At 44.5% G+C, this 71035-nt stretch overlaps 4 protein-coding genes across 27 annotated transcripts; 1 reads left to right on the top strand and 3 right to left on the bottom strand.

Annotated features, from left to right (window-relative positions):
• Positions 1-10874: 10874 nt before the first annotated feature.
• Positions 10875-39615, bottom strand: LOC117651718. Of its 6 annotated transcripts, none has more exons than XM_034396015.1 (4): positions 39190-39615; positions 15794-15952; positions 13771-13971; positions 10875-11435 (listed from the first exon to the last, which is right to left on the bottom strand). In XM_034396015.1, the coding sequence occupies exons 2-4, from the start codon at positions 15809-15811 to the stop codon at positions 10914-10916; spliced, it is 741 nt and encodes a 246-aa protein (XP_034251906.1). In that variant the 5' UTR covers positions 15812-15952; positions 39190-39615; the 3' UTR covers positions 10875-10913. The 6 variants fall into 6 exon arrangements, with proteins under 6 accessions (XP_034251906.1, XP_034251905.1, XP_034251910.1 ...); XM_034396014.1 differs by having other exon boundaries at positions 39058-39191; XM_034396019.1 differs by having other exon boundaries at positions 13771-13915; positions 39058-39191.
• LOC117651716 lies at positions 31267-35916 on the bottom strand. Its single transcript, XM_034395992.1, has 2 exons — positions 35715-35916; positions 31267-32514 (listed from the first exon to the last, which is right to left on the bottom strand). Exon 2 carries the CDS (start codon positions 32296-32298, stop codon positions 31360-31362), a length of 939 nt encoding a protein of 312 aa, XP_034251883.1. The 5' UTR covers positions 32299-32514; positions 35715-35916; the 3' UTR covers positions 31267-31359.
• Positions 38804-52554, top strand: LOC117651717. 19 transcript variants are annotated; one of them, XM_034395994.1, is made up of 9 exons: positions 39864-39986; positions 41052-41162; positions 41648-41694; positions 43265-43419; positions 44637-44747; positions 47134-47292; positions 49707-49919; positions 50842-51051; positions 52344-52554. In XM_034395994.1, the coding sequence occupies exons 3-9, from the start codon at positions 41682-41684 to the stop codon at positions 52410-52412; spliced, it is 930 nt and encodes a 309-aa protein (XP_034251885.1). In that variant the 5' UTR covers positions 39864-39986; positions 41052-41162; positions 41648-41681; the 3' UTR covers positions 52413-52554. The 19 variants fall into 19 exon arrangements, with proteins under 19 accessions (XP_034251893.1, XP_034251887.1, XP_034251889.1 ...); XM_034396002.1 differs by lacking the exons at positions 39864-39986; positions 41052-41162 and adding an exon at positions 38804-38910; XM_034395996.1 differs by lacking the exons at positions 39864-39986; positions 41052-41162 and adding an exon at positions 38878-38992.
• Positions 52555-53627: 1073 nt separating this feature from the next.
• On the bottom strand, positions 53628-70494 carry LOC117651809. The gene is made up of 10 exons (XM_034396167.1): positions 70488-70494; positions 65018-65135; positions 64214-64439; positions 60943-61049; positions 60164-60431; positions 59006-59316; positions 58158-58268; positions 57143-57399; positions 55332-55500; positions 53628-54753 (listed from the first exon to the last, which is right to left on the bottom strand). The coding sequence occupies exons 2-10, from the start codon at positions 65126-65128 to the stop codon at positions 54517-54519; spliced, it is 1797 nt and encodes a 598-aa protein (XP_034252058.1). The 5' UTR covers positions 65129-65135; positions 70488-70494; the 3' UTR covers positions 53628-54516.
• Positions 70495-71035: the final 541 nt, after the last annotated feature.

Here is a 71035-nt window from a genome sequence, read left to right as displayed (position 1 = left end):
CAAAAGTGTGGACGGAGTTTGCACGAACCTGATAGAGGGTCTCAGGAACACCTTGAAGAGGTTTCCGGGGAAAGAATGTAGTGAATGGCAAGGTATTCTTTGAAAATGTAGATGAATTTATGTGGTCTAAGCGCTTTGGCAAGGATTGTCTCTCCAGATTCTCAAACATGTTGACGCACATCAAGGAGCGCTATCCATGTTAGTAGTTGTTATACATAGTTCCAGAGTTTATTTTACATTTTGTTTGAATCCTTTTTAGTTTATGACATTAGTTTATGACTGACAGAAGGGTGATCTTTCTGGACTGTAGTCCAACTTCCTCCAATAAAGTTTCCCTTCTACTGAATGACGTCCTGTTGTTGTCCTGAGCGGGGTACACTATTCAAGTCTGCAAAGCAACCGAGGTGCATATCGTTAGCCCAGTAACGGCTTCGCCTTTCATGACCATGTTCCGGGTCATTCCAGTATGTGTTCAGCTGTTATAGTTTCTGCTGTGTCGGTAGATCTGTAAATAATATTTACTTCCAATAATAAGCTGACTTCAAATAAGTTGGTACACTCGCACCCCTAGCGGCGACTTCGAAAAGCACTCACTCCCCCGGTGGCTCGCCTCTCGCATGACTTCATTCTACAACCAAGCCTCAACTTGTCTGTTACCCCTTAATCCCAAACTACAACGAAGCCCAGCTAAACAGTGGCGACGAGGTCTACAATTCACGCGGCTACTACGACTAGCAAGAAAAGGAGTGCTCCTGTGACAAAACAGGACATCCCCGAGTCACCAGACGCTGAAACCAGCTGAGAGCAAGGATGGACGTTCTGGAGGACTACCCGGACTGGGAGAAGGCCCTGGAGGAGGAACTCCTGCGGGAACCACTGGCAGCCGCTCCAGCGCGGCAACCTGCTACAGGAAATGCGCCCCCGCCCCCCCCCACCGGCAGTCACGCCGTAGCCTGTGCCTCAACCCGCGCCGCAGCCAACGCTGGAGCCGGAGACGCGCCCCCCATGGCCCCACTTCCAGTCGGGGACCCGACGCCCCCCCCCTCCCCCCTCCGAGTTCCTCCTCCAGGGCGTCCATCCTTGCTCTCAGCTGGATTCAGCGTCTGGTGACTCGGGGATGTCCTGTTTTATCACAGGAGCACTCCTTTTCTGGCCGCCGCCCAACTCCCCGGACCCGGCCCTGAGCGCTCTCCTGGACTTCGGTCTGTCAGGTGACGCCACGATGCCGCAGCTGGCCCAGGAAATTGGGATGGACCTGCCAGACTTCACGGCGCTAATGGCAAGGTACCAGCAGCTGAGGTCGCAGTCACCAGACCGCCCGAGCATGCTGGACAAGTCCACGGCGATGAAGCCACCAGGACTCAACCGGACGGATACGGCCGTGCGCGGCCGTGTCACCAGTCAGAGAAGTGCCGGCGCGCATCCCGCAAGTAAGGGAGTATGGGGCGATTTGTAACAGATTTCGGAATTCTCTATACAAAATCAAGAACATACTGCATATCCGTGTCAAACTTGTGCCAGTTGAGCAGTCTGGCCCTTCATCTAGACTGTGCAGCTCCATTGGATCAATCTGGGGTCCGTAATCTTTGAAATCTAAGACGTTTTCCAAACCCTTGCATGCTGTTACGAATCGCCCCAGCATGGGGTGATTTGTAACAGCCATGGGGCTTTTCATTACATCCTACACCTTAAATGAAACATCGTCGGGAATGTTATCTCCTCGACCAGTTGTTCTTCGAGTGTCCTGCAGACGTCTAAAAATCTACATTACAAGCTGCCGTTGACCGCCTCAGCATTAACTGACCGGATATGTCAACCCTAACCTCACTTTTTTCAATTTTGGAGGAAATAATAGAATAACTCGCTTTAAAATGCATTACGAGCTGTGTAAAATGTATTGGAATTCGGCACCAGATGATTCGAGAAATAATTCAAGCATTTAACATCAAAAACTACTTAAATTCTTGTTTTTATACGGGTCTGTTACAAATCACCCCAAATGCCTGTTACGCAAGAAATCCGTCCCTAACTATCACTGGACAAAGTAAAAGCAACTTATGCCACGTGTTTACATTGTAAAGGGGTCACGCTTCAAGGCCCCAACGGTACTTCGATGGTGATTCATACCTGGGGAGCCTCAGACAGAAACTTCCTAGAACTCAAAATAAAAGATTTGCCTGTTAGCCGAAATTTCGGTGTACCCTATATTTCAGACGCCCTCCAAAACTATACCTGAGCACCGATCACATCCGCTTCGATTGTTCAAAGACCCTCTACTTGAAGTGAAAGAGTGGCCATACTCAGATTTTCCTCTGCTCCCTCCACTTAAATTAATAAACGCATTTGTTACGAATCGCCCCTGTTACAAATCGCCCCATACTCCCTTACCGGCGCCACAAGCGCAAAGTGCTTTAGGAAATTCTCTATTCCCTCTCGGGCTCGGCCCGAACATCTTTGCACCGCCACCCCCGCCGCCGCCTCGGCGCAATGAGGGGCAAGGGCCGCAAGGCCCTCAGGCATCCACAAGTCGCGCGGACGCCGGCCACACCCCGGAGCACCCCCACACTGAGAAAACAAACGCGGCCAATTCCGCACGTGTGGTGCGGACAGGGACTTTGACCACGTTTGGTGACGCGGCCGAGGTCAGTCTCGTCGCCGCATCACCAAACGCGGAATCCGCCACGTTTGCGCCATGTTAAAGGATAGGGCCTCGATAAGATTGACCACGTTTGCGCTCCGAATTGCGATGACCGCATCACGAAACGTGGTCAAATCTTAACAAAATTTGACCACACCACCTCGTGCGGAATTGGCCACGTTTGTTTTCTCAGTGCAGGCTCACAGCAGCCAAGGCGCCTCTAGCTCCTCAGCCAGTGGCGGGTCAGGTACCACGTACCGGTTCGGTCGCCCTGGCACGGCTTTGTACAAGCCTCGATACCTCATGTCTCCGGAGGAAAAATTAGCGCACGATGTCGACCGCTCCGCCCGCCGAGAAAGGCAGAGAGCCCGCGAAGAGCATGGCCACACGGTGACACCGCGGCACCCTCAGCCAGAGCAATCTACAGGGCAAGGGCCCTATGACCGCCCGCCCGCAAACAAGCAAAAACGCACGGACGTGGACCTCAATGTCTGGGCTTATCCAAAATGTCCAAAACGTACTGCCACAAAACTGACACCTGCATCCTCGACGTTGCGAACCGAACTAAACCGAACCACTGGAGAAATGTTTTCGTATGCGGTACACTGTCAGAAATTTTGTCGTAAATTAGCGACAAAAACGTCGCTAATTTTGATAGCGACAGAAATCGTCCTGAAACTACTTCGTCGTAACTAAACGACTAAAAAATCATTTCTCTACGACAATGTCGTAATCGCGATTACATATTATAAAATCTGAGATCCCCGAAAAGGTTATGAAATGCTGCAATTTTGCTCGCTTATTTACGATTTGTGTCGTTCATTTACGATTCATTACACAAATTTACGACAAGATTCGTAAATGTACGACTAAAGTCATAACTGCACGACATGTTCAATAGATAAATTACGATCGTTCGTAAACTTACGATTAAGTTGTAAATTTACGACTTAATTCGTTTCAAAACGGAACGGGTCGCTATCAAAATTAGCGACAAATATGTCGTAAATTTACGACTCAAATCGTATATTTACGACTTGAGTCGTAACAAAATATGTCGTTTAAAAACGACATAATTGTTCTACAAAATGTTGTAAATTTACGATTATTTTTAACAGTGTACGTGTTGCGGCCGTGGGATGGCGCCACTGTCGCATCACGGGGGACCGCCTAACCTCGCCGATACCAAGGCCGAAGGTAAATTCCAACTTTTCCGTCGAAAATCAAAAGTGGAATTTCGCGTCTTTTCGGGTCTAAACGTGATAAGTGCCTAAAATAATGCATTTCTTAAGGTTTCAAAAGATTGTCGGCCTGAAATTAACGATTCAGTACTAGGCGAGGGGTCGACAACTTCCCTTGGCCGTGTGCGAGGGAGTATACGTATATTACCAGTTATATAGGTGTAATATGTGTAATATAAAGTAATATATGATCCAGGAAGCGGAAGAAGGGGATAACTCAATTTTGGCCATTTTCCAGGAGAAACCAAAAACTGTTAGCAAGGAAAACTAAAACAAAACAAATGAATGTTGCAGATGTTAATAATTTCAAAAAGCATTAGTAAAATTTTGGAAAAAGAATCGAAAGTGTAAGGCCACTCCGTAGAGGATTTCTGCAACTTATCACTTTCCGTTAAAATGGAAAACAGAGTCAGCTCACCTTATATTTCCTAAACAAAGAGGAATTTGGAGACAAGTCAAGTGGAACAATAGTCTGCATAAAGTGTATGTTACTCTGGTGTATTTTTTGGACTTAGCTCTTTTTTCCAAATTGAAATTTAAAATTAAGAGGGGGTTAAGTTGAGTTGATTCTATTTACACTAGATTCATAAAAATACAAGTTGAGTTATATCCTTTTGCCAATTTGTCAAACGGACACATGTGGACTTCCGTTGAGTTATCTCCATTTTCCAATGAAATTTAGACCGTAAAAGGGGTTAAGTTGAGTTATACCCTTTTTGGCCCGTCCCGTTTATTTTTTGTAAAAAAATGACGGAGGGACGGGCATATAGTATGATCCCTGCTGTGCGTCCGTTCGTTCGTCCGTCCGTCCGTCCGTCCGAGGACTTCCCGTGGTCCGATCTTGACCAAATTTGGTATGCAGCCTCCTTGGGTGACCCTAAGAACCGCCCGGTGGCAGCAAATCCGATCCGAGCCCCGGGGGCGCTGCTGCAGGTGCATCATGGTCTACATGGGGTCGAGGAGGATCTCGGCAACGGATGCAGCTAGGAGGGCATGTAGGGGTATTTTTGGAATCGGGGCGACGAGAGAAAACCAATGGTGCCAGTTTCGAGCGAATCGGAGAACTTCGGACCCGGGTTCAAATCAGTGGTGTTTTCCTAAAAAGTTTATAGGCCATACGGTGTTGTGGGTTGCCTATCTTCCAGGGGCCACGTGTGGAATAAAACAGAGAGAAGTCAGGTATACAGTTTATTAAAGCCACTTCTGGAACTTGTGGACTCCGTCCTTCTTAACATGTCGGTTTTTAGTCTGTGTGGCATTTGCGAAGTTGTGTTCCACTTGTCACAATTTGGCATATGGCTGTATGTCTAAATCCCATAATTCTGCCCGGCCGGGAAAAACCAGCGCGATCACAAACGGGCACTGTCCGCGCGCCGAGCCTTGGTATTTGGGGATTTTCGAGGCGTATGGCCGCGTATGTGACCGTATGGCCTGGAAAATTTTATAGGCCATACGGTCCCCCCGATTCCGTTAATAGGCCATACGGCGTATGGCCCCGTATGGCCTGGAAAACACCACTGGTTCAAATCCCAGCGGAGTATTTTTTGAACATTCTTTTTATTCTAGTTTTTGCATTGTTTTTTATGTTTTCGAGGGTGCTGATGACGAAAACGACATTTATTTTAACCCCAGACTCAGGTTTAATCCCCGTCAGGGTCAAACATAGGCGAAATTCGTACGTTTCTTAATGTACGGGACGGGCCAAAGTTGACGATGTATATCGCTACTTTTCCTGTTATTCCATGTGGATTTTCTCCTAAACTGCTTGAAATTCAGTCAAATAATTTGGTGTAATGATGGGAACTATTCTAAGGCACAATAATAAAATAAAAACTCAATTTGGGGATAAGTCAAGTTATTCCCTTCTTCCGCTTCCTGGATCATATAGTAATATAGGGGTATTATAGAGGCGAAATTGTGGTAATACGCAAGTAATATATGGTAATATACAGGTAATTTACGGGTAATATAGCCACCGCGTACGAAGTAATATATGAGTTGCCGACCCCTCGGTACTATGTTACCGTTCCCTTAAATTATATTTGAGTCTTTTGCTTGTGTATGCAACGTGTGTATTGTTTATCAAAGTTCCAATTTTATCACTGGTTTATAGTGATGTCTCTTTCCCGTTTGCTTCTGTTTACATGAAGTAAATTTCTAAGACTTGATTAAGTTTCTATTGCCTGGTATAAATTTATTCTTTGTGTTCTACTCACTAGTTCATTCCAATAGAGGGACGCCTCTCACTTATTTATTTATTTTAAGGTTTTGTTTTCCGCTAAATTAAATGGATCAAAGTTAGTTATGCCAAAGTGTCGATACCCTTTCACGTGTCGTTTTGATTTGTGGGTTGTCGTTTTGGTAAGTGCTCTATGTTGATGTAAAGTGAGTGTTAAAATGTATTGTTTATTGTGACCGTTTTGTTGTTGTGATTAAAATTGCAGCTATTGTTGGTTTGTTGTAAGTAGGTTTCAATCATACTGTTTGTACAAATTTTATTGCAAATCTTGTCCCCTTGGTTTCTTAAATTATCTTTATTCAGTGAAAATTCTAAAGCTATATAGTTTTACCAGTTCTACTCTCTTAAGTGCGTTTAATTACAAAACCTTATCTCTATTTAAAATTCATTGTTGTTAATTAACTTTAAGTAACTTTGTTTGCTGTGTAAACGTCTTCAATTAAATGCTGTGCTTTTGTATTTCTTGACATGTTGTTGCTTAATAGTCTTGCTCAAATGGTTAATTATTTTTCATAGTTTAATTCCATGTTATCAATTTCGAAGTATATTCACTTCCAGTGTTTGTAACCCGTTGCCTTGCCATCAACTTATTTTGCTATTAAACCACTGTCTAAATGTAAATTTCTCTGGTGTTCTGCTTTATGCTTATTTCAACCAACTCTAATTATTTGTGTGGCTTCAAGAAGGGAGAGACGGAAGAAGAACGCTGGCCTACTCCTCACCCCATCTTGATTTGAAGGTCCTCCCCGTTTCTTCGAAACATTGAACCATGACAACATCGCGAATTTGAGTCTGGCTACATGAGCGCCATTCAACTTTTTTTCGCCTTTTAAAGACGAATCGATTGATATAAGTTGCAGTCGAATCGGAGTACTTTTCAAAAATCACAATTTTTATCGGTTGGGATCCAACCAATCTGGATGCGTAAGAGGGGCGATTTTGCAAAGTACTCCGATTTGACTTCAACTAATAATAATCGATTCGTCTTGAAAAGGCGCAAAAAAAGTCGTTTGGTGCTCTTGAAGTCAGACTCAAAATTGCGATACTGAGGGCCAAAAACTGCGAAAAGAAAAACGGAAACGCTGTTTTTATTCTGTTCCATTGGCCAAGCCCAAAACCAATATGGGTGGTGGACCACCATAGGACCTTCCTTAAAAAAAAATTGTCATCAAAAAATTCGGATGCATTTTTGGGGTATTTGCGGAAAACGATTTTCTGTCCATACCTCCCGAAACAAGTGACTTGTGAAGTGGCTCTCGGAGACTTTTTTTTCAGCACCATGGAAAGAAAGGAAATCCACCTGGCAGCACTGTTAATTTTTTGCCGGAATGTACTGTAGTTCAGAACACAGGATTCTTATTTGCTGTACCTGGTACAGGATATTCCGTACTTCACTCCTGCGGTACAGTAAATCCGGTACAAAGTACAGTAGATCCTGTAAAAAGTATAGAAAATCCTATACTCTGAACTACACGGCAAAAGTACCGCCTGGGATTCCCAGGCGGCGCCCGGAAAATAGGCCCTTTTTCCCATGATGCGCCTGGGAATCCCAGGCGGTACTTTTGCCGTGTACAGTGACAGCTGTTCTAATCGCCACAGGATTTACTGTGATTTTATTCCACAGTGAGGTCGCTCTCAGGCAACAAACAAATTTTTAGTGGAGGTTTCAGTGTTTTTTACAATTTACGTGACTCATGCTTTTTGGGCCGACCAAAAAAGTTGAAAATATTTTCTGGAGCTCTTTGCTACACAGGTAACACAACACTCTCAAAGTTTCGCCGGAATCCGAGACATCGATTTCGGGACCTCGGGTGACTTAACAAAAAATTACCCAACACTCGTTATAAATTAATAACGATTTATGTGTTGAATGCAATCTGAGCTATTCCTTTTCAAAATAAAGTGATTCACACCGATCACGCCGACCAACTTGATCGCCAGCGCGGTGACCACAGTGTGTATCCGGTGGCAAATTTGATTGCCACTTAATTGGCAGGCTGTTTTGAATACCTAACGTTGGCAAGCTTTGGCCTTTAGTAGTTGACCATAATTGGCGCTTTGGCCGCCTGCAATGCCCTAGTTTCAGGATTTCAGGGTCGGGCTTGCCAACTTTGTGGCAAGCGAACTTGCCACGGCTTTGCAGTGCCGACAGTGTGCTCAGGGCTTAGGATCAAGTGCCATTTGGCAGAACTTTGATGTTTTCGGCAAGACATCGAATACCGTGACAATGGGCCGGCACAATGAAATATAACATTACACTTGAGAAATAAAGGCATTGGTTTTAAGGCCAGGGACAGGTGAAAAAATGAAGAAGTTTGGTGAAATTGAATGAAATGAGTTCCGGGTGGAAAATGGTCCTTTGGACCTTCCTCTTTCAGGATCTGTCGGGACTTCGACTATCCGGGACCTGGAAGTGCTTAAAATACATCTTTTCACACACTCCTGCATTTACGACACTTTAGTAAAATTGTCCGTTTTGCCATCAAGGGGGGAGGGGGGGGGGTCTAGCGAAAATCTTGCCATTTTCAAAGTGAACCCCACTGTCATAATTTGTTGGGAATATGAAATCATACTTCAAAGAGACTAAGATTTGATTTTTGAAGGCATATGCTAGGTCTTGAACCCAGTCGAATTGTCTTTTTTGGACTGTTTTGGCTTTATTTAGCCGTATCTTGAACAATCCTCTTGCGCATACTATTTTGACGTAAAAGGCTTATCTTCACATTTTGCACTTCTTCGATTCATTTTAAAAAGATTCCAGCATGCCTAGTTCAAAATTTCCATTATATTAGTAATCACATGCTTTTTTCATCTAAGAAGTCACTAAAACTTGTCTATTTTGTACATTGTTGATCAATTTAAGTGAAATGCATGCTTTAGAAGCTTGCCAATGATAATGTAATGGACATTTTCAGTTGTGCATGCTGGGATCTTTTAAAAATGAATCGAAGAAGTGAAAAATATCCAGGTCAACCTTTTACGACAAAATAGTATGCGCAAGGAGATTTTTTTGGCTGAAAATCCATTAAAACCTGTCACCAAACTTTAAACGCCCTTTTCTCCGAAGACATTTTTTTAACATTTGAATGGTCCTGTGCGCATACAGTTTGAAGTGTCGTCAATGATATTTTTTCCACTGACTCAGTAGGTTATTGCGAGGAAACGCAAGTGACAGTTTTTGTATATTCCACCCAGAAGTATGGTTTTGGATATCGGTTTTTACAAAAAAAGGGAAAATCTTTGGTTTTTGAAAAATATCAAAATTGAAAAGTTGGTATTTTGCTATCAGTGCCGGAAACTAAAATCTGTCACTTGCGTTTGTTCTTTGGACTTAGACGAACAAAAAAATATGTCGGTCAGGTCAATAACCCAAAAATGGGAAACGCACAGGAATTTTTTTAACAAACACTTAAAAAATTATAAAAAAGCCTGTATCTCAGGAACCGCTTGATATTATAGGATGGGATTTTGGGTGAAATAGTTTATCATCAACAGTAAGATTTTGACAGAAAATAAGAAGTTTTGGACCAGCAGTTTCTGAGATCATTTTTTCACCTGTCCCTGGCCTTAATGAAGATTGACATAGAACAATAAGCATGAATAATGGGTACAGTATTTATGCTTATCTGTAAAATTTTAGTACAATACTAAAATAGTCTCATCTAAGAGCAGAATGAACGGAATCACTTCAACATTTTAAATCATGTAGCATAAAGCTGAACATTGACATCAAGAGAGAAGTGGGTCTATCCCGAAGCACGGACTAACACTAGACAATCAATTCGAACACAATGAAAAGACCGGTTCACTTCAATTCTTTCAAGCGCTCTGTTCGATTAAAAGAAACACAAAGAAATACAGCTCTTTAAGATGTAATAATCACTTAAGTAGGCAGAGAAAAAAAAGGACATATTGAAACTAATTGGATAATTTAATTACCATCTCAGGCAGCGTAGAAGGGACAGGATTGCACAGTATTACGGAGGTACTCGTCTGAACCATGCATTAGTTATTGCTAGGATGAAGTGGGTTACTAGGACTGAAAGCCTGGAAACATCCCTTAGGGCAACTAGCGGATTTGCTTTGCGACGAGTAGCACACCTCAGAGTTCGTGGTTTCTGCCAGACGTTCATGGCAGCCCCACTTGCACCACGGGCAGTGGTTACACATCATCTCGGGGTCATCCGTTTCAATGTAGAGATGCAGACGAGGGTTCCTCATGAGGACATCGTGCACGGCAGGCCTGTGCAGTGTGCCGTGCATGCACGAATCCTCAAGGACGTTCACCTTGAGCGTCGTGAGGCACGGCAGCACAGTGGGGCTGACAGCTTTTAAGAAATCTTGCTCAAGGTCGTCGTCAAACGATGAGTGTCCTCAAAGATGTAAAGGAGGGAAGGAAAGGGGCCACCAGGGTCGTAACGTGTGTTTCCGGCGGTTCCTCATTATCAGCAAGAGCGACTAGTTCTTGAAGATGTTGGGCGGAGGGTGATGTGCTGAGAGCGCGCAGTGGAGCGTCAGGGTCTTCCGCGTAAAGGCACAGCTTGTCGAGAGGAATGCCAGGGTGCCTTCACTCTCATTCCAGGAACGTGACATCACGTTCGTTTGAGCATTGTGTCACGTTCGTTTGAATGTGAACGAGCTGATTTTCGGCCAATTCACACCCAAACGAATGTGACACAATGCCCAAACGAACGTGACAGTTTGTCACGTTCGTTTCAACGTGATGTCACGTTCCTGGAATGAGAGTGTTGGGGGGGGGGGGGACGCAGCGCCCTCCTGGTCGTCACTGCCTCCTTCACGGTAGGTCGATGTGGGCAAGGCCGGGCAAGGCCACCAGCCTCCACAAGCCTTCACACGGCAAACACTTCAAGGAGCGAAGCTGGAGAGCCTGAGCGAGGAGCGACGCGGGGACGTCCTCCAGTCGGTGTAGCTCCACGTGTTGCAGTGTAGCGGCGTGTGTCCGCAGCAGCAGTTCCAGGAAAGGGTCGGCCGAGGGCGAGTCGTAGCGAAGCCTGGTCAGCGAGGGCACCCCGTCGGCCTCGCACCAGTCGCTGGGCAGCGGCCTGCGCGAGTTGTTGGTCACGTCGAGGGTGAGCAGACCACGCATTTCAAAGGCCGCACTCAGCAGCGGCTGCAGCGCGTTGGGGCGCCTGCACTTGATGAGCAGGACGAGCTCCGTGACGCCGCCGACCGCGGAGAGCCTTCGGATCAAACTGTGGGCCAGGATTGCATCTCCCCCGATCCGCACAGTCAGCTCAAGCGCACGGACGACGCACGCAATGTCCGCCAGGAGGAAGGCCGCGGGTCGCAGGGGCACCTGCACGGTAAATTGAAATGGCAGGATGTGCACACGAACTTACTGCGAAGTCTTTTCGTGCATACACTCTCATTCTAGGAACGTGACATCACGTTCAAACGAATGTAACAAAATGTCACGTTCGTTTGGGCATTGTTTCACACCCTTAAAACCTTACGAAGTATTTTGAGCATACATACGTACAAAATAATTTACTTTGTTATATACGAAGAAATAGTTCGTAAATTACAAAGTATTTTCTTTGTAAGCTTATGTATGCTCAAAATACTTCGTTCTAACAAACTGCTTTGCTTTGTAAGGCCTGAAATAGTATGAAAGGTTTTCTCAGTGCACGTTCGTTTAAATGTGAATCGGGCATAAATTAGCTTATTCACACGTTCATACGAATGTGACACAATGTTCAAACGAACGTGACATTGTGTCACATTCGTGTCAACGTGGTGTGACGCTCCTACACTGTCAGAAAATTCCGAAAAAAAAATATGGAAAAATCATGGAGTTTTTCCGAAACTTCTGCATGGAGCTCTCCATAAATGCAAATTCTGGGCTTTCTCCGAAAAGTTTCGGAATTTTGAACAAAAATGCATGCTTCACTATCTCGGAAACACGAAAAAAGGTTTGCAACCAGTTAAAAAATGAAGAAAAAGCGGACCCCTACTTGTTTACCTCAGTTTTTCATAATATTAAGGGAAAGCTACAGGGTATAAGTCAAATGAGCTCGAAGGAGATTGTCCCTTCTTTGACCATTTCAGACTAAAGAATGCTTCAGTGAAGCCCTCTTTAACATATCTGAGAAAAGACATGCATTTTACCTCTCATCAGGACCCAAGTAATGCTCCGAACGAGGGGGTTAACACTCGGGGTTTTGGTGTACAGACTACTCCCTATTACGCGAATTACGGGTATTACAGATGTATTACGCGTATTACAGGTGTATTACGGGTATTACGTGTGTATTACGGGTATTACATGTGTATTACGGGTATTACAAGTGTATTACAGGTGTATTACGGTGCGCATGGAATATCAACGGAACAGTTTCTATGTAAAAAAACGTAACTATTACGGACCCAAAAAGCGCGCCAAACACCTATGATACACGTAATTCACCCGTAATACGCGTAATACAACAGTAATACGCGTAATACACACGTAATACGCGTAATGCACCCGTAATACCCGTAATACACACGTAATACGCGTAATGCACCCGTAATACCCGTAATACGCGTAATATAACCGGAATACACGTGATTCACCCGTAATACACGGAAGAGTGTGGGTGATAATGAAAAATTCTGTACCAATTATCTAGGAGGTCATTGTGGGGAGGTTATTTCACAGGGCCCATTGGGGGTATTACGCGCGTATTACAGGGTATTACAGGGTATTACAGGGTATTACAGGGTATTACAGGGTATTACAGGGTATTACAGGGTATTACAGGGTATTACAGGACAGCTTGTACAGGGTATTACACGAGTGTTTACCCCCTCGGCTCCGAAGCACATCTGTTTAAGCCCTGAGAAAATCTCTCCGAAAAAAGATGGAAAATGAATGGAGTCTCCATGAACGTGATTAGAGGGTTTTTCTCCATAAAATTTCGGAGCTAATTTCTAACAGTGTAGAATGAGAGTGTAGCTTATGCACAAAATTGAGCACACGCGTGTAGTGCTTGACTTCGTGCGCGAAAACGCACAAAAGCTGCATAACTGCACATTTTTATGCTAAGAGGCATTTTTTTTCTTTTTTTAAAAAAGAAGTCCGATTGTGGAACCCGACCGATGACGATTTCCTCTATGCAAGTGCGACGCCCTCGAGAGGAATGCCAGGGTGCCTGGGGGCTTTCTGAGACCACCATGCGAAATACAGGACATTTTGAAAAGGTGATCCATGTTTGGTAACCTTGCCATAACAGTCCAGGGGTTCCAGGAGGAGATATTTTTTGAAATTGACCAAAGTAACATCCACGCACAGAAATTGGTTAGTCTCAATGAGACAAAAAGAAAATGTCAATGCACATCGGAGGCTAAAATACGAAATTAGGAAGTGTTAGGTGAGTATTTTGCACTCAAGGGAAATTTAACACTTTTCAAGCTCAAATAATTAGTTAATTCGCATCCAAGCCCAAGACATGAAGTAACTTTTTTGTTTGTCTTGTCAAGACGAATCTATTACTGTAAGTAAATGATAATTTGGACTGTATCAGAGATTTTAACGAAATCTGTAATCCATCGTATCAGAGAACGCCTGTATCATTTTGGAAACGACCGAAACCACATTCACTTCCTGGCGGTTTCCAAAGACAATCGTTACAAGAACATTTCAATTCTACCTTGAGTCTGCCGATGCATGGGATGAGGGCTGCCGTCGCGGCGCGCAGCACTCCCAGGCTCTCCACGCAGACGGAGCGCCACAGGTGGCGGTGCAGGCAGAGGTCCCTGAGGCGGCGGCACGCCACGCGGCAGGCGAAGAGCGTCCTGGCGGGCAGGAAGGCCAGCACGGCCAGCAGCGCGTCGTCAGGCAAAGACAGCAGCTGCGGGAAGAGGGGCGTCACACTGCAAATCCAAGTGTAGGACAGGTCGACACTTTAAAGCGTAGACCAGTTTGTCCTACGCTTGCAAGTGTCGACCAGTTGTGTCCGACGACTGCATGTGTAGGACACTGTTGGTCCTACGGCAAATTGCACTGAGTTTCCTATTGTGATCCCACACGTCAGCCGTCGGACAGTGTGTGGTCGACACTATTCAAAGCGTCGGACACAACTGGTCGACACTTGCAAGCGTAGGACAAACTAGTCTACGCTTTAAAGTTCGACCTGTCCTACACATGGATTTGCAGTGCAGGATCCTCGCTAACCTCACCGGGCGACTCCATGCCAAAGCAACGAACTCTTGGAAATTCATCTCTTCGATTTGGATGAAACTTTTCCAAGGGGTAGAGGTCAGCATAAAAAAGATCCCATGTCAATTTTCCTCCATCGTTTTGCGGTCTCTCACTCCGTTCGGCTGGCGAAGTTATCCCTTTGGTGACAATCATGATATTTTGTTTATTTTGAAAATTTACCCTAGTTTCTCTCATAGTGAAATAAGGTGTCCAAGCTTATGACAAATTTGTTTTGACGAGACGAATCCGTTGATAAATAGAAAAGTCATTTTGGACCACTGTGAAAATTTACACCATATTTCAGTATGAGAGAAACTAGGGTGAATTTTCAAAATAGTCGAAAATGACTTTTCTGGATATCAACGGATTCGTTTCGACAAGACAAATATATGTGCTCACGTGTCATAAGCTTGGACGCAAACTCAGAAAGTTGGTTCGAGAATTCAAGAAAACAGACCAAAATGATACAGCTTTTCTTATCCAGAAAAAAACTTACGGTGGGCCGACCAAATCCTTTTAGTATTTTCTTTCAATATGTGAGAAGATCCTGTTGGAAAAGTCACATCAAGATCGAAGATGAGCCATTTTAAATACAACTTTTTTTCGAAAAAAAAAAAACGTTAAACGAAGAAAGGGACATGAAACTTCAGCCTATCGTCTCGACTATTCCCATCGTGTTCCCCAGCTCTCTTCGCGTCAAGAACCATTGTCCGAAAAAAGCTAAACACGCTCAGTAAGTACGGAGGAAAATAAAGAAAATATCATGATTCTGACCAAAGTGAAAACTTCGCCATGTTATTACAGCCGAACGAAACCAGCGAAACGCAAAACCCTTTGAGATGGGATCTTTTTATAATGACCCCTAGGTGTTTGTCAGGCCACTTAAGGGGAAACAGCTAGTTTCGTTACATACGACGTGGTATAAGTAAAAATCAGGCGCATAGGCGCACTCTGGGAAAAAATCACAGTAAATCCAGTAGTGATTAGTACAGCTGTCACTGTAGTTCAGAGTACAGGATTTACTGTACTTTTTAACAGGATCTACTGTACTTTGTACAGGATTTACTGTACCACAGGGGGGGGAGTACGGAATATCCTGTACCAGGTACAGTTGATACTGTAGCCAGGCACGGTAAATCCTGTGATCTGAACTACAGTAAATCCCGGCAATAAAATTAACGGGATTCACTGTGGTTTTTTCGTACAGTGCGATATGTTAAAAAAATTAAATGAGGGTTTTGATCCCATAAACTAGCTTCTTTAACTTTCTCTTCAAGAAGCTGTTTCGGTCTTAGTCCAAACCGTATCGGAAAGACAGTAGGTTTCAACCACGCTTAACACACCTACGAGAATAGTGAATTAAGACCCTCTCTCGAGAACAAGTTCTTCAAGGTTCTAAATAAAATGTTAAAACAGTATTTAGTTAAGTGTACAATAACCATCTACACGGTGTAGCGAAAAAATATACTTACATCGGGGCTTGTCTCCATGGTGACGAGCGCAGCTAGCTTCGGTGTACGCAGGGAGCGTCTCTGGCAGAATGCGTGCGTGTGCGGGGCAGAGGACCTCAAGCAGGCGAAGAATCAGCGGGAAGAGAACCGTACAAAAAGCACACGTTTCATGGGTATACCCTGCGGAATCCAACACCAGGTTTATCAGACACTTCTAGCAGGGCCTGTAGTGAAGAACAAGAAGAAGAACACAGACCGGAAACAGTACAAGAAACCGGCATATTTCGGTGAGTTTTGGCAGGTTTACACCGAACAGGGTACTTCGGAGAAAACCTAGACCGGAAGTCATCGACAGATCGGGAGTAACACAACAGCATCGCGCGGCTGTGCTGAGCGGTAGTGGGGGTCGAAATCGGCGGAGTGGGGGTAAAGGCGGCGCGTGCAGCCCCGAGAAGTTCTATGGCTATTCCCATTGCTATTCCTATTGCTATTCCTATTGCGATTGAAGGACCTCGTTGCGAGGCTAGGGATGCTTGATATGAGAAATCTGAAGGCCAGCTTCGTTTTTTGTTGCCTGGGTTGGTCAGCTCGATGCATTGCGGTTCTTGGCAGTTGTTAGTTTTCCTCGTGGAGGGTTAAAGATTGTTCAAATTTTCACTATGTTTTTGTGTCTCAACAACAATGTTTGAGCACTTGTCAGCTTTAAAAATATTTCTGAGAACCAAAAGTTCTTAACGTTTGGAAATGTGAGTTGTGTGGGCAAGGGTATATATTTTTGTAATCACGTTTAAGAAAACAACTCAATAACTCTAGTTCAGTAAATTATTTATTATTTCTGCCTGTGATATTCATTTCAGCTTCGTTGCCCGATAAAATGAAAATGACTACCAAAAAGTCACGTATACACTTGAAAAGTGGCATATGATGGACAGAATTGAAGAATTGACAGAACTGGGAAAGATGTTATTTTTCCTCAATCGAGGGTAAAAGATTACTTCAAAATTTTCAAAAAAATAATTTTTGGTTTTCTCACAAAATGTTTGACAACTTTGGTTCAGAAAATTTATAAAATTTATTGCTGGGGAAGCGAAGCCGTTCTCCAGGGGTTTGGAAATGTGTCTGTTGTGTGGGCAAGGGTATATGTTTTTGTAACACTTTAAAAAACGGCTCGGATAATCTAGTTTCGCAGGGTTATTTATTTTTCTGCCTGTGATATTCATTTCAGCTTCGTTGCCCGATAAAATGAAAATGACTACCAAAAAGTCACGTATACACTTGAAAAGTGGCATATGATGGACAGAATTGAAGAATTGACAGAACTGAAGGAAAAGATCGTATTTATATCCATCATATCGACGTGGTAAATGTTGCAGATTACAATAAAATCCAATAATTTTCAAAAAAAAAAATAATTTAAGAAATTGGTTACATGCTCATGAAATTAGTCTGACTAATAATTGAAAGTAATCACGGAAAAATAAATTATCTGAAATTATAACTCTACCCGTCATGGCAGCTAGAACCCTGAGCGTTCAGAGCCTTCTTTCTCCCGAGATAAATTGACTTAGTTACTTTTAACTGCTCGATAAGGCGTAGTTCAGTGAGTCTTTCTGCATCTATGTCTTTCATTTCTTGGTGGATTTGTAGCCGTAGCACGTGATGGACGTGTGTAGTAACCATCCAGTGAACTATGCAGCCGCGACATGTTGCCATATTCTTCTTCTGTTCTTGTATGAAGGCACTGTAAAAGTGAACAGATTAGTCATACGTAGGATGGAGCTTGATTTCGAGTATAGATGAAAGCCTGTTTGCCACTGAACGCAGGACAAAAGGTATAAAAAAGGAACTTTCTTTCTTTACATCTCCTTTTTTGTTTCTTTAGAGAATTCGTACAAACAAAAAGAGAATCGTTGCAGACACGCAGCGTGTGTCGCGGCGTGTGATCAAGTGCAAATGAGACTGATTGATGTGATTATTCTGTCGATACTCCGCGATCGTACCAACGTCCCTGTGTGTGCGTTCCGCAGGTGCCCTCGCCCTCATCCCTCTTCTTGAGCATCGCTTGCCTGAGGTAGGGTAGCCTTTAGTGCCTTTAGCGCCTGTGACGTAGGCCACCAGCCCGGCCCGCAACACACTGATGTAGAGACAGTGGCCTACCTTGCCCCTGACCTCTCACGGGGTGAGGTAGGCCGCTGTCTGCACACCGGAGTGTTGCGGTCCGGGCTGGTGGCCTACGTCACAGGCGTTGAAGGGAACACAAAAACCGGCAAGAACGGCAACGGCGCTTAAACCGTTCGTTTGTAGCCTAATTGTGGCTACCTTTGTAACCACAAAGAGGCACGTATCGTACCGTGCCGATACACCATGCGCCCGACGCACTACCGACGTGAAGGGTAAAGGGTATTCATGTGCACCCGGGCATACTCCACACGAGCAGCAACACGCCACACGTCCTCGATCAACACGGAGTCTATGCATGTGCAGACCGAAGACTCCGGACATTAATTGGTCACCCCGTGACCACGCAAACGAACACCACTTGACAATGTGGCAAGACAAAACTTTATGATAAATTGGATTTACATATCGATATTGGCAGAACAAACTAAAGGTAGAACTAATTGTTTGCTCAATATCACTCCAGGTGAAGTTTGGCCTTACCTGTTGTAGACGTATGCGTCTTCCTCCGGAACACTGACCCGAGGGAATGCCAGCTTGGCCTCTTCCCTTTCGACCCACATTTGAAGGGCCTTGGTGTTCTGCTTCAGTTGAATATATTTCTTTCGAGTATTGTGAAAATCGAGAAACTTTTGGGTGATTGCATCCGCTAAGGGTGTCGTAAGCCCCTTGGCTAGGAGGATTGCCCTTATCTCATCGTGACTCCGGTCCATGCAGGCTTTTCGAAACGCAAGGTAGTCTCTAAAAAAACAATAACATGGAAATTATTATTTATATTGCTGTGATGCTGGTTTCCTGGCGCCCCCCGACCCACGAGCCGAGTGCCCGAACAAACCTAGCCCAGCCGAGGCCGTCGCGGAACCGACAATAGGCGGCACTCCAGCGCCCCGGCCCCAGGCCAGGCGCGGATCCAGGGGGGGATGGGGGGGGATGGGGGCGTCGCCCCCCCAGGCGGTGAAGCCGCCTGAAAGGTAGGCAAAAAGTCGCACATTAACCCTGTAGGTAGGCAACTTTCGCGACATCGCCCCCCCCCTGAACCCGTCCCTGGATCCGCCCTTGCCCGGCCCCGGCCGCCAAAGCACTGCGGACCGCGACACGAGGAGTACTCGCGTGCATGACTGTTCAACCAATAAACCACCTAAGTTCCCAGTTGCCTACCTTGACACAACAATATCACACATCCGTTCTCCAGGCTACGAAGAATTCGACCAACTAACAGTTTTTCTGGCAGTGTACCCCGATTCCGAATGAAACGAAAACGAAAAAAAATTGGCGCACATAAAATGTAAGGAATAAAATCAACAAACTTGACGTCGTTCTGGTCACTCGGCGTGTTAGCGACCCATGGATTTTCGCCACTCGGATCAAACGCAGTTAACGCACAGTCCACATTCTCGACTTACTCAAATTCGCAATTCTCCATCTTTCACTTAAGAGCTCGGCAGTCTCGTTCGTGCTCGTCAGCTCGTCAACAGTGGACTGATGGGCTTTCTGCGATGCAACAGCTGAAATAGCAATAGCAATGAAACAGCAATAGCAATGCCAGCAATGATTTGTTGAGTAGCAATGACAGCAATAGCAATGACATAACTATGACCAGCCCTAGCTTGCCGCGTGGGCCAGAGGTAGGAGGGTTGCAAAGGCAGTTGTGGTCTCATCACGGTCGGTGAAGGTTGTCTGTGTACTAAATATCGTCATCTCAATCAAGTGCACTATGTCTTGGGAAAACAACAGGGCCGATTACTACGCCATGATCGCGGCATTCCCAGAAAGTGCAGTGACAAAGATTGGGCTGAGGAATTTTGTGGACTGGACGGTGGAGGTGGCGGCAACGGCTGAGAAAGCCAGAAGGCTTAATCACAAGCTCTCAGATGCGCTCTACAGAGGCATAGGCCGTCCGCAGGACATAAACTTCTCTGGTAAGTACTCTTTGTTTCATTCGTCTTCTTCGATGGGGACGGCGGGGTGCTTTGAGTTTCGGGCGGCTGTCCACCCTGGCGCACAGTGGGCCAGAAACCGGTGGAGGCGGCCAAAATTCGAAACGCGTTTAGAGCAGGGGTCTCAGAGTGAGCATAGCGGGCCGCATAGAGAGAGAGAAAGGCAAAGAAGAGAGATAGGAGATGAAATGAGTGAGGCGGCGAAGGTGTGACACGCCGGACTCGACCCAGCCGCACGGCAGCGGCGACGACGGCGACCCAGCGCTGCGCTGCCTCGGCCGCACGGGCTGACTTTCTGTCCTTGTTCCTCCCACGTGGCCGTGTGAGTGCGAGAGAGATGCCGGCCGTTTGACAGCTGGGCGACGAGGCGCGCCGCCGCCAGCCCAGCCGCCGCCGGCCGCAGGGCCGCCCGCCTCAGGGGAGGTGTGAAATCAGTGAGCCATCCGCCATACCATAGGCGTGCCTACCCAACGCGTCCCCACCATCACGTCACCCTGCCCCGCCTCACACCCGCAGAGCTGCCGTAGCCTGCCGCAGGCCTGCCGTACCCCCGCCAGCCCCGCCTCACCCCGCGCTTGGGGGAGAGCGACATCCTCCACCTTGCGGGGACTGAGGGGGCTGGTGCGGGTGTAGTAGGATAGAGCGCTATAGCACCGCCTATAGGCTGGACCTGTGTGTCGCAGATAGCCGATTGCTTTGGGAGGGGAAGGTGATCTGAAGGGGGTTGCAACCCTGGAGATTTTCAAACAATATTTCAATTTGTCAAAACATAGTTTTCTTTTTTAAACATTTTCTCCCTGTGATATTCTAAGATGATATCTGTTTCCGTTTCATTTCTAAATAAATATTTCTTTCTATATTTTTAAAAAAAATGAACATTTAAAATGCATTTGAATATTTTTCTGGAACTTGGTATGGGGTCCTGTGACTGGCATCTCAGAATGTCCCTGTAAAATGTGAGATTAATCCAGCAAGCGGCGTGCCCAGGAAGCTACGCAAGAGTTTGGAAAAGGGAGTTTACGCAGACCAAAATGGAATGCTGAGTGTACAGAGTACATCAACTTGTGTTATCCTGTCTGCAAAGTCTATTCCTACTTTTAACAACTTGAAGATCATCACCTAAAACAGAAGTGAATAAAAAAAATCGAGGGTTGCAACCTCTTTAATCTATCTTTAAGACAATTGTGGTGGATAAGGTCTCAGAGAGATCAGAGAGAACAGTTTCTAGTGGTGACCAGGACAAGACTGACTTTATTCAAGCACCCACTTCTGAAACTGACAAGGAGGGCACCACTAGGCATGTTGACAGCCAGACAGCCAGACGCTCACAACAATAATAACTTTTTTTATTCAGGTGTCTTCGACGGTGTTCAGTCCAACACCTGGATGGAGGCTGTGGCGGCCTCGAAGGGCCAATTGTTGGGGGCATTGGCCTCGCAGAATGCAGCTGAATTTGTAGAAAACCTCGCTGGAACCATGGAGCAGAGGTACAGGCAGCTGGAGGGCAACTGGCAGTGGTACCAGTGTCTGATGAAGCTAGGTAAGTGTTATTGCATGTTTATGAAAATTTTGATGGTGACACCTTCATTCTTTTATTTTAGGGAGATGTATGTCATTATACTGCCAACAGACACAACATTTTATTTTCTGTGGCATGTTTTCCAGTGTCTTTATATAATTTTTTGTCATGCTTTGGGGCTAGATATTCATGGCAAAATACTTGTTCTAAGATCTAAAGAGTAAATTTATTTTTGTAAAGCAGGTCCTTACATCCACCTGCTCAAATTCTGTCAAAATTTAGTGGACAGGTTGCCTCCCTATGTGGGAATCTTAAACCTAAATTTCTGACCGATAAAAAATATATTTAGAATTTTCATGCAACAAGAAGGATATTGTTACTTTTGTAAACTCTCTCACAAGGACAAATCTGTCAATTATTTATGCTGGGCCTACTTAATTTTGTTACAGTTGCAGAAGAATAAGGACTTCTCCGCACAATGGCACTGATTTTTGTGGAACCTATGTGTACAGAGTCATTGCTGACAAATAAGAAGCAACGTCTTAACGTTAAGACACTTTAAATTTCATAAGACAATGACATTTGCTTTTTCTTCCTTTTTAGTTAGTTTTTTCTCCTTCTATATATTTTAGTACACAGTTTTGTGCAATAATTTTCACTCATTTGCATGCTATGTGGAAAGAGTGTTTTGTGAAGGTATTTCTTTGTTTTTGTGAAAATAACTTAGTGTAGTTATTGAAATGATAAGGTTTTATAAACATGTATAAATGTTACTTGTATAATATAATCATTGAATGAAAAGGTGAATACCGTTTCAGAGAAATTCTGAATTTTTAATCATTAGCAATTGTGTATCTTTCATATCGGTTTTATAAACATGTACAAATGTTACTTGTATCATAAAATCATTGAATGAAAAGGTAAAACCGTTTCAGAGAAATTCTGAATTTTTAATCATTAGCAATTGTGTATCTTTCATACATTGACATAAACAAAATTGTTATCTTAACATTTGATCTTATGAGTTTTATTCATCCCTAAGACAGCAAACCACCTTAACCATGCAGAAAATTCTCAGATGTCTAAACAAATCCTGAATGAAAAGGAGTAATTTTTTTTTAACTCAACCAGTTCCAAACCCTTGATCTTACAGATTTTGCTTACATTTTTGTTTGCCTCTTTTTAAGGAAAATTATTTTTTGGCCTTTAACGAAAAAAACAAAACAAAACAATGTAAACACCAGCACAACAGACCAAGAGTGGTACATGGACCTGAAGTTTGACAAAATAGAGAAGCAATTTATCAGTATTGCCAATTGTGACTCGTCACCAGTAGCCAGAGAGGGGTGGTGCGGAAAATAAAAACTATTTTAGCTCACACTACTGGTGCGATTTGTATTTAATCTATTGCATACACCACCTTGGGGTGCGAATAGATAAGAGAAGATTCGGCGCACCATCTGGTGTGGGCCTCGCTGGTTTTTCAAATTTTATTATGTTTAGTGTGGTGTATATGTGATGTACATTTGTCTAGTAATCGGGGGAGAAAAATCCTCGTTCATCGGACGACCAAACATTGAGGAAAAAGTAAAACAAGAAACAAATAAAAAATCAAAGGCAATTTATTGTACTCCTATTGGCAAACTCTCACCCAGCCCCTCACATATCACACTATTCTCAGGTATCACAATGAATTGTACCAAAGAAACGAAAATTGCCAGAAAAAAAAACAGGTACACATTGAAAATTGCTAATCAGTCAGAACAACAACAATCTCATAAAAATACTTGAAGCTACCACCTCAAGACACACAATTAAAAAGATACTTAAAAATTTCTATCCTACAATAGTTTGGATCAAAATTGCACATTTGACCATCAAGGTTCAATACTTGTAAAGCAAATGATTATCCAAAATAGATTCTTACACAATAGAGATACAACGCTTTTCCCAAGAGGCGGTCTGAGAAAAACATGGTGATTGAATCTAAAAAATTACAGTCAAGTACTTTAAAAAGTATACCCACTAAAACAACAACAATCTCAGTATTCAGAACTTCTTGACTTCCGGTCTTAATGCTCTAGATTCATTTTGCTCTTTTGCTGTAGACAACAATCTCATAAAAATACTTGAAGCTATACCACCTCAAGAAACACAATTAAAATGGTACTTCTATCCTACAATAGTTTGTATCAAAATTGCACATTTAACCATCAAGGTTCAATACTTGTAAAGCAAATGATTATCCAAAATAGATTCTTACACAATAGAGATACAACGCTTTTCCCAAGAGGCGGTCTGAGAAAACCCGGCCCCTCACATATCACACTATTCTCAGGTATCAAATGAATTGTACCAAAGAAACGAAAATTGCCAGAAAAAAACAGGTACACATTGAAAATTGCTAATCAGTCACAACAACAACAATCTCATAAAAATACTTGAAGCTACCACCTTTAGACACACAATTAAAAAGATACTTAAAAATTTCTATCCTACAATAGTTTGTATCAAAATTGCACATTTGACCATCAAGGTTCAATACTTGTAAAGCAAATGATTATCCAAAATAGATTCTTACACAATAGAGATACAACGCTTTTCCCAAGAGGCGGTCTGAGAAAAACATGGTGATGGAATCTAAAAAATTACAGTCAAGTACTTAAAAAAAGTATACCCACTAAAACAACAACAATCTCAGTATTCAGAACTTCTTTTTGACTTCCGGTCTTAATGCTCTAGATTCATCTTGTTCTTTTGCTGTGGAGACAAGTTGAAACACAAGTTTAAATAAAGAAAATTGAAATTACTAAAATGTACTGTTCTGATGCTACTTACACTCAGGTTTTGGAAAGTGCAATGGACACATGTACGCAGCCCCAGACACAGCAATGGCTGCAGGAGAAAGAAAAGTAGTTTCAACAATGCTATTAACATATAGTAAAAAGGATTTTAAACAAATGAAACAAATGGTCTATACCTCTTGAGTCACCCACACACAGCATGTGCATCCACTCCCTGCAAAGTTCACACAAGAGCATTGTAGCAGTCACGCATCTTGGCAATCTGCAGGAGCGGGAGGCCCCACAATTGGTGGAAGTGGCTTTGTACAGCTCATTTTGGAAACATTAGAGCAATGAAATCGTGGGCCTTAAATCCACCTTCCCACTTTTGAACTTGGGCAAAGATAAACTTAGCCACGGCCTGTCTATGTCAGGGGGATTTCTGTCATAATCATTATACTGGCCATCTACATATTCTTTTTGTTCATCAGTAGTAAAGGTCCTAAAAATAAGAAGAAAATTTTCTGATGAAGGGGGGAAAACCATTTAGTCAATGACACATTAAACATTTCTGCAAGCACCAACCTCTGGTTTGCGGCATTTGCCTTTGAAGAGCAAATTAACCTAACCTAACCTAGCTAATTCAAGCATTTAACATCAAAAACTACTTAAATTCTTGTTTTTATACGGGTCTGTTACAAATCACCCCAAATGCCTGTTACGCAAGAAATCCGTCCCTAACTATCACTGGACAAAGTAAAAGCAACTTATGGCACGTGTTTACATTGTAAAGGGGTCACGCTTCAAGGCCCCAACGGTACTTCGATGGTGATTCATACCTGGGGAGCCTCAGACAGAAACTTCCTAGAACTCAAAATAAAAGATTTTGCCTGTTTGCCGAAATTTCGGTGTACGTTGGACTATTTCAGACGCCCTCCAAAACTATACCTGAGCACCGATCACATCCGCTTCGATTGTTCAAAGACCCTCTACTTGAAGTGAAAGAGTGGCCATACTCAGATTTTCCTCTGCTCCCTCCACTTAAATTAATAAACGCATTTGTTACGAATCGCCCCTGTTACAAATCGCCCCATACTCCCTTACCGGCGCCACAAGCGCAAAGTGCTTTAGGAAATTCTCTATTCCCTCTCGGGCTCGGCCCGAACATCTTTGCACCGCCACCCCCGCCGCCGCTTCGGCGCAGTGAGGGGCAAGGGCCGCAAGGCCCTCAGGCATCCACAAGTCGCGCGGACGCCGGCCACACCCCGGAGCACCCCCACACTGAGAAAACAAACGCGGCCAATTCCGCACGTGTGGTGCGGACAGGGACTTTGACCACGTTTGGTGACGCGGCCGAGGTCAGTCTCGTCGCCGCATCACCAAACGCGGAATCCGCCACGTTTGCGCCATGTTAAAGGATAGGGCCTCGATAAGATTGACCACGTTTGCGCTCCGAATTGCGATGACCGCATCACGAAACGTGGTCAAATCTTAACAAAATTTGACCACACCACCTCGTGCGGAATTGGCCACGTTTGTTTTCTCAGTGCAGGCTCACAGCAGCCAAGGCGCCTCTAGCTCCTCAGCCAGTGGCGGGTCAGGTACCACGTACCGGTTCGGTCGCCCTGGCACGGCTTTGTACAAGCCTCGATACCTCATGTCTCCGGAGGAAAAATTAGCGCACGATGTCGACCGCTCCGCCCGCCGAGAAAGGCAGAGAGCCCGCGAAGAGCATCGCCACACGGCGACACCGCGGCACCCTCAGCCAGAGCAATCTACAGGGCAAGGGCCCTATGACCGCCCGCCCGCAAACAAGCAAAAACGCACGGACGTGGACCTCAATGTCTGGGCTTATCCAAAATGTCCAAAACGTACTGCCACAAAACTGACACCTGCATCCTCGACGTTGCGAACCGAACTAAACCGAACCACTGGAGAAATGTTTTCGTATGCGGTACGTGTTGCGGCCGTGGGATGGCGCCACTGTCGCATCACGGGGGACCGCCTAACCTCGCCGATACCAAGGCCGAAGGTAAATTCCAACTTTTCCGTCGAAAATCAAAAGTGGAATTTCGCGTCTTTTCGGGTCTAAACATGATAAGTGCCTAAAATAATGCATTTCTTAAGGTTTCAAAAGATTGTTGGCCTGAAATTAACGATTCAGTACTAGGCGAGGGGTCGGCAACTTCCCTTGGCCGTGTACGAGGGAGTATACGTATATTACCAGTTATATAGGTAATATATGTGTAATACAAGGTAGGTTTACGCCAGACCGCGTCTTGTCGTAACAGGCTTCGCGATGTCTCGCTGCCTGTTCCTCCAATCCGCGCCTGGCGTACCTACCTTGGCCTGCGGCGCTAGCCTGCCTTCGGCAGGCATTCGCTTGTCCATCGTCGGTTACTTCTACCTTGTTGCATGCTGGGGGCTCCAGACAGAGCGCTGCATTTGTTGGTTCGGAAGAACCGTCGAGAGGTTCCGAGAGATGCCGCAGAGCAGCAGCACCATCGGTGTCGCACTCGGGCGCACTCGGGTGGATTCGGCTACTTTTTAAAATTGTTAACAGAAATGCGCAGACGTCTTCGAATTAAGTGGTGTCGTTCGACCCAACTAAGGTTTTGGCCCGACTGACGGTCCGAGTGGGTGCGTCTTCTCAGGGACCGCGAAAAAGGAGACGAAATGCCGAACGGGTCTTCGGTTCGCCCGGTTCGACCCGAACCGAACTGTCTTCGGTTCGGGTCGAACCGAACTGGTGCTCAAGCCGAAGGCATCATTGGGTTGGCCGAACCAACCAATGCAGCGCTCTGGCTCCAGACCCCCCTTCATTCTAAGATAGAGTTGCTTCATCTACAGATAACACGATCTTGACCCTTGTAACTGCTTAACTTGTCGAGGCGGGGGGGCTCTCCCCCCCCCCCCCGACCCCCCCTCCTTCAAGACAGAGGTGACCAGCCTGCAGAAAACTCGATTTTTCGCCATTTTTTTTTTTTTCGGCTATAAAAACTGATCCAGTTGAGAGGATAGTGAAATTTTGCGTGTGCCGAGCCAAGGACTACCAAAAAAGTGTGCAAAATCTCATTGAGATCGGCTGAGCCGTTCAGGAGGAGTAGTGCGGACACACCAGACAAAAACAGACAGACGACAGACCGACAGACAGGAAAAACTTTTCAACCCCACTGGAGTAACGGGCTTCGCTATCGCTAGCCAATTTTTGGCTGAGCGATAGCGAAGCCTGTTACTCCAGGGGGGTTTGAAAATTTTTTCATGTCTGTGTGTGGGTGTGGTGGTCTGTGTGTCCGCACTACTCCGCCTAAACGGCTCTGCCGATTCTGCTGAGATTTCGCAGGGTTTGGGCATACCCTTTGGGTCGCCACACCCCAAAAATTCAGCTTTCTATCTAAACCCATTCGGTCATATTAGCCAAAAAACACTTTAAAAACGGCAGGAAAAAGACAACTTTTTTGGAACTTTCAACTTTTTGTCAAGTTCAATGTCGTTTTAAATGTTTTTGAGGCTGCTGATGACGAAAATAGAACCCATTCAGACCTCCGACCGAAAGTTTAGCCCCATTAGTGAAGATTTTGATGACCAAATGCACTTTTTGAGGGGATCACGCCCATTTCCACGGTCTGCCAAGGAAGGCAGCCTGCCGAAGGCAGGTTAGCGCCGCAGGCCAAGGTAGGTGTATACGCCAGGCGTGGATGGTCGAAACTGGCGCAGCATCGCGAAGCCTGATACGACAAGACACAGTCTGGCGTACACCTACCTTGTATTTGAGTCTTTTGCTTGTGTATGCAACGTGTGTATTGTTTATCAAAGTTCCAATTTTATCACTGGTTTATAGTGATGTCTCTTTCCCGTTTGCTTCTGTTTACATGAAGTAAATTTCTAAGACTTGATTAAGTTTCTATTGCCTGGTATAAATTTATTCTTTGAGTTCTACTAACTAGTTCATTCCAATAGAGGGACGCCTCTCACTTATTTATTTATTTTAAGGTTTTGTTTTCCGCTAAATTAAATGGATCAAAGTTAGTTATGCCAAAGTGTCGATACCCTTTGACGTGTCGTTTTGATTTGTGGGTTGTCGTTTTGGTAAGTGCTCTATGTTGATGTAAAGTGAGTGTTAAAATGTATTGTTTATTGTGACCGTTTTGTTGTTGTGATTAAAATTGCAGCTATGGTTGGTTTGTTGTAAGTAGGTTTCAATCATACTGTTTGTACAAATTTTATTGCAAATCATATCCGCTTGGTTTCTTAAATGATCTTTATTCAGTGAAAATTCTAAAGCTATATAGTTTTACCAGTTCTACTCTCTTAAGTGCGTTTAATTACAAAACCTTATCTCTATTTAAAATTCATTGTTGTTAATTAACTTTAAGTAACTTTGTTTGCTGTGTAAACGTCTTCAATTAAATGCTGTGCTTTTGTATTTCTTGACATGTTGTTGCTTAATAGTCTTGCTCAAATGGTTAATTATTTTTCATAGTTTAATTCCATGTTATCAATTTCGAAGTATATTCACTTCCAGTATTTGTAACCCGTTGCCTTGCCATCAACTTATTTTGCTATTAAACCACTGTCTAAATGTAAATTTCTCTGGTGTTCTGCTTTATGCTTATTTCAACCAACTCTAATTATTTGTGTGGCTTCAAGAAGGGAGAGACAGAAGAAGAACGCTGGCCTACTCCACACCCCATCTTGATTTGTAGGTCCTCCCCGTTTCTTCGAAACATTGAACCATGACAATATCGCCTATTTGAGTCTGACTACGGAGCACCATTAGACTTTTTTCGCCTTTTAAAGACGAATCGATTGATATAAGTTGCAGTCAAATCGGAGTACTTAAAAAATAGCCATTTTTTATCGGTTGGGATCCAACCAATCTGGAAGTGTTCGAGGAGTGATTTTGCAAAGTACTCCGATTTTTGAACTTACATTGATCCATTCATCTTGAAAAGGCGAAAAAAAGTATTTTGGTGCTCTTGAAGTCAAACTCAAAATGGCGATACTGTGGGCCAAAAACTGCGAAAAGACAAACGGAAATGCACTTTTTATTGTTTCCCATGGGCCAAACCCAGAACCAATATGGAAGGTGGACCACCATAGGACCTTCCATAAAAAATATCAAAAAAATTCGGATGCATTTTTTGGGTATTTGCGGAAAACGACTTTTTTGGCCATACCTCCCGAAACAAGTGACTTGTGAAGTGGCTCTCGGAGCCTTTTTTCAGTACCATGGAAAGAAAGGAAATCCACCTGGCAGCACTGTGCGAAAAAACTACAGTGAATCCCGTTAATTTTTTTTTTGCCGGGATTTACTGCAGTTCAGAACACAGGATTTGCTGTGCCTGCCTGCAGTATTTGCAGTACCTGGTACTGGATATACCGTACTCCACTCCTGCGGTAGTAAATCCCGTACAAAGTACAGTAGATCCTGTAAAAAAAGTGCAGTAAATCCTGTACTCTGAACTACTGTGACAGCTGTTCTAATCGCTACAGGATTTATTGTGATTGTTTCCTCAGTGAAGTCGCCCTCAGGCGACAAACAAATTTTTAGTGAAGGTTTCAGTGTTTTTTAAAAAATTACGTGACTCATGCTTTTTGGGCCGACCAAAAACGGTTGAAAATATTTCCTGGTGCTCTTTGCTACATAAGAACACAACACTCACAAAGTTTCGTCGGAATCCAAGACATCGATTTCGGGACCTCGGGTGAATAGGAAAGAATTACCCAACACTCATTGGCTGAGCGATAGCGAAGCCTGTTACTCCAGTGGGGTTGAAAAGTTTTTCCTGTCTGTGTGTGTGTGTCCGCACTACTCCTCCTGAACGGCTCAGCCGATCTCGGTGACATTTTGCACACTTCTTGGGTATGTCCTTGGCTCGACACAAGCGAAATTTCACCATCCTAGCTCAACTGGTTCAGTTTTTATAGCCGAAAGACACCTAAAAACGGCGAAAAATAGAGCTTTCTGCAGATACATCATTTTGGCGGGGGAGAAAGGGGGGTCGGGGGGCAGAGCCCCCAGCCTCGACAATTAAAAAAAGTGACAAGGGTCAAGATCGTGTTATCTGTAGAAAAAAACAACTCTATTTGAATGTGGGGGGGTCTGGGGGCGGAGCCCCCCAGCATTCAACAATTTAAAAAAATAACCGACAATGGACAACCCATTGCCTGCCGCGGCAGGCTAGCGCCGCAGGCCAAGGTAGGTACCCCAGGCGTGGTTTGGAGGAACAGGCAGCGAGACATCGCGAAGCCTGTTACGAAAAGACGCGGTCTGGCGAAAACCTACCTTGATATATAATAAATTAATAACGCTTTACGTGTTGAAGAGCTATTCCTTTACAAAATAACGTGATTCACACCGATCACGCCGACCAACTTGATCGCCAGCGCGGTGACCACAGTGCGTATCCGGTGGCAAATTTGATTGCCACTAAATTGGCAGGCTGATTTGAATACCTAACGTTGGCAAGCTTTGGCCTTCAGTAGCTGGCCATAAATTGGCGCTTTGGCCTCCTGCAATGCCCTAGTTTCAGGATTTCAGGGTCGGGCTTGCCAATTTTGTGGCAAGCGAACTTGCCACGGCCTTGCTGTGCCGACAGTGTGCCCAGGGCTTACGATCAAGTGCAATTTGGCAGAACTTTGATGATTGCGGCTAGGCAACGAATACCGTGACAATGGGCCGGGACAATGAAATATTACATCACACTTGAGAAATAAAGGCAATGGTTTTAATGATAAGATTTACAAAGAAATAAGCATGAATAATGGGTAGAGTATTAATGTTTATCTGTAAAATTTAAGTACAAGAATACAAAACAAGTCTCATCTAAGAACAAAATAAACCGAATCACTTCAACGTTTTAAATCATATAGCATAAAACTGAACATTGACATCAAAAGGCAAGTGGGTCTATCCCGAGCTAACACTAGTCAATCAATTCGAACACAATGAAAAGACCGGTTCACTACTATTCTTTCAAGCGCTCTGTTCGATTAAAAGAAACACAAAGAAATACAGCTCTATAGGATGATGTAATAGTCACTTAAGTAGGCGGAAAAAAAAAAATTGACATATTGAAACTAATTAGATAATTTTATTACCATCTCAGGTAGCGTAGAAGGGACAGGATTGCACAGTATTACGGAGGTACTGGTCTGAACCATGAATTAGTTATTGCTAGGATGAAGTGGGTTACTAGGACTGAAAGCCTGGAAACATTCCTTAGGGCAAGTAGCGGATTTGCTATGCGACGAGTAGCAGACCTCAGAGTTCTTGGTTTCTGCCAGAAGTTCATGGCAGCCCCACTTGCACCACGGGCAGTCATTACACATTACTTTCTCGGGGAAACCCTTTTCAATGTAGAGATGCAGATGAGGGTTCCTCATGAGGACATCGTGCACGGCAGGCCTGTGCAGTGTGCCGTGCATGCACGAATCCTCAAGGACGTCCACCTTGAGCGTCGTGAGGCACGGCAGCACAGTGGGGCTGACAGCCAGTAAGAAATCTTGCTCAAGGTCGTCGTCAACGATGAGGGTCCTCAAAGATGTAAAGGAGGGAAGGAAAGGAGTCACCAGGGTCGTAACGAATGTTTCCGGTGGGTCCTCATTATCAGCAAGAGCGACTAGTTCTTGAAGATGTTGGGCGGAGGGTGATGTGCTGAGGGCGCGCAGTGGAGCGTCAGGGTCTTCCGCGGAGAGGCACAGCTTGACGCTCCGCAGGTGCGACGCCCCTGATAGGAATGCCAGGGTGCCTGGGGGGAACGCAGCGCCCTCCTGGTCGTCACTGCCTCCTTCACAGTAAAGGTCGATGTGGGCAAGGCCGGGCAAGTCCACCAGCTTGGACAGACCTTCGCACGGCAAACACTTCAGGGAGCGAAGCTGGAGAGCTCGAGCCAGAAGCACCGCGGGGACGTCGTCCAGTCGGTGCAGCTCCACGTGTCGCAGTGTAGCCGCGTGTGTCCGCAGCAGCAGTTCCAGGAAAGGGTCCGCCGAGGGCGAGTCGTAGCGAAGCCTGGTCAGCGAGGGCACCCCAACGGTCTCGCACCAGTCGCTGGGCAGCGGCCTGCCCGAGTCGTTGGTCACGTCGAGGATGAGCAGGCCACGCATTTCAAAGGCCGTCCTCAGCAGCGGCTGCAGCTCGTTGCGCCTAAACGACCTGCAGCTTATTCGCAAGACGAGCTCCGTAACGCCGCCGACGTCGGAGAGCCTTTGGACCAAACCGTAGGCCAGGATTGAATCTCGCCAGATCTGCACAGTCAGCTCAAGTGCACGGACGACGCACGCGGTGTCTTCCGGGAAAAAGACCGCGGATCCCACAGGCACCTGGTGCACGGTAAATTGAAATGGCAGAATCTGCACACGAATTTCTTGCGAAGTCTTCTCGTGCATAGCTTATGCACAAAATTGACACACGCGTGTAGTGTAGGGTCAGTGGGGGCAATTAAGGGACACGGGGTAAAAATGGGACAGCTGATTTCCGGGCAAGAATCGAGATTTTAGAACTTGTGCCGTAGCAAATGTTATTTTCTCAATAAAAACATCACATTTGATTTGTCATGCGTTCAAAAATGTCAAATCTTGACTAAAAATCAGCTGTCCCATTTTTACCCCGTGTCCCATAATTACCCCAAGTGACCCTACACTCTCAGCACGTTACTGACTTTTTCCTCATTAATTACGTATCCGTATAACCAGCAATAATACTTAGTATTCTCTAAGTATGGCTAATTTCCTTTGTAAAATTACGTACGAAACAAAATTCTCAGTAAATTATCTAATAATTCCTGAGTAAGTAGTTCTTTAAAATAGGAAAAGTACGTATAATGGTTGCATAAGTACTGACAAAATGAGCAAAAAGTCAAAAACGTGCTGAGAGTGTAGTGCTCGACTTTGTGCGCGACAACGCACAAAGTGCTGCATAACTGCACATTTTCATGCTTGGAGGCATTTTTTTTTTTAAGAAAGTCCTATTGTGCAACACGAGATGAATACCCTTTGATCCCTTTCCAAAGTGAAAACTTGGGGGCTAAGTTAAGGCCAAAATTTTAAACCCGTTAGTTCTTCCCCCGATTGTTTTCAACGTATTTCAGTTAACGCTTAAATGAAAACAGGTTTTTCCATCCCCGATTCCCCTCAAAATGTGGGGAATTTCTGGGGCCCATGCGAAGTTTTAAAGGAACCCCGGGCGTAACTTTCTGTTTGGGACCAAGCAAAGAGTTATGTTTTGTTTTACCAGTTTTTGGTGTTCGTCATCGATTTTTCGTGGGATATGAGTGGATTTTATAGGTAAAGGACCAAACTATAACGTTACCCAAACAGGGGGATAGACAATTGAAAAATCTTTCTATATTAAAATCAATTACCTTTTGGTTTGCCCTACACGCTTTGGAATCTCCAAATGTTTGAGGGTTTAAAACTTGCTTTGTGGTTGACTCCTTGTAGGAGCTGCCATGCACTTTTTCAGTTTTAGGCATCCCGTCTCATATTGAATTAAAATATTGTCCTAAGTCATGTCAGAGTTGAGTTGGTGTGAAATTTGCTGTGGGCTCCAGGTTAGAAATGGCAGCCTTCAATGGTTGCAATCACCTAAAAAAGCGTTTCCGACTTAGAGTTCAAAGGGTCTTTATGCAAATCTGTTCCTTCTCTAAATTACCCAAAAATTTAAAGTACTATCTACACAGATGCGACGGGTTATTTAGCAATTTTGAAGTACACTGGTAAACTAAAGCGAACTCAGCTTGAGTCAAGCAAAGTTACGCTTGAAATTTAAAGAAGCATACTCTTTTCCACCATCATTGATATGATTTCGGTTGGGACTGTTACGCTTGATTTCAAGGTACCTGTTACGTTTGAAACCAGAGGGTAACACTACGTTCAGTTTAAAGTGTAGATAGCCACGTTCGCAAACTTTAGAAGGCTGTCATTCCCAAACTACTAGCGCTACAGCGGTGAAATTTACACATATCGACATTAGGACAATATTTGACTTGAATGGAGATGGTCACCGAAAGGTGGCTTTGATCTAAAACTACCAGAAATGAGGTTTAAATTTTGGCAAACTTTTACGCGGCAATCACATCTTTCATTTCGAATATAATAGTTGGGTCTTCCTTAAAATCACTCAGGATTGGTGATAGAAACCCCAATAAAAACTCGATTTCAAGATATTTAAAGGATCAGAAGTCAATTTGATTATTGTGTAAGAGTGTGGAAAAGAAAGAAGTGGTGTTGTGAAGCTGTGGTCAGGGACTACCAATGGAGTGGTACCAATGTGGTCGAGGCCATCCTTTCGAAATTAGAGTTGCAATAAATAGAAATCAAAATGCTGGTAAATTCAAAAAATTCATGCTAATGTACCGCAGTGTTCTGACAAGGAGTCTTTGATTATGTTAAAATGTTCCCTTGCAGAAGAGCAGTAAATTAATTTTCTCGGGTTGGCAACATTTTCTCCGTCCGCCTCTTGCGAAAATCGCGATGCTGAAGCGCCAGAGTCGCGTTAAAACTGCCCCTCCTGTTGGGCTAAGTTGGCTTGTCAAAAGGCTATGGTTCTTCTAGTCATGTTTTCAATTCGTGAATAGTTCTCCCTTACGTATCAACACCCGGGGTTTGGTTTGAAAAGACTTCATCTCGGGGGGTTTTAAACGGGGTGATCTTGTCAGACATGAGACTGAAGTGAGGTGGAGCGAAGTGGTCTAGGCTCGTCACAACATACATGCGATCAAAAACTTCAGAAGTATTTTTGGTTTTCCCCGAAAAACTCGTTCGAACCGCACCAATTCTATTGTTGTTTTTCTGCAGTAAAAAATTTCATTTCGAACGTTGCTTTTTCAGCTTTGGGAGTAAGCTGTACAGACCCAAAAGGTCCGCTTTGGTCCGCCACAGCTCGGCTCCCCCATCCCTTGTCCTTGACAGTCGAGTTTTGCCATGGAAACGGCTTTTGCAGCAATTTCTCACAATTCCACCAAATCTTTGCCCAGGTTTAAACATCAAAACCTTTAATTTTCCCTGAAAATCTCAAAAACGTATCGAAAACTTCCGAAATGCTGGGCCACCAAAAAAAACTACCCGGCTACAGCCGGGTGTATACTATCACTACTTCTGCCATAAAAATTTGGGCAATATTAAAACGGTAATTGCGGCGCGGCGGGAGGCGGGACGCAAACAGACGACGCTAACACGATCTATACCTCCACCGCGAAAGGGATGGGTGGATGAGTGGGATCCAGCCCCTAAAGCGGTTGAAAACCGCGGAAAAATACAAAAACTGGAAACATTTCGTAATATTTATTGGGGTTTTCCTCATCAAAAACGGCTCCGGATTGGTGATTCTCGATGTGAAATGAGATGCCATATTTAGAGCTAAATCGAGTGAATATCGGACCCATTTCGGAGCCTTCCCCGTTTTGTAAGGGTGTGTAACCCATTGTATCAAAGAACCCCCGTATCATTTTGGAAACCACCGAAACCAGATTCACTTCCTGGCGTTTTCTTAGAAAATCGTTACAAAAAGCATTTCAATTTACCTTGAGTCTGCCGATGCATGGGACGAGGGCTGCCGTCGCGGCGCGCAGCACTCCCAGGCTCTCCACGCAGACGGAGCGCCACAGGTGGCGGTGCAGGCAGAGGTCCCTGAGGCGGCGGCACGCCACGCGGCAGGCGAAGAGCGTCCTGGCGGGCAGGAAGGCCAGCACGGCCAGCAGCGCGTCGTCAGGCAAAGACAGCAGCTGCGGGAAGAGGGGCGTCAGGACCCCGCAAACCCATGGGCAGGTCCATGCCAAAGCCCTTGGACAGTTTATCCTACGATTGAAAGTGGGGGCCAGGGTTGGGTCCAACGCTTTGAAAGGTTTTCTGACCACCACTGTCCGACCAGCATTGTGTAACCACAGAAGCCCAGGCTAACCTCTGGGGTTTCAAAGGAAATCAGGTTGCTTTGCCCTAAAAGGGCCAAGCCAAAATTCCTACAAATGCAGGGGGGTTTTTGGACAAAGTGGGGTTTTTGAGTACTTCAAAGCGTCGGGCTTCAACGGGCGACACTTGCCCAAACATAGGACGCTTTGTCCTTTCACTTGGTTTCAGTTAGAGAAGTTTCACCCCTTGGGACAAAACATGATATTTTTTATTTTGAAAATTTACAATAGTTTCTCTCACACTGAAATAAGGTGTCCAAGCGTAATGGACATAAATTTGTTTAGACGAGACGAATCCGTTAATAAATAGAAAAGTCATTTTGGACCATTTTTAAAATTTACACCATTTTTTCAGTATGAGAGAAACTTTTGTTTAAAATAGTCGAAAATGACTTTTCTGGACATCAACGGATTCGTTTCGACAAGACAAATTTATGTGCTCACGTGTCATAAGCTTGGACGCAAACTCAGAAAGTTGGTTCGAGAATTCAAGAAAAAGACCAAAATGATACAGCTTTTCTTATGCAGACCAAAAAAACTTACGGTGGGCCGACCAAATCCTTTTAGGATTTTCTTTCAATATGTGAGAGGATTGTGTTGGGAAAGTCACATCAAAATCGAAGACGAACTATCTTAAAAACAGCTATTTTTCGAAAAAAACAGAAAAACGTTAAATGGAGAAAGGGACATCGAAACTTCAGCCAATCGTCTCGAAACTATTCCCATCGTGTTCCCCAGCTCTCTTCGCGTAAGAACCCATTGTCAGAAAAAAAGCTAAAAACGCCCAGTAAGTACGGAAAAAAGAAAAATATGATTCTGACCAAAGTAAAAATTCGCCATGTTATTACAGCCGAACGAAACCCGCGAAACGCAAAACCCTTTGACATGGGATCTTTTTATAATGACCCCTACGTATTTGTCAGGCCACTTTAGGGGAAACAGCTAGTTTCGTTACATACGACGTGGTATGAGTAAAACAGGGAAAGCGTAAAAAAAAATGCAACTGTGGATTTTGTCCCTAATAAAAACTTAATTTCGCCTATTTTTTACCCTGTTCGGGATTTAAACCGAAACGGGTTAAAAAAAGTAGGTTTTCCCCCTTTAAACATTCCCCTCAAAAACTTCGGGGAAAAAAGCAATTTAAAAAATCAAGAAAAAGGAAAAGCGTAAGAATAGCGTCTGCTGCCGTTTGCCGGGTCCGAACTTTACCATTCTCTCAAGTCCGGCTTCCTTCTTTATTTTCTCAACGTTCCGGCCCCGATTCCAAAAGTACCCATTTTCAATGAACCTCCTCGAAAACAAGTTCCAACCTTCAAATAAAATGTAAAACCCTATTTTTAAGCGTACACAGCCCCACGGTGTCGTAATCGGTCATTGGGCTGTCTCCGGGCGGTTGCTTAGGGTCACAAAGGGGGGGGTCTCCAAATTTGGGTCCCGGGAGGGGACCCCAACGGGAAGTCGTGGGACGGAACGGACGCAAAGGGACGGTTCATATATACCCGCGGAATCCGCCATTTTTTTTAAAAAACTTAAAGGGGGGGCCAAAAAACAAAAGGGAGCATAGACCGGGAAAAAGTTAAAAAATTTAAAACAGCCTTTTGGGGGTCATAAACAGCTTTTAAAAAGGGTACTTCAAAAACCTGTTTCGGAGGGCCAAACCCGGGTCGGGGGAAAACAAAACCACGCTTAACACACGGTACGAAATAGTGGGGGGTAAAGGGGGCCGCTCTCCACACTCCGTCCTTCAAGGCCCCTAACGACAGCACGGCTAGACGTCGTTTGTTTTTCCGTTTTCGCACTAACCGGTCTACACGGAAGTGCCAATAAAAAATTAAGGTTCCTTGTCTCCATGGTGAGAATAACTTCGGTGTACCAGGGATTTGGCAAACTGGGGTGCGGGGCAGAGGATCTTCACTCCAGGCCATGAATCAAAAAAAAAAACGCCTTTTTGGTATACCGTTGCGTTAATCCAAAACCGGTTAGAGCCAGACCCCTTCTAGCGGAACCGGAAGTGAAGAACAAGAAGAAGAACATGGACCAGAAACAGTACAAAAAACCGGCCTTTTTCGGTGGGTTTTGGCAGTTTTAGAAACAGGGTACTTCGGAGAAAACCTAGACCGGAAGTCATCGTAAGAACAGGAGAAACAAAAGAGCGTCGCGAGGCAGTGCTGAGCGGTAGTGGGGGGTCGAAATCGGCGGAGTGGGGGTACAGGCGGCGCGCATTGCTGCCCCCACTACGCCCATGCCGGCCCCACCACCGACCAGCAACCAGCACGGCCTCGCGACGCTCTTTTGTTTCTCCTGTTCTTACGATGACTTCCGGTCTGGATAGGGTACTTCGGAGAAAAGCTGGACCGGAAGTTGAGAAGAAATCAAGAAGGGGAAACGCCGGACTTGTATGAGAATATAACTCTGCGGAAGCGGCAGAACGGCGACGCAGACGCTCATTCTTACATATTTCGCATACTTTGTTCTTCTTGATTTCTTCTCAACTTCCGCTCCAGCTCTTCTCCGAAGTACCCTATTTCCTCGGAAGTACCCTACTGTATTGAAATATAAAGCTTCCTTGAAGTTTTAGATTGGAATAAACATTCGGAATCAAGAATTAAGCATTATTTGGCAACTATTTCCGGCTTCTTGTTTTTCACTCCAGGCCCTGCTAGAAGTGTATTAAAACTCAAACTGCTTTTGGTCACATCCGTTAGTAAGGCCTTCACGAAAGATCGTTCTAGAGGCCAGAGCCAGCGTAACGTGACGCGGAACACAAGGAAGGAGCGAGCACACCTCAAGAGAATAATCAATATATTAAGGTGTACGTCGCGTTCAGACAGGAAATTAAGAGAGATAGCATTCAATCTTGAAGAAAAGTTTAATTTGAACGAAGCTCCTTAACGGTAGGAGATAGAGCTTCGGGAACGAAATTTCCGAGGTGCAAACTCCCAAGGGGGTGCGCGGTCACCTTAGCTCGGCGAGATGAATCCGGAGTCACACGTCAAATTCAGGAATGAATATAGATCATTGTATGAAATTCCCATGTTTGCCACAAATTTCTTATAAGTTTAGTTAGAAATATTTTCGGATGTTGGACCACCTGCGTCCCTCTAGCTCTCTGCTCAAAGCTGACTTCCGGGCGTGGCTGAGCTGCTTCTCTTTGAAAGTCAAGACGGCGTTAGTACTTGTATTGTTCTTCTTGTGCTTTAGCGTGGAGTGAGTCTCTTGAGGGCCGCCGGCGGTAGTTTTCCCTGGTTAATTTTCTACTGTTTATCTTAAAACGATTCCCGCCTAGGATCGCATCTCCTGGCTTCCGGTCCAGACCTCCTCAATAGAACCCTTTGGCGGGAGACGTCGTGTCCCCTAGCTAATACTCCCGTACCGCTAGCTCGCACTGTAGCTACCCGGGGAAAGGTCAGGCTCCGTCCAATAGTGACTTTTTAGACTTCCGGTTAAGGGTCCCCGAGAAAACTCTTGTCGTATCGCTATCGCTGGTAGCTTTGAAAGCAGTACAATTAAGACTCTGATTCAGCCCTCTCAATAGGGTACTTTGGGGGAAATCCAGACCGGAAGTCAGCGACAGAACGGGAGAAACAAAAGAGCGTCGCGACGCCGTGCTGAGCGGTGGTGGGGGCCGGAATGGGCCGAGTGGGGGCAGCATTGCGCGCCGCCTTCACCCCCACTCCGCCCATTTCGACCCCCTCTACCACTCAGCACAGCCGCGCGATGCTCTTTTGTTTCTCCCGTTTAGTCGCTGACTTCCGGTCTAGGTTTTCTCTGAACTACCCTATTCTCCTTTACCTCTCATGCTCTTTGGATAGGGTATTTCAAAGGAGGCCTTGGACCGGAAGCCTGGACCCGCCCATGGACTGAACACTTGAAGAAATCGTGTACTCGGTATGACGCTGTAATTCGGGGTTAAAACACGTGTGTTTAGGCCTTTCAATGTCTAAATTTCACTGATACTTTGACATAGTGACGAATGTCCAAAATTTTGATAAAATGAGATTTTTGGCTGCGTTATAGAACTTTTGATTTACTATCGCCTGGTGAAAAGCATGTATCGATATCTCTTCTAGATTCGGCGCAGGAAAATACTTCGAAATGACGAAAGTCCAGCTGTACTTTGACAAAATGACGAAAGTCCGCCGTACTTTGACAAAATGACGAAAGTCCAACCGTACTTTGACAAAATGACGAAAGTCCAACCGTACTTTGACAAAATGACGAATGTCCCAACTGCAAAAAAACGGATATAGTCTATCGGTGCGTTCCCAACAAGAGGAATATCCATGAAAACAGTGACGGCATGATCATGGAACATGCCCGGGATGAAAACTTTCATTTATTTTGTGTTAACAGTAAAGTTGGACTTTCGCCATTTTGTCGAATCACACATGGACATTCGTCATTTTGTCAAAGTACGGTTGGACTTTCGTCATTTTGTCAAAGTACGGCGGACTTTCGTCCATTTGGCCTAAGTTTCGTACGCTGAGAAATGACGAATGTCCACTATCTCGGGAACCAAGCTGCCGATTGCAACGGCTCTTGAACCCAAAGAACACGTATTCCTTCAGGAGTCTGTGGTATAAAATTTTACAATCAAATCCAATACCTCTATCTTCCAGCTCAATTTTTAAACTTGTTTTGGCTCTCCTGAAAAATAAGATATTGTGGACATTCGTCACTATGTCAAAGTACCAGTGATTTGGCCACAACAGACCCGATATTGGTGTTACGTTCACGTGTATTACGCGTGATACGCAGTTTTAGTGTGCATGATTATACGCGAGTGTTCACCCCCTCGGGAGCCTGAAACGTAGCCGGAAACTCATGAACAATGAGCATGTTTCATGGCGTAACAGCCCCAATTGACTTACAACATGTATCCCTAGTGCTTAGATATGTCATGACTTCGACACAATCCAAGAACCGTATTAACTCTGTGTGTTTCCGGTACAGGTAAATGCTTTGGGCTTTCGGTCTGGGCCGCCATTGAAATATCCTATTTAGCTTTGAGGATTCATCGGATATTCTAATACCCTTGCTTTGAGCTGTGCACGTTTTAATAGGGTATATTAAGGAATCCCTGGACCGGAAGTCGAAGACTAAAAGTAAGAACCGAAACGGCTGCCTCAGAGAAGGGGGGACGTCTGCGCATGCGCAGAAGCCGTTTTCGTTCTTACTACAGGTCTGTGACTTCCGGTCCAGGGATTCGTTTGAATACTCCATGAAAGTGATTTATTAATAAGACCTCGGACGCAGTTTCTAATGTCGGGTTTGGGCAGTTTAGTCATGTATTCACGTTTTCTTTCTTATTGGGAACGAATTCAGAAGTTTTATGTGGTAAGCGACGTGAAGGGCCACTTCCGGTGCCACTTATCTGCCCTTTTCTCCTTTTTAGCGTTTACTTCAAGTGGTGTGTTAATTCTGATTTACTGTTCGTCCGAGGGCGTTTGACCCTGCAGGAGCGCAGCGTAGCCTTGTACCGTTTACTGTGCCGTCCTTGTCCTTTCTGATCGTCACGATTTTCCGTTAACACATCACATTTGTTGCAGCGTCATCGATTTTCTGGACAACTGTTGACCGACTATGGCAAATCCTGGTGAGTCTAGCGCGTTGTTAAGCCACTGCAATGTAACAAGCAATTGCCACTTCTTTGTGAGGGGCTTCTTTTGAATTGGTAGTGCTTGCATCGAATCACCAATTGAACCTCTGACCTCAGTGAGAATCAATTAATCAAACTTAAATTTTGGGTGGGTGAGAATCGATTTGCCACTCTAATTTCAGCCAAATATATTTTTTGCCCAAAGTTGGTTGATACACTGAGAATCCAAACGCTATGAGTATAGCGTCAATTGGTGCAATGCAAAAGCATTGCACATGAAGTGCAATGCCTCCCATTTCCCATGCATTAGCATAGGGCCTTTTCGGGAAGCATTGCACCAAAGGTGCAATATGGCTGTGGCATTGCACGTATGGTGCGATATCACAGCGCATTGCACCATACGTGCTATACTCATAGCGTTTGGAATCTCAGTGTATCTAGAGACATAGGCAGCTGCTTTACCTTAATTCGGGAGAAGACGTATACCTCACTCAAAATTTGGCTCATACTTTCTCAGTGCTTTATTTCGCGAACGGCTAGAGACAGGACAAAAGGAAATCAGAATCAAACAGTACATGAAATCGGCCATCGACAATTGAGTATTCTAGTCGTCGCCGATCGAAGAACAAGAAGAACAAAGCCTGAACTGGCGCTGGTTACATAACCTCCCAGACGTCTATGAGTGGACTAGTTACTGAGTTTTCTGTGGTGTATCTCCTGCAAAAGCACTTTTCGTTTGTTTTAAACACTTTTTGACACAGGAAATGAAATTTTTTTTCGACATTTCTCGCTGGAATCGGGCTTGATACCTACTCCGTTTCTTCCCGGCTTCCGGTTTTGTCCTTCTTTTTGTTCTTCGATCGGCGACGACTAGAATGCTCTTTCGTCAAAGTGCACAACCATTCGCGGGCTCATATTTTTAGTTTTTTTAAATATAATTTAAGAACTACATCTTGAAGGTGAAAGATGTTAAGAACTAGTGGTCCCAAGTTATCCATTTCAAGGAAATTCGCTTGTGCATTAATTACGATTCTTTGTATGCAAACTACCTGACAAGATCTTTCCACAAGGCCCTATAATATACCCTAAAAAATTTGGCACTAAGGCTTTTTCTTCATATTAATGAACAATAGTCTGCGTGAGTCTAGCTTTACAAGACTTCTTTTCTTGTATCGAAAACACGGTGCACTCTCAGACTGTTATTGACTCTTTATCTTTTGTTCGAGAGTATCTTACACAGCAATAAGAAGTACTTTTCCCCCAATATCTGTGTAAGGTTTTGTTCGTTATATTGACTCAAAGTCAGTTTGGTATTTACTTATAAAATACAGAATAATTGATGACAACTTAGTTCTGAAAATGAACAATATTGTACATGGTTTCGAAGGAAACACTAGAAATGATTGCTGCCTCAAAAACTACGAAAGCAAAGGATAAAAAGTGTATAAGGGATGGACAAAAGTTAATACGAGTCTGAGAGTGTGCTGTTGCATTGATAAACAATCCTCTAGTAATTCTCAAGACCTTTTAGCTATGAAACTACTTGAAGGTTTATTCCTTGTTGCAGGGTACTCCCGCGCTTGCTTCAACTGCAGCTCTCAACCGGCGCAGGCGTGCTCACGATGCAGGCTGGATTTCTACTGTTCCAAGAACTGCCAGCGCGGTGACTGGCCAAGGCATCGTCTGTTCTGCCGCAGCGCTGGGGAGCCTCCCGCCGTGCCTGTGAGTTTCACAGATTTTCAGCAGCTCAGTGCGTGACAAGGGGAAACAACTTCTAAAAACTTGCACACCATATTTGATCCATGAAGCGGAAGAAGGGGATTACTCAATTTTCATCATTTTTCAGGAGAAACAAAAACTGTTTGCTGGGAAAACTTTATTCAATCTGATGAATGATGCAATTGCATTTTTGTCGCATAAGAAATAACTGAAAATGTTCAAAAAAGTAGCATTGCTCTGTAGACGGTTTCTGTGATTTTAATATTTACGTTGGAATGGACTACAGAACCAAGTTACTTAGTGCTCCCAAACAAGGCGGAATTTGGAGACGATTCAAGTGGACCTGAGGTTTGCGTAGAGTCTGTATTTCTGTGGTACATTTTTGAGGTTACCTCTTTCTTCCAACTAGTGATGGGGAGTTAGATTGAGTTCATTCTTTTTACACCAGATTCATGAAGACACAAGTTGAGTTATCTCCTTTTGCCGTTCTGTGCAATGGAGTTATGTGGACTTCGGTTGAGTTGCTTCCATTTTCGGATTAAATATAGGCCGTAAAAGGGGTCAAGTTGAGTTATATCCATTTTTTAAGTGGATTTTCTCCTTAACTGGCAGGAATTTTTTTCAAGATGCTGCAACGTGCCGCTCAAGTGTCCAATTGTATTCATATTGTATTGATGGGCTCTTATTGTTTCAAAGCCAGTGTTCTGTTATGATCTACACCGAAATCACCATGACTCAACGGTCAAGTGTTAAGTCTTCACGATTCCACTGAAAGATGCATAGACCGCCACTTTGCATTCCAACTTTGTGAAGCAATTTATTCCTGATCAAAACGCGTTGCTTGCCGAATGAACGGGGCTGGTAACCTTTTCGCCTGAAGTAAAGTGGGAACCTTAAACTGCTCCGACAAATTCCTTCAAAGATCATTCTTTGTAGCTTCAAAGAAACCGGCGGCTTCGCTTTGCGGCCTAGGAAGAAAATAGTTTGAAATACAGACGATTTCCTGGCTTGAGAAAGACAAATCCCTTGTAGCCTTAAGAAGGTCTAAGTAGCCTGCGACGGATTTCCCCTTTATATTTCATCGATTGTCATACTTACGATTTTCTTCTCAGATTGTGATGCTGCAGTTTGCTTCGTATTGCAAAGAGCGTTTTGTTGTGGGGTTTTAGCCGTCCACAGATTTTCATATTGATATACATGTGGTCTATGCTCATTTTCAGGAGCCCATGGCCGAAGTGGATATGATGGATGTGAACGACGAAACTATGAGTGGACCGATGGAACACGCTGCAGAGAAGGCGGAAATTCTTTCGGAGGTCAAACAATACGGGGTGAGTGCTTCGCTTCGTCTCTTTGCATATTTTTCTGAGGAAGTTTTTTCTCCCTATATCTTCATTAATGTACACTGTTAGAAAAAAGTCCGTAAATTTACGGAGAAAGTTACTCTAATTTTGGGAATGGAGGCTCCGTAAATTTTCCATCTTTTTACGGAGATTTTCCATATTTTTACGGAGATTTTCCGTATTTTTACGGAGATGAACCGCATTTTTGCAGAAATAAACGCATTTTAACGGTTTACTTCCCTCCTACCTCCGATGTTAATGCAAACAGTGGTCTTTAAGACGAAAGTGATATTCTCCAAAACTGTTTGAAGATCCCCTTGACCACATGCCAGGTTCGGATAAATGGACGGAAACCCAAAGGCGAGGTTGCTTTAGGGAAGGCGTACTCTTGGAACACCTAATCAGTTGGTCACCCAACCCATCGATAACGTGAATTAGTCTGTTCTTTTTGATAAGTAAGGCTTCTATTTCATTTTTTTACATAACTTCCATATTTTTACGGAGAAAATCCATAATTCAAAAAAACGGAGATCTCCGTATAAAAAAATGCACAGTCTCCGTTAAATTTCCGTATTTTTACGGAGTTTTCTGACAGTGATAGTCGAAATGGTGGAACAATCGCCATCGGCAGTTGTATATTTTCCCTTATGTCTTCTGAAACGGCGTCATTGTATGTCAGAGAATAACGTCTTTCAAATATTGCGCTAGCTTTTAGCAGGAATTCTAAGACAGTTCTCGGTTACTTACCACCTAAGTGACGAACGAATTCGACGCATTTCCCACTCAAGTTTGGCGTTAAGAAATTATTTTCTCCAGTTGCCTTATAATGAAGTCTCTTTTATCCATCATTCTTCTTAACTTCGGCGTTGTGTCGTCAAAAATATTGTTCAATGATATCTGTACTCTTTGAACCATGCGAACTGATTCGTTTGTAAGCTTTTGAAGAATCTCACTTGTTCTCTAGTTCGGAGCAGTGCTTCGCAATTTGCAAACAGCCTTTTTGTGATGCGAACCTCTGCTAATACATTGTGAACTACCAGTTCGTGTTACAAACAAGACAAACTCTTCGCTAGCTGCAAACCAAATGGTTTGTGATGCGAACAAATTCTACGCAAGGCTGTGAGAGTGTGGAATGACCGTTGCCAGTATTCCGGTACGGAATGTCTACGTAGACTGCTCATGGTTCATGTGTCTCGTATTTTCGGCCTCGTTTACTCAAGCAATGTCATGTCACGTCAGAATTTCAATTTGGCCATGTTCCATGTTTTATTCGTTTGATCATGCCTGGGCCGTGCAATCTGAATACTTAACGAACTCTTTTAGGCCTTACGAAGAAGGAGAGCAAGAAAGAATTTTTAGCATGCTCGAGTTTTCAAAGGAAGTTATTTACTATATGCGACTTTTTCAAAATTCACATCAAAAAGTCACAAGGCTCTAAAGCTTCACTGCAAACCTAACTGTCTACTAAGTACACATTTACAAATGCATGCTTGCAAGTACACACTTGCAAACGCATGCTTGGCCAAATACACACTTACAAATGCATGCTTGCAAGTACACACTTACAAACGAATGCTTGACGCATGGAGTTATACGGCGTCAAGCATGCGTTTGTAAGTGTGTACTTGCAAGCATGCATTTGTAAGTGTGTACTTGGCCAAGCATGCAAGTGTGTACTTGCAAGCATGTATTTGTAAGTGTGTACTTAGTAGACAGTTAGGTTTGTAGTGTTTCCGAGATAAACGTTTTCAAAATTTAAGTAGACACTTTTCTTGTAGCGTTTGTAGCCAAACCGAATTTTCATCTGGTTTCTGCGATGCGGTTACGAGGGGTGAATTTTTCGTAAGTGTGCTCACGTTTCATTATTACCTTAATGTGACCATTTAACTTGCCGCCCTCAAGTGTTATTCGATTCCTTCGCAGGACTCCGAGAGTATCGCCTTGAAAAGTGTCATAATTTATATATTCATGTTTTTTTCGTTTTTTTTTTGTTGTTTTTTTTTGGGGGGGGGGACATGGTGTCAGTTTTGCAAACGCAAGTGTGTGCATGGCACACAAATGTGCATGTGCACACAAATGTGCATGTGCACACAAATGTGCATGTAGGCACACAGTTTCGAATTGGGTGACCAGGACCCATGCAGTATCAGTCAGGTACGCTGTTCCAAAGTGAGTGCCTGGCAAGCACACTGTTGAAAATAGCGTGCCTGCATGCGCACTCTTTAAAACAGTGTGCATGCACACAGTTGCGTTTGCAGAGAGAATAAGTGTACAGCGGTGCCACCCCCTGTTCTAAGTGACATGACCGTCATGACGTCACACCTTCGTTGAACAACAGTGTGTCGGCCTGAAATTGTCTTTTCCTCCCGCGCAGGTTCGCCGGCTGATGCCCGTCTACTGCGACAGAGACCCCGCTTGGGTGCTGAAGCTGCTCAAGGCTGCCGCGCCTCTCCTGGAGGAGCTCGACATCTGGAACGCCAGCAAGCAGCACTGGCTGCTGCTGCCCACTCTGAAGCGCCTCCTGCGCCTCGAGGTGAGATCCCATTTTTATACGAACCCAAGGGCAACTTGGATTTTGGTGTACATTTTCCGTGAACAAGCGTGAATTGGCGCAAAATAACATTGAAATACCTTTGAAATAACGGTCTACAAATTTTGACGAAGTTGTTTGCCCCTCGTACGAATCATTCCTTCAAAAAGAAATGTCACTATGCCTTCGTTTCCTTCGCGTAGTAAAGCAGGTGCTTCGCAGACTTTTGAGTGTCAGCGTCAAGGCAGGATGTTGAAACGTCGTCTAATCATGTGGGTGTCTTACCATCGATATTGTTCCTGATACGAGCTTTTGCACTGGTTTGAAACCAAGGTTTAGGAATTATACTAGGCTTAGCCCACACTGAATAGAGTGTACTGAGCTCACTATACTCTTGAGTTAGCAGCGGTTGTGTATACTTGTGCCTTTGATTGTGACGTTGCCTAGACCGGCTCAAATTTCCCGAAGGTTCGAAATGTCGATGCGCGGAAACGGAATTCGGTTTCTTTTCGGATTCTAAGACTCTGAGATTTTTTTGGGATTTTTGAGGTCACCGGAAGTGGTCCCGCACGGCAGGGTAAGTTAGGCGCACTGCTAATTGATAGACCAGCAGTAAAGCGGCCTTAATATTCATTTTACGGGCATATTCTATGAAACAAAAGTTGTCAGAAATGGTCAAATTAATAAAAATATGAAATGTCTGATTTCCAAAACTCAAAATTTGCAATCTGGGTGCCTACCTGTAAGGGGTCACTGGCGTCTATTTTAGCTCGGAACCTCAAAATGAAGTGGATTAAGGCGTAAAACTGTTCGACAATCAATTTGGCCCTTCTGGTGATGCTATTTTGAGTGCCCAATCTTCTTCTGGTCTAACGGGATAATTGGGGGTCGTTAAGAATATTGTCTTGTTTGCGCCTGGGCGCCCAGTTTGTGGCAAATAGCTCGTTTTCTGTTTGTTTTACTCGGTGCTTTCGGAATATTCAATCGCGGAGATAAAAGCGCGAGAACGGAGAAGACAACTCCAGACGGACAGGGCTTTAGTCTTTGAAGTCTAAAATATTATTCTGAACAAGATTACTTTCATTGTGATTTTGATTTCCCTATCTCCAACCGATCTTAACTGAATCAACGCACATTCGCATGGACCAGGTCATTTCGCAAGAGCTTCCTATAGTCTAAGAGATTCATCCCACTCGGAAGCTTTTGTTTCGACCAATAGATTGATCGCCACGAGCCTTAACTCATTTGAGCATACTCCCAGGGCACAACTGAGTGCTTTCTATTGTAAGTGTGTTGAATTGAGTACTACCCGCCCATGGGTGCCCCCGAAGAGTGCGTATTAAATAGACTGTTGACTTTGCTAAGCAGATTCAGAAGAGGACGAGCTTTTCGTTTGACTCTCATCAAAAGCCGTCGTAAAAACTCGCTTGGCGCGTTACTCTTTACGTACTGATATGGCAGTCTCAAATTTAAATGTGGTAGACTGTTCTTGAGCTCACAGCTTACTCCCAGGTAGAGCAGTGTTCATTGATGAAATGCACCAATAGATGTATACTTGCTTCAATATGAAACGACACTTACGTCACTCTCCCATCCTTCACTCAAATACTAACGGTCTTCCTTCCGGTTTTAAGTAGACTTTCCTCGCAGTGCCCCGCATCACCGCGCTCCAGCCCTTCGCCGTGTGGCTTTGTCCTAGTTTCCGCGCTAATACTATGTCAGGGATTGAATCTTCGGAAATCACCGAGTAAAACGAAAAGAAACCGAGCTTAGCCACAATCCGGGCGCCCAAACGCAAACAAGTCAATACTCATTAAGGCCCCCAATTAATCCGCTGGACCAGATGGAGATTGGGCACTCAAAATGCCACCACCAGAAGGGCCAAATCGATTGTCGAACAGTTTTACGCCTTGATCCATTTCATTTTGAGGTTCCGAGCTAAAATAGACAGTTACCCCTTACAGGTAGGCACCCAGATTGCAAATTTTGAGTTTTGGAAATCAGACATTTCATATTTTTATTAATTTGACCATTTCTGACAACTTTTGTTTCATAGAATATGACCGTAAAATGAATATTAAGGCCGCTTTACTGCTGGTCTATCAATAAGCAGTGCGCCTAACTTACCCTGCCGTGCGGGACCACTTCCGGTGACCTCAAAAATCCCAAAAAATTCTCAGAGTCTTAGAATCCGAAAAGGAACCGAATTCCGTTTCCGCGCATCGACATTTCGAACCTTCGGGAAATTTGAGCCGGTCTAACGTTGCCCTTACGACATCGCCTTAATTCAGTGGCCATTGGGCGTAAGGACGTAAGTCACATAGGAAACCCATTGAAATTAGGTTGTTCTGTCCGATGACCACTCAATTCTTCGTGTATTATTGATAACTTATTTATTCTGGCGACGCTGTCCGCAGGTCAACTACTGGTTCCCAGTCTTGTCCGGACAGGATGGTTGCGACAAGCCGGAGCTGCCAGCCCTGCCTCCATTGGACCCTGCGGACTCTCCGACGCGGCTGCTGTGGCTCAGAGTGTGCCTCCCTCGGGACCCGATGCTTGACCTGGTCCGTCGCTACGGCGCCTCGCTGCGAGAGCTGCAGATTTTCGTCGGCACCACGGGTCAACCTCACGTACGTTTCAGCTCGTTTCCTTCCCCCCTTTCTCTCTCTCTCTCTCTCTCTCTCTCTCTCTCTCTCTCTCTCTCTCTCTCTCTCTCTCTCTCTCTCTCTCTCTCTCTCTCACTCACTCACTCACTCACTCACTCACTGACACTCTCTGACTCACTCACACTCCCTTACTCTCATCTTTTATAAGGAAGGTGCATGCAGCTGCCTTCAGTTTCGTCCACTCGAGGAGTTATGTATACTGTTAGAAATTCTGTCGTAAATTAGCGACAAAAAAGTCGCTAATTTTCATAGCGACGGAAATCGTTCTTAAACTACTTCGTCGTAACTGAACGACTAAAAAATCATTTCTCTACGACAATGTCGTAATCACGATTACATATTTTGACACCTGAAGTCCCCGGAAAGTTGGTGAAAAGTCACAAGTTTGCTCTCTTATTTACGATTTGTGTCGTTCATTTACGATTCATGACACAAATTTACGACAAGAGTCGTAAATGTACGACTGAAGTCATAACTGCACGACATATTCCAAAGATAATTTACGATTGTTCGTAAACTTACGATTAAGTCGTAAATTTACGACTTAATTCGTTTTAACACGAAACGTGTCGCTATCAAAATTAGAGTCAAATATGTCGTACATTTACGACTCAAGTCGTATATTTACGACTTGAGTCGTAACAAAATATGTCGTTTAAAAACGACATAATTGTTCTACAAAATGTCGTAAATTTACGATTATTTTTAACAGCGTATAATAATGAAAGCTAGGTCTAGATACACTAATAATTTCCTCCTGTGGAAAGCTGTGCATTCTTAACACCGATGGCAAGCATTTTGTTCGGGATGAAAATGCTCCGTGGGACTTTTAAAGCTAAAAGCGTATCAATTTTTTTTTTTGTAAATTGTCGTCGTTGTGTTGCAGTCTCCTCTCAGCCGTGGCTGGCCCTGGACTTGCGGTGCAGAGGACCTGGCGGACCTGCTTCGGCAGTGCAACCTGAGCGCGCTGCGCCGCCTCGTCCTGCGCCGTCCGCACAAACCCGTCATGACGCTCTGCGGCGACTTCACGCACGACGAGGCGCAGTGCGCCGCCCAGCTGAGCGCCGTTCGCCGAGCGCTGCCTTCTGTCCCGCAGGTGAGAGTTTAATTGTTTTTTACACTTTAAATTTTAAGCACGCTGAAAAGCCTACGAAGTATCGTGAGCACATGCAAGTTGCAATGTATTGAAGTTTGTTATACGAAGAAAATCGTCGGTAAATGACGAAATATTTTCTTTGTAAGCTTATGTATGCTCAAAATACTTCCTTATAACAAGTATTTTTTCTATGCAAGGCCTAAGATGGTAGCTAGGGTTTCCAGAGTGTGGAACATTTTATTTCGTCCGAGGAGGTTTGCAATTTTGAGCTTATCCGACGGAGTTCGATTTTTGTTCCCGCTCGGACGTTCACATTGTCCTATTGTAAAATGTATTTTCATTACATTTAAATGTTCATTTTCAAATTATTGAACTACAGGAAACCGCGGAATTCCGGTCAATGCGAATCCAGTTATTTGGAAATGTGGGAAATTTGGATAATAACTTGAAACTTTAAGAGGCTTAGACCAAATTTATTTTAACAGTATCGAAGATTTTTGGGGCCATCTTTGAGACAAGTGAGGGACATTGACAGAAATTCAGTGCACAAATTTACGGATAAAGTTTCTCTCATTTTGGAAATGGAGACTCCTTAAATATTCCCTATTTTTACGGAGGGTATTTCTCCGTAAATTTTCCTTGTTTTTACGGAGATTTTCGTATGTTGATGGAGATTGAACGGTTCTTCAACAGAAGAAAAGGCATTTTTACTTTCCGCAGTGCGTTTTTCCTTTAATTTTCGATGTTGACACGAAAAGTCCCCTCCAAGACGAAAGTGATATTCGTCCTGTTCGGAAAGCCTTCATCCCATTTATATAGGGCAGTAGGACGGAAACGAAAAGGCAAGCGGTCCCTCGAGGAAGGTGCACATCGTGCATAACTTCATTAATTTGCGTTTTAGGGGCAAGCAGTCGTAACCTTTTCTCTTCCCCATGCTTATAGCTATTTTGGGAAATTATGAATCATGTGTGAGGAAGACCTTTCCAACACACTAAATTCTTATGGACTTTTTTATGCATAGTTATGCATGCACAGACACGTCCATATGTTATGTATAATATTATGCATCACTGTGTACATTTTATGCGGGAAAAAGCATAAAATGTACACAGTGATGCATAATTTTATACATACCTTATGGACGTTTCTGCGCATGCCTAACTATGCTTAAAAAATGTGTCCTTATGCATTTAAAATGTCCATAAGAATTTAGCGTGAACAAGTGACTAAACCCCTGTTGCACGTTTTTTGCGTCCGTGCTGATGTTAATTCTCATACGTATTTGTGAACAGGTGCTGTGCGGTACGTGCAACCAAATTGAGTGGAAGTGTTTCGAGTACACCATCTTCGGAACGTTCTGATGCTACCCCTGAAGCCGAATCCTGACGCGTGAACGCTGCTTCGGGCTCATCAGCTGATGAGATAACTTGTCCTCGTCAGTTCAATATATATTCAATTGTTTACCTTTGTGTTCTGCTATGCAATAAACGTTCTTTGATATAAGACTTTTTTGTCATTTGAATGTTATTGGGAATAGAGAGAGATTGGCGCACTTAAAAGGATTGAATTACCGTCAACGGGGTTAACTTGGGACACCGGGAATAACTAGGGACAGTCTGCCCTGTACAGCTTGTTGGTACTGCCATTCAGCGACGGGGGTTCCTAGCGTCAAACCCCCTACAGGGTTTTGTTTCAGAGGCCTCAGGGCACGCGCGGAAAGGTGGAAAAGGTGCATAATATCACAATTAGTATTTGAGAAACAGGAAACGTCATAATAGGGTTTTTGACAAAATATGTCAAACACTGACAAGTTGACCCCAGTGCAAGGATTGAAATGCAGATTTCGCCGGTTAGTCTCTCTGGGTTGTTAGATCATACACAGACAATAACGTTCGCAAAAGGGCGTTTCCCATCTTCGGTCCGGACTCCAATTTATCAAAAATCTAAATTTTACGGGGTTGGTAACTTGGGACAGTCTTTTCCTCATGTTTCCAGCAGTCCTAGCCTCCTAGGAGTCGACTGACCCGGTCTCTCACATAACTTTAACTTCGGATTTTACGCTGATGATGGAAAGAGATGCCTTGCTCTGCAGTTTTGTCTTCTACTTCTAGTAATCCAAATTTCAAAATTTTCAGAAAATGCCTGGAAAACAACAGTGGAAAAGAGAGTTCCACGCAGAGCCCTAGATATAGTCCAATATCGGTCCTACAAGTGTTCCTAGGCCTGAATTCTTGGTCTACATGTTGTGACTTAAATTTATTGCATCCATCAACATCAATAGATGCATGGGAATGTAGCTTATTACCTACTGTACCAAGTTTCCCCCGGTCATGGGGTAACTTGGGACACACTTTCGAGACCGCTTGTAAACATTTGAAGGCAAATGAACCAGACGAGCATGAAATCATGGGGAAAGGGTCAAACTTTAACATAGTTAGGATCCAATGGTCTGGGTTGAGAATCTTGCCTCTGGCGTTCAAAAAACGTGAAAAGTGTCCCAAGTAACCCCTGTTGACGGTACCTTCATGTGTGGTGTGATGGATAAATCGGGAGATAACGTAATCAAAAACACAGCGCAAGGAGCTTGGAGACAGACTAATCAATCTTTTTATTTCCTGGGCGTAACTACAAAACACGGAGTGTCGGCGACAGTTAATGATACATTGATTCTTGTGTACAATCAACACATTCCCACGATAAAGATACATGATGCATTTTACCTTAATCATGAAACAAAAGAGGCCGCTCTACAGAAACAGTGTCTATGGGAAAAAAACTGAATTTGCCTCAGAATATTGGATGCAGCTTGCGTTGAAATGAAAGAAATCAGAGCCACCATTTTTTTTTTACTTAAATTCTAAAGAACACCATTGACCCCAAAACTCTATACTCCTTCTTGTGCGGAATGAAGGTAACAAAACATAATAGACCTTGTTTTCAAATTAAACATATAAGTCACGAACTTTTAAACCTAAACTTGACAGAACTGTACTTGCCACGAAAACTACCTATTTCTTCTTGCGAAGAATAAACAGTTACAGGATGGCAGCACATGATACAACTCGCGTTTCAGTTACACAAGACAGGCGGTTAGATTAAACATAAACTTTCAAGACCTCTGTTGACCACAGAGAGTGTTAAAGTTCCGTGAGTGAGCGGAGAGACTCTTACTCACTGGCTACAAAGTCCCTCAGACGCACCCGCTGCAAAGTCCCTGAAGCGCACTCGCTGCAAAGTACCTCAGACGCACTCGCTGCAAAGTCCCTTAGACGCACTCGCGGCAAAATCCCTTAGACGCACTCGCTGCAAAGTACCTTAGACGCACTCGCTGCAAAGTCCCTTAGACGCACTCGCTGCAAAGTCCCTTAGACGCACTCGCTGCAAAGTCCCTTAGACGCACTCCCTGCAAAGTCCCTTAGACGCACTCCCTGCAAAGTCCCTTAGACGCACTCGCTGCAAAGTCCCTTAGACGCACTCGCTGCACAGCACGGTCACGATGGCGCCGCTCTCCACGAACATCTTCCAGAGCTGCACCCTCTGCTGCTCGCAGGCCGCCGCCTCGTGGGTGCACAGCCCGGTGCCGGACGCGGAGGCACGCAGGAGCACCAGTCGACGCAGCGAGACGAGCCCGCAGCGCTGCAGCTGGGCGGCCAGGTCGCTGCAGCCGTACGGCGCCGACGTCGACGCCACCAGCTCCAACTCCTGGGTGAAGATAAGAAAGCGTCAGCATTTGGGAAAAGTGTCTCCGGAATCTGTAGAAACTGAGACGTGTACATTTGCCAGCCACACGCTTACATAGAGTGTGACTACAAGTTCAGGGCACAATCGGTTCATAGTTTTCGCAGGAACTACTTGAAAATAGCCTACGTGTCTTATCCACAGGCTTTATATATTTTTGCATGGTTATAAGCAAGAACACTGCGATGAAAATGGATTTTTAGCGTTGTACTTGCAGGCAAGCGTCGTGGTTAAGACTTACATGCATGGCTTAAGAGGACACACACCGAATTCCTTTCTGCAACCTTGGTATGCGGTTTCTCACCATGCTTAGAACTACACTGGTAAAACTAAAGCGTAACTCTATGCTTGAGTCAAGCATAAAGTTACGCTTGAAGACGTTACGCTTGAAATGAAGCATACTCAGGAAAATCCCCCATGCATTTGGATAGGGGGAAACTTGTCGGATGAGCCTGTTACGCTTGATTTCAAGCGTAATCTGATTACGCTTGAAAACAGAGGGTAATACTACGCTTTAGTTTTACCAGTGTACAACACCGTACCTGCAGTGTGGAGGCGTGCGCGGCCATGAGCGACAGCGCGGTGCTGAGCGGGTAGACGCCCGTGCGCAGCCAGCGCAGGCCTGTCCCCGGCGCGGCCGGTCGGAACGACAGCACTGGCAGAGGGGCGTCGAACGGGCAGTGCACCTCGAGGCGCAGCAGCGCGGGCATCCTGGGAACCAAGCAGCGGCCAAGTCAAGGGGCGCACACTACAAACCGCACTGTCCAAAAGTGCTCGGCAAACTCAACAGTGTGCTCAGCACACTCTGTTCAGCGTACTCACAAGTACACTCCGACGAGAGTGTGCTTGGATGAGTACACTTTAACGAGTGTGTGCTTAGATGGGTACACTCTGAGAGTGTGCTTAAATGAGTACACTATAACGAGTGTGTGCTTAGATGGGTACACTCTGAGAGTGTGCTTAGATGAGTTCACTATAACAAGAGTGAGCTTAGATGAGTTCACTATAACAAGAGTGAGCTTAGATGAGTTCACTATAACAAGAGTGAGCTTAGATAAGTACACTATAGAAAGAGTGTGCTCAGATCCTAGAAATATAGACAGTTCAGTGTGCTCGTGAGCACACGCTGTGGAAAGTGTACTCGTCGTCAGTACACGCTGAAGAGAGTACTCTCGAGAGTGCACCCTAGAGAGACTGTATTGAGTACACTGATGAGTTTGCAGAGAACACACTAAAAAATGCATGCCATTAAGTACCAAAACAAAAACAAAAAACGCATACCTTGACAAGAACACCCGTGCAAATGCATTAAGCAGTATGCACTTGTCTGCGCTTTCTAGGTAAAGTATACATTCTTATGTGACTTCCAAGCATGCAGTCGTAAGTGTGAACGTAGAAGACAGACAGCTAGGCTATGCAGTTAACACTGCTAAAAATGATTGTACAGAAACAGGCAAAGGAGTGAAAATTTAGCCATTCGAAGACATTGAATGTCATCATGGACTAAAGGGAAACAAATGTCGTTGAACCCAGAGAGTGACATTTTCTCGTAGAAGAACAAACCTCTTGTTTTCACCATTCGTGCTAGTATGTGAGTGACTTAATTAAAGTAAGAGTCAAATGATATAAGAATCATTATCAATTGTATTATTTCAAAGTCATATGGAAATTCCTATGTTTTAGGAGTAAAACTAAGCAAAATTAAGTTAGCGACAAAAGAACTCAATCAATATATGACGCAGACAATACTATCTTTTTTTTTTAGACAACTTCAATACTTGTTGCTCTCTGACAAACTTTGTTGGTGGTCCACAACTTGTGTCAGGAGGCGAACTGTAAATTGTTTTGTTACAAGTTTGTCGTTGGGGAATATCCTTACGTTGCAATACGACAGTGATCCAACAAGCTATTAGTTCCAAAACAAATCGTGCCGTTACAAAAAGTAAACAGTAAATGTGTCATTAAGTTACAACAAAAGTTTTACCAATGAAGTTAATACCAAAATTTAAGGAAATTTGGCTGCAATTCATCAACATTAAATTTCGGACACTGTAAGGCATTTCCAGTTGGTGACTCCTTACCCAAGGGAAATAACTCCAGCCACATTTGTTCACCAAAATTCATCTATCATGTAAAATTCACTGAAATCCATCTAAACCCATTGAAATAAATCGAAATTCATGAAAATTCATCAACATTTGACTGAAATGCGTCAAAATTCCACTGAAATTCATCGAAATTTAACAGAAATTCGTCAAAATTCAACGGAAATTCGACTTAATTCCATCGAAATGTGACTAAACTTCATTGAATTCGTACGCCGAAATTCACAGTAATTTCCCCTTGTCCTTACCTCGCCACCTGCACCAGCTGCTCCAGCGTCACGTGGGCGATGCGCAGCTCTTGCAGCCCCAAGGGCAGCGAGGCGTCCTGCAGGCCGGCCCCGCGCAAGTGCAGCGACCGCAGGCGCGGCATCTCGCTCACGACGCGCATGTGCTCTCGCTGCGCAGACACCAGCTCAAGCTCTTCCAGAGTCGACGACGTCCGTTCCAGCACCACCCGGCTCCAGTCGGGGGCCAAGTCACAGTGCAGGCCCAGCACAATCTTGTCCTGTCAGGAAGAAACTCTGTCAGACGGAAAGAAAGCACACGGGCAAATGCAGAGGGATGTAGGAACACCCTGCTACTACATGCCTAAAACTGTGGGATACGTTACACGGCAAATCCAAGTGTGCACACTCAACATCTTATGATCCTTTTATAAACGTATTACGATGGTTTTTCATCGTAAGGTACGCATAAATTTGCACATACGTAATATGCTCAATTTTTCATCGTATTACGCATGAATTTGATCGTAATACGCATGAATTTCGTCGTAAAACGCATGAATTTCATCGTATTCCGCATGAACTTTATTGTAGTACGTATGTTCTCATTTCAACGTACACTACAAACCTGTCTACTAAGTACACACTTACAAATGCATGCTTGCAAGTACACACTTACAAACGCATGCTTGGCCAAGTACACTTACAAATTCATGCTTGCAAGCACACACTTACAAACGCATGCTTGACGCATAAAGTTATACGGCGTCAAGCATGCGTTTGTGTGTACTTGCAAGCATGCCTTTGGAAGTGTGTACTTGCAAGCATGCGTTTGTAAGTGTGTACTTGCAAGCATGCGTTTGTAAGTGTGTACTTGCAAGCATGCATTTGTTAGTGTGCACTTAGTAGACAGTTAGGTTTGCAGTGAATGTTACGATGGCCCTTTCATCATAAGAATCTGAGGGTGTGGGACTGTCCCACACTTGGATTTGCAGTGTACACCAGAAACACTTAAACCGTGTTCTTTGGTCAAACTTACGTTCTCAAGAGCCAATTTGGTCCTGCCAACTGCCTTCGCATCAGCGCTCATGGTCTCCAGATTCATGTGTTTCTCCTTCGGCAATGGACTCGGCACCGAGGCCAGCGGAACCTAGAAAATTGAAATTAATCAGTGACCTGTGTTGACAACTTATGTTCATCTCGTTGAGAGTCCTGAATCAATTGCAATATTCGGTGTTTCCACTGCGACGATCTGTATCAAAAGTGGACGATTTGTATCAAATCAAAATCAAATATGTAACAAACAAAATTTAAACCAGACCCAAAGTAAATTTAACGTCAGTAATTCCGTGGAGCGTCAGAACTTGAATAAACTCTGCCGCAGGTATAATCAAATTCGTTATGAATCAAACGTCAGATTTACGCACAATAATTATTATACAGTGTTTTGTGTATGAGCATTGCACGAAACTGCACGCGTTCCAAAGGCACAAATGTGTACACTAAATTCTTGAGGACTTTTTTTATGCATAATTATGAGTGAGAAGATACGTACGAAAGGTATGTGTGATATTATCCATCACTGTGCACATTTTATGCATCCTTCAGCATAAAATGTACACAGTCATGCATAATATGAAAGACACCTTGCGTACGTACCTGTGCATGCATAACTATGCATTAGGAAAGTCCACAAGAGTTCAATGCGTGTGCTGTTGAGCATGAAATTCGTGCATCTTGAAACGCATGCACAGTTTAGAAAGAAGCTTGTGCACGAAAAACTGAATTGAAATTTAAAGTGCACTTAACGTTGACATTTAAAAAATGCTTTACCCTTTACGTAGTTGCGCGTTGGTAACAAAAACACAGCCTAAAAGTGTTGCTTACCTTAAGTGGGACTGGTAGCAGCTGCAGATCAAAACGTTTACGGTGCGACCATGAGTCTCCGTACTTCAACGACATGCAATACTCCCTCGTTGCATAGGACGAGGAATGAGTATCGAGGTCCCACTTCACCTTGATTCTCTCCAGTCCAGAGTACAAAGAAGTGATTGTACCGTGTCCTCCCCGGTCGTATTGGTGATGAGCTTTACCCAAGTCAAGGCCAGGCGCCACGCGAGATCCAACCTTCAATCTGGTGATGGTGTCTTCACCCGTCCACAGGCCTTCGTTGCGTTGTTCCAGCCACGTCGCCTGAACTGTAAGGGCACATCCCGTACATATGAACTCTGCAAACTCAAGTGTGTGCCAGGCATGCACTTCTTGGTGCATGCCGGCAGGCACACACTTCCTCTCTGCATGCCTGGCAGGCACACACACTGAAAATCTATCGGCGTGACTTCGTGCCACTGCAGGGGCGTGAAGTGTAACGCCATTTAACGGCATGACAGAAAAGTCACGCCAAAAAATCGGCGAGACTCAAAAATTCACGCCAATTTTTGGTGTGAATTTCATCATGCCGCTTTTTGGCATGACTTGTCTCATGAAACGCGTTGCCGTTCAAGCCAAATGACGGCGTGTCTCACAAGTCACGCCGTCTATCGGCGTGAATTTCGTGTCACGCCAATTTTTGACGTGACTTTTTGTCACGCCATAATTTGGCCGTGTGTCCGACCATTACGTTTTCAGTGCACTTCTGTGCTGCATGCCTCAGGCACACACTTGCTTGTATGCATGCATTAGCGACGGCAAGTGTGTGCCTGAGGCATGCGGCAAAGAAGTGTGTGCCTCCCAGGCATGCAGATGTGCATGCCTGGCAGGAGTTTAGAAAAGTATATGCTCTCTCAAAACCTTACTCTTGCCTTACAAAGAAAGGTAGCTTATTATAGCGCTGTGTATTGGAGATACGTAAGCTGACAAAGAAAATACCACGGAATTTACGAACGATCAAGGAAGCGGAATAAGTGGGTAAGTCCAGTTTGATAAGTTGAAATGATTCTTTTATCTCGAACCTGGTTATAAACTTTCTGTAATTATGAGGGCGTGTAGAGCAAACGGGTAAGCGAAGCGCAGCTAAACGAGCTTACAAATACTCTCCTAACTTACAGTGTATCCCCGGTTCCTCTTCCTCCATCCGTTCCTCATTACCGTCTACCGTCTGCTCTTCTGCCTCTTCTTGAACAGTTTCGTCCTCCATTTGGTCTCCTGTACATGTCTCCGGCTGAACTTCATCCTGTGTTGGATCATCATTTTTCCTAGTGTCATGCTGATCGTTCGCCCTGCATTGCAAAGTAAGTCCATCGGACACCAACTGGCATAGAAGAACTTGGGCTGTTTTGTAGTCTGATAGGGAAAAAATCTGGTTGAAGGAAATCTGCAAAGTAAGAATTTTTTTTGTTAAGACAGTGGACAGATAGGTTCTGATCGCCTAGATTGAAGAGGGAATCATCTTCAGTTTTTCGCGGTCTATGTTGCACTTGTTTAGAATTGCGTGGGCCATCAAATTTAGGGACGGTTAAACCATAAAAACAAACTTTCTTCAACATTCAAAACAAAACTCATTGCGTTTCCCATAAATCAACTGAGATTTTGAATACCTGAAATAAGGTTAGCAAAGTAGCATAACTTTGCATTGCCTGCACATAATGCTAGTTTGATGGTAACGTTTTCGTTCTGGTCCAACCATGAAGTTATAATAAAAATAAGTAAACTTCTCCAATGAGACGACAATTGTAAAATGTGACGATTCTATGTACCATTTTGTACCACAACAAAAGATAATAAAACAATTGTAATTAAAAAAAAACTGCGAAAAACATGAAGCAGTGAGCTGAAACCTTTTCACGGCGACAGTTTCAGGTGCCCAGCTAACTATCAGCTTTTACCATAGCAGGTTCAGCACTCCCGGCGCTGCGATGCAAATTCACACTCAGCAAAGTGGTAGGATCCTCCAGATAAGTCAACAGAAGCGATGCTCCTTGTCGAAAATCATCTGCAAATGACAACGCAAGTTTGACGTTTGGCGGCCTAACGCTTCAAACTGGTACTCTGGAAACTTGGAAGGCGGGTTGGTTCGTCAAAATGTGGAACTTTTAAAATCAAAGATGTTTAGCTCAATTACCACTTGCACGGACTTCCTATCAGCAAATAACCCTTATGTAACAACACAACACCTTCAGAGAAAGGCATGTACATGTTTTCAGTCAAAATTTTTGACTTCTTGTACCACATATAGCGCCGGAAAGGTACAAAAATGGCCGTTTTGTCGGTGTCCGAATCCCCGATTGAAACTCAATGTGAAGTCTAATTCCTTATAACGCCGTTAAAACACCCAAAGTTTTGTGTGTTTTCGAGAGTGGACACTCTAATCTACATTTTAACTTAAGTCCCGAAACCTTGAGTCGATTCGTTCGTTCGTGAAGTGGAAGAAAAGTTTTGTCCGCAAATTGCGTCACTTGCTACCGGCATTTGTATTCCGCGGCTCTAAGCGTGTTTTGTGCCTGAACCGAACCAAGCGCCAATCCTATTCGGCTTCGAAATTGATATTAAACAAAACTGCAACGGTGGAAATACTTCTACAGGAGTATGGTAGGCTCAAAACAAGGATAATAGGTCGCTTTGCCGTAACTCGCTATCATAAACCTGTAATCGCCAACGCGTAATTTCGACCTCCCCCGGATAAACATTTTCAAATACTGGGACAAGGTCATGTTTGCCGCTTCATTTGACCTATTTACACCATACAGCGTCTGTTACGTACAAGCAAATTTGGTATTTCCTTGCAAAATAGATGGTTTTTATAAGGTGTAATGATGTAATCGGATGTAATCAGCCAGGACCCCGGCGTCGACGCCTGTTACTGCACTTTTGAAGCTTAAATACTTGTTTATTTCGCATCCAAGCCTATTACATATGTTAGGATTTTTTGTTTGTCCTGATCAGACGAATCGATTTCTATAAATAGATGTCAGTTTTGTCCACTTTGAAATTCCACCCAAACCACTTGAATGTAACGAACGTCGACGCGCGTGTAACAAACGTCGACGCAAATGTAACAAACGTCGACGCGCGTGTAACAAACATCGACCCAAAGTACGCGTTCAACATTTAAGCCATTTGAAACAAAACTGGAACGAATTGAGCTTTGATATTTCTTGGGGACCATTCTAGAGCCATCTTGAATGAGCCTGCAAAATTTCATCCGAAAAGCCGCACATTAAAATCTTGGAAATCGCGCGCCTCAAATTCCCACATCTTGGCGAACCAACCCAGGCCTTAAAAAAGACATAATCGGTGTCGTCAGACTGAATTTTCAATCTTCCCCACACGAAAACATTTGCCCATCTAAAGCCTCTTTTGATCAATTTAGTTAAAAACGCCAAAGCAAAACGAGAAAACGTTCCTCGATAAATTGTTCAAGGGACTTCTCAGCACACAGGCTACGAAAGACGCTCGTGGCGTAGGCACACTGTTAAAACAAAGGCATAATAAAACGACAACGCCCTAACAGGCGTAACAGGGTCATGTCTGTGTATGGATGACATTAAAATTTTGCCTAGAACTCCTACGCAACCCTCCAGAGGGCATAAATTGGCCTATGTCCTTCTAGGGGTGTAAACCGTTGACGCCACGTCAGGGCATACACCACAAACCTAACTGTCTACTAAGTGCACACTTACAAATGCATGCTTGCAAGTACACACTTACAAACGCATGCTTGACGCCATATAACTCCATGCGTCAAGCATGCGTTTGTAAGTGAGTACTTGCAAGCACGCATTTGTAAGTGTGTACTTAGTTGACAGTTAGGTTCGCAGTGTAGTTGTGCCTTTAATATCAGTTCAGTTACACGGTTTGAGGAACCATCTCTAGAAACAAGATATATTCGTGTCGTTTCAGAGGCAGCTATGCAGCCTGCACGGAAAAAAATCCGTGGTCGTGGCGACCGAATCTCGATCGCCACGACCATCTTTTTCGATAGCTTGGGGGACTACCGGATTTCTGATCGTGAGAACCATGTCACCGAGCTGAGGCAAGCTGGCCATCAGAACGACTGTGTTGATTGTGACAACCAAGAATAAGGTATCCTAGAACCGTCGTCCATCAGATGCAGGGAAGGTATGATTTTAGTGCCTCTTCGAGACGACCAGAAAGTTGGTTGAGAGAACCAACTCATCTGACACTTCAGCCGATATCTCGTTCGTGGGGAATTTCTATGCAACGCTCAGCAGACTGTTTCAACTTGGTCTGTGATCCTCGCAAATGTAGTGTTTCTTACACTGTGATCCGAAACTGGCATCACAATCAAAAATGAATGAGTAGGCACGGCGAAGACGCCGCACCGTCGCTCTCTGCCCGATTGAGCAGAAGACAAGTGGTTGGGGATCATGCCTGAACCTAACCTATTGACCGAACGTAGACGCCAGCGAGAGGCAACATGAAAATGCGTTCTTCTCGACTTCAGTGTAATATTTTGTTCAGAACTTTTAGCTGACGGCTAGAGAACATATTTACCGAGGCAACAGACAACATTATTTGCGAAAATTATTTACTTGAGTAACATAAATCGGAAATACTAATAGGCGAACGGGGACGCCGCCACCAAGCGGCAGGTCCGTGAAACCTCGACTCTCAGAACCGAACTTCCTTGAGCAGAGCGGTCGGTTGTGACGATCGGCTCGGGCCGACCAAGTGACTTGTAAGAGGATAAATACGCTAGTTGGTTGTCTGAATCAAGCCGTTCGATGCCCACAATCACTGTAACGACAACTGAGTACATCCGATCGTGACGACCAACAGCTTTTTTTCCGTGTGGATCTCCTAGAAAAGATCCCACACTAAAATTTTGTCAACTTTTTTGTGCATAAACTCTGTACAAAATTGAGCATGCGTTTCAATGTGCACGAATTTCAAGCGCAACAACGCACTTTCGTGCTCACACGGTAAAAACGGAACCTTGTTTCTTCCAGGAACTCCCTGAAAATCTTCCATGTCTCTACCAAGGGCTTCCTGGGAAAACCAGGTATTATTTTTAACCGTGCAGTTCCGAACAAAGTCATGCACTTTAAAACGCATGCTAAATTTTGTGCGAAGCTTATGCGCAGAAACAACAACATAGTGATTTGGTGTGCTCACATTTTCGGGCAGCAAACTCACCATCCAGGCTGAGCCAGGCACTCTGCTTCGCTGCGTCGAAGGCGCCGGCGTCCATGTCCAGCGCAGAGCGGAGTGCCTCTGCTCGGCTGGCACGGTCAGTCTGCCCTATCTGCAGGCCATGCTCGTAGAAGGCCTTCTCCTGGTGTAGGTCAAGACCAGAGAGGATGTCGCGCATCCTCGCGATGATGGTTTCTTCCTGTTTCAGCGTGTCCAGCAGGGGCTGCACCTGTCAAAGTCGGGTACGGTAAGACAAGACGCGACATCGCCGGAGGGAGGCGGAGTACATTGATGATGAAAAAGTCGTGATCAATGCCCAATTTCGGGCGAGGTATACGTTATACCTCGGGGGCGGGAAGGTTTCCTCGCCCAAATTTGGGTGAGGAGGGTGTATCAGCTACCTGATTGCTCCATAGTAACATGACCCGAATTAGGGTGATAAAGAACTTCTCACCCGAACTTTGGTCATGATCATGACTTTTTCATTCTCAGGGTACCCCTCACGGAATCGTGAACAATTCGCTTACACTCAGAAAAAGAGAGTCTCAAGAGTACCATGTTTTGAACGAAGAATAAATTTTTCACCCGATATTTAGTGAGAATTGTTACACAACCCAAATTTAGGTGATGGTTTCCGGACCAAAATTTGAGCGAAAAGAGTGTATCGACTGTCTATGCCTTGGCCTTCTTAGCCAAAAAAATTCTCAAAGTTGGGAAATAAAGATAAACTTACACAGAACGTTAGTTACGTATGTGAATCTTGCGTTCTCATTGTATGTCCACATGACGGAGGGGAACGTGACTTACCTCCTTGGTTCGCAATGCCTTGAAGTTGCGCACACAGTGTTCGTCCAGGCAGCTTTCCGTCGCCACTTCGTCGCAATCAACACACCAAAACCGGCGCCCTTCCACCGACATTATGGACCTAAACGAAAAATGCAAGAATCCAAACTAGACAATCCATCCACTCTCAGCAAGCTATTCATTTTATTCTCTGTAACTACGTATTTATTCCAGCAAGTATAATACTATCTCTTAAGTGTGTTTCAATTTTAAGGTACTATTATTTAGTACTGGTCATTATTTCACTCTACAAATCGAAGAGCGTACATTGTATGCTCTTACTGGAGCATGCCTGCAAGCACGCTCTAGCTAGCGCATGCCTGCCAAGCATGCACTTTAGGGTGCGTCGATATGCACGACTTTTCAGATGCAGCTTTTGGGTAGCACTCAAAAGTTTCGTTTTTTTGTGCTGATTCCATAAATGACCTCGGTTTTGCGATAGGACAAAGCCTTCATGACCCTACCGGGCGTTTTATGTCAAAAAGCGGAGTTTTTGTATTTTTACTTGTTTTTTGGTTCCGCATTCCATCCCAAACTGTCGGCGCGGCTGTTGCACGGTCGGATGGCCACCGCCCACACTAAATACAAGTTTTGCAGCTTGACAGGACCACCGGACACCTCACGTGTGTGTCCCAACCCTCAATTTTCACCCTTTTTTTACAACAATTTTTCATTTTTTTCCCTTTTTTTCAGCTTTTATCGAGGATTGTACCGACCCAGTCGGTCTATACCATGACCAGAGGTTGCATAAAACAGTGTAGGGGTGCATAGAACGCAAGGCAGCCCCCGGACCGGGGCTGTGTAGGGAGGGGGAGGAGGGAGGGAGGGGAGGCGGAGAAAACAAATGCCCAAAATCGGCCAAAATCAGCTGTTTTGCCCTGTTTTGCCTGTTGGTAAATACTGTATTGCGGTGCAGCTAGCTCGGCAAGTGTTTCTTCCCCTTGCCTACGCAGGACTCACCAGGAGCGCGTCCGCTACGAGTGGATACGCGCAGGAAGATGCCGCAGCACCGCCGATCGGAGCGCCCCCAGCGGCAGTAGTGGGGACTGGCGCGGGGCACCGTGAGACGCGAAATTTCAAACTGGCCCGGGGAAGGGAAAACACCGCTTGAAAAAGGAGCGAACTAGGGTCAGTTGGGGTAATTATGGGACACGGGGTAAAAATGGGACAGCTGATTCTTAGTCAAGATTTGACATTTTTGAACGCATTACATACCAAATGTGATGTTTTTATTGAGAAAATAATTTTTGCTACGGCACAAGTTCTAAAATCTCGATTCTTGACTAAAAATCAGCTGTCCCATTTTTACCCCGTGTCCCATATTTACCCCAACTGACCCTAATTAAGTTGGCAGAACAAAAGAAGCAAGTAGCAAAACAAATGTTAGGGAAAAGCGCGCGATTATCGGTCATTTCTGTTCTGTCGGTCAACCTGTGAAGATGTACTCAAAGGAAGCATGTTCACTGTGAGTAACAACACTGGCTGCCTTAGACTACTTTGATCATTTCTCTATAAAAAAATTTCTTGTCTGGCCTCCGGTGTCCAGCTACATATGAACACAAGAAAACCTTGTACAGGCACATGCGCTCCAGACGTGGTCTGGATCCAACAGAGGCAAGCAGTGAGCCTAAGAAGGGAGCGACTTGTTACGTGTGTGACAAAGTATGTATAGTCTCATGTACATGTGAAAACCACCTCATCGGCTTAAAAATCTGTAAACATCTTCACACGGTCTATTACAAATTAAAATCACAAACACCAATCAACGTAACTATTGAAGAAGCTGAGTTATGTCCGCACAAATATTTTTTCCACTTTTTCCGTTCGGACCCACCCACATAGTCCTTCGTCCGCCAGGGGCGGCACAGTCCCACGGTGCCCCGCGCCAGTTCCCACCACTGCGTAGGCAACGGGTAGAAACACTTGCCGAGCTAGCTGCATTTCAATACAGTATTTACCAACAGGCAAAACAGGGCAAAACAGCTGATTTTGGCCGATTTTGGGCATTTGTTTTCTCCGCCTCCCCTCCCTCCCTCCTCCCCCTCCCTACACAGCCCCGGTCCGGGGGCTGCCTTGCGTTCTATGCACCCCTACACTGTTTTATGCAACCTCTGGTCATGGTATAGACCGACTGGGTCGGTACAATCCTCGATAAAAGCTGAAAAAAAGGGAAAAAAATGAAAAATTGTTGTAAAAAAAGGGTGAAAATTGAGGGTTGGGACACACACGTGAGGTGTCCGGTGGTCCTGTCAAGCTGCAAAACTTGTATTTAGTGTGGGCGGTGGCCATCCGACCGTGCAACAGCCGCGCCGACAGTTTGGGATGGAATGCGGAACCAAAAAACAAGTAAAAATACAAAAACTCCGCTTTTTGACATAAAACGCCCGGTAGGGTCATGAAGGCTTTGTCCTATCGCAAAACCGAGGTCATTTATGGAATCAGCACAAAAAAACGAAACTTTTGAGTGCTACCCAAAAGCTGCATCTGAAAAGTCGTGCATATCGACGCACCCTAATGCACTTACTAGTGCCTGACAAATGGAGCAAAAGTAAGTAACATTCTGAGAGTAATCCGTGCTCTGAAAACGGAGCGGCCACACTCAGTTTCATCTAGTCAAAAGTGCATAAAGAAAGCGCATCAAATGTTTAACCTCAAATATTTGAACCCACTTAAAATAGTTTCGATACGAAAATAAAGTGCGCATGGTTCTGATACGTAAACCTGGCGTATGATGGGCCATGTTTCGACGCGTGATGAAGGATGAAATCGAAGCGAGGCCTGGATAAAGAATTGCGGGTTTATTCCGGACACGGGGTTATTCCGTCGCTACGCTGGAATTTGATTACCATCGATGTTACGCAAATGCTACTCATCTACTCCTTTTTTTCCATGTATTTAAAGCACCCGAGCGATAATGACAGCCCCGTTAAACAAAAATATGATCATGAGTATGATACGGTTACTGAAGTTTACTCCGACGTACATCGTTTAATAGAGAACGTAACTACCTTACTAATTTCCTATCGACGCAGACCACAAATCGTCTTCACGAGCTACAACTACGCGCGTTCCGCGTCCTTGCGTACGCACTGTGGTTTCGGAAAACGTCAGCGTATACGAATCCGAGCTAGATCCCGCAAAACAGTAGCTCAAGGGAAACCCTTGCAACCAACGAGATCATTGTCACTACAGAGTATACGCCAGGTCAGGTCTACTGGATGTGGGACAGGAAGAAGAAGGTTTAGAGCGGAAATAAAGGTTTACTTTGAATGAATATGATCGTCGGTTCGGAAAGATGATTGAAGAGTCTTCCGTGCGATTACGTTATTCTGAGCGGGTTCAGGATTGTGGAAACCGTATCAACGCACGTTTTGCTACTTCCGGTCTGCGGCCTGCGCCCGCCGAATGCAGACGCCCGTGTTGCCGATACGCGCTTTCACAAAGACGCCAAACAAAGTTTAATTTGCTGGCGAAGACGTGCAACTAACGTCAACATGTTATAATCAAAACAGTATGTTACTTCGAGAGGAACCGTGCCGCGGTGAAAACAAAAACCGCAGCACAGCCAACAGTCAGAAACTTTGTGGAGTTGAGGTTATTGGTGCACGCTGTTTGTACTTTGGTGAAGGTTTCCTTAGCCTTGATTTTCAGATCCAAGCAATGCACTGAATCGGTAACAAATTACTTTAGCTCCTGACTGGCCGGCGTCGTCCACCCTCATTCAGACTCCTGACAAGTTTCAACCGGCCCGAGCACGCGCGACAAGAAACCGACCGACAGTCTTTTCATATTCTTTTCATCGTCTTTTCAAACGAACGTGACACAATGCGCAAACGAACGAGACATTTTGTCACATTCGTTTGAACGTGATGTCACGTTCCTGGAATGAGAGTGCGGGCGGCCGGCCGGGTGGAGGGCGGCTCTGCGCGCACTGAAAAAACCTTACAAACTATTTTGAGCCTTAAAAAGAAAAGTAGTTAGTTTCAAAAAGTATTCTGAGCATACCTAAGCTTACTCACTGTAAATGTCTTACGGTGAAAGGCTGCACTAACATATTACGGTGGAGATTTTCTCCATAATACCAACGAAATTCGTCAAAATATCTATAAGGTACAATCAATTCTGAATGGTTTGTTGCGAAGTCAGCCGCACCACCATAATATGGAACATTTTCACCACAATATGAAGAATCTTCACTGTAGAACATTTTGAGTGCCAAGAAAATACTTCGTAATTGACGATCTATTTCTTCATATAACAAAGTAAATTAGTTTGTTATATGTATACTCAAAGTACTACGTAAGGTTTTCAGAGTGCGGCTACAGACTGCTCCAAGATCGCTCTCCCCTGAGCGAGCCTCGTAGCGTAGTGGTACGGTGCACTGCCTGCGAACTGAAAGCCGAGGTTCGAGTCCGGTTCTGATAATTCTTGCGCGACGCCGGAGCGAGCCACCAGGACCTGTCAAACTCTCATCAGCGGCCGGCCGGCTAAAATCTGGTCTGGTCTGACTAACCCCTGAGCCTTACTCAGGCCACCAACACCTTCGTCAAGATGCTCATGATGGAACCATTACACTTGACTTAGTCAGGCCACAAGACCCGACCTTATAGTGCAGCGTAACTGATGAAACCGAATGCAGCTCAATGCTGCTCTGCACAGGCTATTCAAAATCCCAAACCGGGTGCTTCGCTTCTCCCAGCTACAAGAAATCCATGGGACGGGCCAAACACTTACCTCCAACGCTCTGTAGTATTGGCCACTTAGCCTTGTCTATTCAATTGTCAGCTTTGAAACTTTTCCACGGCAAGACGGGCTGGCTGCCGAAGGCAGTCCAGCGCCGCAGGCCAAGATGGGTGTAAACGCCAGGCGCGGATTGTCCTTACAGGCGCAGCATCGCGAAGCCTGTTACGACAAGACACGGTCTGGCCGGGTCTGGCGTACACCTACCTTGTTTGCTAAAACTAGGTTGACCAACCAATTCTTTTCAAACTGGGCTCGTGACATGTCCTAGGACAAATCTTTCACTCTTCTCGCAACTGATCTTACCATATTCTTTACAGAGATTATAGCTTGGATCATGGAGCTTTGTGTATACGCATGTGAAAGTAGTAAAAATAAACAGGAAGAAACCTCTTGTAAACTTTAGGTCTCGGGGCAGGGATTCGGACAATGCGGCTATTCAAAATCTCAAACAGGGTGCTTCGCTTCGCTCAGCAACAGTAAATCCAGAGGACGTGTCAAAAACTTACCTCCAAAGCTCTGTGGTATTGGCCTTGTCATTTCAAACGTAGACTTTGAAGCTTCACTACGGCTCTTGACATTTCTTTTGTAACCTTCCTTTCGGGCCAGAAACTGGAAAATCAACACCACATCAGAGAGTCAAAGTCTCAGGTACTCAGCAACAATAAATCCAGGGGACGTGCCAAAAACTTACCTCCAAAGCTCTGTAGTATTGGCCACTTAGCCTTGTCGTTTCAAACGTAGACTTCGAAGCTTCACTAGTCCTTGAAGTCGTTTCAAACGTAGACTTCGAAGCTTCACTAGTCCTTGAAGTCGTTTCAAACGTAGACTTCGAAGCTTCACTAGTCCTTGAAGTTTCGATTGTAACCTTCCTTTCGGGCCACAACCTAAAAAAATCAACACCACATCAGAGAGACAAAGTCTCAAGTACACTTTGAAGCTTCACTACGGTTCTTGAAATTTCTTATGTTACCTTCCTTTCGGGCCACAAACTGAAAAATCAACACCACATCAGAGAGACAAAGTCTCAAAGGGCGAGGGAGGGCCGTCAGTGGCTTGCATGGCTCAATCTGTGAGAAGTGTCAACGGACACGGACAGACTGGGAGTGACCGTCAAAAGCACGCCGCCGGCTGAGCGCTGCTTCCGACGCCATCTCTGTCGCTCCCTTACGGGACGGCACCTGAGTGCGAGAGAGACAGAGCGATGAGAGAAGAGTTCGGAAACAGCCGCTGCAGATGAGG

This window comes from Thrips palmi, unplaced genomic scaffold, assembly GCF_012932325.1.
Source record: "Thrips palmi isolate BJ-2018 unplaced genomic scaffold, TpBJ-2018v1 HiC_scaffold_6, whole genome shotgun sequence".
Classification (NCBI taxonomy): Eukaryota; Metazoa; Arthropoda; class Insecta; order Thysanoptera; family Thripidae; genus Thrips; species Thrips palmi.
This window is presented reverse-complemented; position numbering and strand designations above follow the sequence as displayed.

Excerpts from the sequence above, each read along its gene's own strand:
- LOC117651717 (XM_034396002.1), top strand. Across the intron at positions 43,420-44,636 it reads GGGAGCCTCCCGCCGTGCCT|GAGCCCATGGCCGAAGTGGA; the intron begins GTGAGTTTCACA and ends GCTCATTTTCAG. Across the intron at positions 51,052-52,343 it reads CGCTGCCTTCTGTCCCGCAG|GTGCTGTGCGGTACGTGCAA; the intron begins GTGAGAGTTTAA and ends ATTTGTGAACAG.
- LOC117651718 (XM_034396015.1), bottom strand. Across the intron at positions 11,436-13,770 it reads CATGCATCGGCAGACTCAAG|GTGCCCCTGCGACCCGCGGC; the intron begins GTAGAATTGAAA and ends TTTACCGTGCAG.
- LOC117651716 (XM_034395992.1), bottom strand. The coding sequence starts at position 32,298 with ATGCGTGGCCTGCTCATCCTCGACGTGACCAACGACTCGGGCAGGCCG.
- LOC117651809 (XM_034396167.1), bottom strand. The coding sequence starts at position 65,128 with ATGTCGGTGGAAGGGCGCCGGTTTTGGTGTGTTGATTGCGACGAAGTG. Across the intron at positions 58,269-59,005 it reads TGCTACCAGTCCCACTTAAG|GTTCCGCTGGCCTCGGTGCC; the intron begins GTAAGCAACACT and ends TCAATTTTCTAG. Across the intron at positions 55,501-57,142 it reads CAGCTGGTGCAGGTGGCGAG|GATGCCCGCGCTGCTGCGCC; the intron begins GTAAGGACAAGG and ends CTTGGTTCCCAG.